This window comes from Manacus candei, unplaced genomic scaffold (assembly GCF_025592945.1).
Source record: "Manacus candei isolate 608988 ecotype Guabito, Panama unplaced genomic scaffold, ASM2559294v1 h1tg000024l, whole genome shotgun sequence".
Taxonomy (NCBI): domain Eukaryota; kingdom Metazoa; phylum Chordata; class Aves; order Passeriformes; family Pipridae; genus Manacus; species Manacus candei.
Window position 1 is genome coordinate 1598643 of NW_026138072.1, and position 72089 is coordinate 1670731.

The 72089-nt window shown below is 40.9% G+C and overlaps 1 protein-coding gene and 1 long non-coding RNA gene across 3 annotated transcripts; one reads left to right on the top strand and one right to left on the bottom strand.

The window, feature by feature from the left end:
• Positions 1 to 3726: 3726 nt before the first annotated feature.
• Positions 3727 to 18686, bottom strand: VLDLR (very low density lipoprotein receptor). 2 transcript variants are annotated; one of them, XM_051788439.1, is made up of 19 exons: positions 18446 to 18686; positions 14222 to 14341; positions 13159 to 13281; positions 12170 to 12292; positions 10446 to 10817; positions 10217 to 10339; positions 10009 to 10131; positions 9449 to 9592; positions 9243 to 9368; positions 8695 to 8866; positions 8159 to 8383; positions 7883 to 8001; positions 7364 to 7503; positions 7104 to 7245; positions 6642 to 6788; positions 5652 to 5741; positions 5191 to 5265; positions 4912 to 5081; positions 3727 to 4375 (listed from the first exon to the last, which is right to left on the bottom strand). In XM_051788439.1, the coding sequence occupies exons 1-19, from the start codon at positions 18669 to 18671 to the stop codon at positions 4340 to 4342; spliced, it is 2796 nt and encodes a 931-aa protein (XP_051644399.1). In that variant the 5' UTR covers positions 18672 to 18686; the 3' UTR covers positions 3727 to 4339. The 2 variants fall into 2 exon arrangements, with proteins under 2 accessions (XP_051644399.1, XP_051644397.1); XM_051788437.1 differs by lacking the exon at positions 5652 to 5741.
• Positions 18687 to 18925: 239 nt separating this feature from the next.
• Positions 18926 to 58378, top strand: LOC127471496 (uncharacterized). The gene is made up of 4 exons (XR_007904673.1): positions 18926 to 20222; positions 55949 to 56144; positions 57415 to 57477; positions 58166 to 58378. It is a non-coding gene; the product is annotated as an uncharacterized LOC127471496 (long non-coding RNA).
• Positions 58379 to 72089: the final 13711 nt, after the last annotated feature.

The window sequence follows — 72089 nt, forward strand, 5'->3', positions numbered from 1 at the left end:
TAAGTTAGCCTTCAGTAACCTATTCAGGTTGTTGTGATTTTTTTTCCATGTATGATATGAAGCATTTGCCACTGCTTGACAGAGGTGTGCAAGAGTCCTGACCAGGGCTGTGCACAGAAGAATTAAGGCCATTCATCATTCTTTCCACGAGCAGTCTCTATTTTAGATGTTCAACAGCCTGGATACTCAGCAGCCTAATTTAATTGCACAGCCTCTCTGTCCCTCCCCTGCTCTGAAGACTTTTTGATTTGATATGGGAAGAGTTTGAAGCTTTTTCAGGAAACAAAAAGTGAAAACCAGAAAGTCGGGAATGTATTAAGTTGGCTTTTGCACTTCAACAGAGTAGACAGACCTCTTCAAACACCTTCTTCTGGTCGGTGACAATACCAACCATTGCTGTGAGGCAGCTCAGAGACAGAATAGGAACATGTTTCTTCACAGACATGCTGTGGCATAGCTACAGAAAGTATTGGCAGGCCTCCACTTACATCCAAGGCTATGAAGTGAAGAATGCTTCTGTAGCTGTATGCTTTTTTTCTTTATCTGAAGAGTCCCACACTATTTCTTCGAGCCTGAGTCTTTGTTCTGAACTTTTTCCATAATCTATCATGATTCAGCACTTACATAAAAATAGATAAATGGATCTTCACTGTTTCAGCAAGGATCTGATTGGAAAAAAGTTATGTTCATTAAAAATGTAGGCAAATAGAAGCTGGGTGGGGAAAAGGCACACAGCAGCTATCTGTAGGGGAATGAGGTGCAGAAGAGGAAGAAGTGAATCACATAAGCAACATCGATTCCCTTTATGTTAATTTCCCTCTGTTTTTACAGCACTGTAAATATTTTACATTATTGCTCCAAGGCAGATCAAATAGAAGGCAGAAAAGAATGTGGGAGCAGAGGGAGTGTATTAAGAGAAATTTGCATATTTGTAAGGGAAAGAAAGAGTCAGTTTCAAATCCACACTGGTTAGCAGACACTGAACAGAAATAGGCAGTATTTAGAACCAGAGGGCTTATGCATTCATCTGGGAAGCAGAAATCATACCATTACTTTGAATACTACCTCAATAACCAAAAAAGCCATATTTTTGTATCTATTAGCAGAAAGTACTTCGGGAGGAATATAAAGTCAACTTAACAGTGAAACTCAACCAAACAGGTTATTAATGTCCCACTGCTCTGTGAGCCCACAGGATTGCAGCAAGGAGCTGACACAGGGATGATCTTTGCGAATTCATTTAGTGGACACCAGCACAGCCACAGGCTGCTGCTGCAGGAGTGCTCAGTACAGATACACCACCTGCATTAGATGCCAGAAGAGTCATATGACAAGCAATAAAACAAGTGCCCTTGCAGATGGCCGGGGAGAAAAACTGTTCAAAGAGAGTAAGGCATTTGTCAATGTAAGTTGGATCTGTTTTTACAGAAGGAATCCCTGACTACTCTCCAAGCCTACTGTGGATGTAAACAATTATTTCATAACACAAAAATGAAGACGGGCAGGGAAGACGAAACCCTAGCGAGACGAAGAACTCAACTATATCTGCAAGTAAGTACAGGCCATCTTATATCATCTGCTACTGTCTGATATTCCCCACTCCTCCCTCCTGCTATTTGAAGGCATAGAAGTTTTATCTGGTAAAGCGGTAAGTTTCCTCTAGACTATAGGAACTACTTTTGTATGTCAAGGCATGATTCTGACAACTTTATTCAGCTCATTAAAGTTAGACAACAAATTCATAGAGCCCACAGTTTCTGTAAGAACCACCTCAGGTTCATAAAACAGATTTAACTTGCTACTTCAACTGAATGTTAACCTCAGGAAGAAGTATCTTCATCCATCTTACCAGTCTGCTCCTTATGCCATTTGGTACGATACTGGTAACACCAATGAAGTTCAGCAAAAAAGTAGAGCTGTTCTTCTGTACAAGGACCAGAAAGGCAGAGGAATTTGCCTGTAATTAGTTGCCATGTGAATTTATAATCCACCATCTGACTAAGAATTATGTTTTCTGGTTTGTCACATTTGAACACAAATACTTAGTATCCTGAGTTAGATATCTTACTGAAACAGTTGAATTTGACCCCGTAACTAATGATCCTTACATATAAGGCTGATGTGAAAGGCACTTTATTCCAAAAAGTACTTGGCAAAATAGATACAGTATTGCTGTCCAGAAACTTTAGAGGCTCCCTTACATTCTAATCTTTGCAAGATATTTCAGTCCACATGCAGTCCAGATACTGAAAATGTCTGCAGTCAAGAGCTGCTAGGGATAGCTGGCAGAAGCTTCAATTCCCCAAGGAGTTGTGAGCTTGCTAGAAACAACTTACTTTAAATCTGGTACAAGTAGGCAGCTGGTCTCATCTGTCAATAAACGAGTCCACAGTAACAGAAGACCATTAAGAGAACAGACCCCAGCTGTAGCTGCAATGAGAAAAGGCATTAGAACCAAGCCTCGGAACTGATCCATGTTCCAAGTTGATGATTTTCATTGTAGAGACAGGATTGCTTGAGAGTCATTTAACAAAAGAATAGTCAAGAGATTTTTGCTTCTTCCAAACTATGTGTTAGCCTTGAACCTGCATCCCATCTTAAGTACTTTTTTGTTACCTTGAAGGGGGAGGGATTAGCAACAGTCAAGTAGCACCTCATACTACAACAGTTATGGGGTGGCAATTCCTGGCCAAGATCCTGAGTGTTAGGGAAGAAACCACGATTTTTTCCCAGGAAAGTAGTTTATCATTAAGGAAACAACTAACAACTAGGGAATCTACCTTTTACTCAGTTAGAGATTACCAAGTAGTTTTCCCATAAAGTTCAAAAGCTTACTCTTTTTTATTCAAAACTTGATCACAGAGCAAAATGCCTGAAAACCACAGAACCTGCAAGTTAATTCAGTCTTAATACTCCTCTATTGCAGGAATGAGCTATACATGTATAGTGGAGAAGGAGCATACCTGGTGCTACTAGAATTAGCACTCAACTAGTATGGTACTAAATAGTTATCAGAGATGAGTATTATCTTCCCACACCCAAAACAGTTGTACAATTTATTTTTCACTCCTACAGTCACCCAAGAGGCTCCAGCACTTCAAGTGATTGCTATCTTATGGCCATTGCAATGAACTGAGTTCCCACAGAGAAGGGGACAACTGGCTCATTATTGTGCATTACAGGGGACTTCAGTCATTACACATGCAGCAATGGGGGCTCCAGGAGCAGGCTGCCACAACAGCCGTCAAGTCACAACTCACATTCCTGTGCACAAGTGCAGCAACTACCACAACCCAACTTCCACTGGCCATAAGGAGTAACTGTTAACAGCCTGACACCACTGTGAGGTTATGCATAACATGCTTTGCAAGGAAGGACCTTATCTTATACTTGCATGGCAGACAATGTTTTGATCTGTCTCCGCCCATCATGCCTATCAGTGTTGCCTCCTAAGAGCTTCCAATAGTAGTTCAGTATTTTTAGCCAGTGTCAATCCTAACTTAGGAGTCCAGCTGGACTTCTATGATAGGAGACCCCCTCTGTCCAGTACTCTGCAGAGTATTAGGCTCAAGAACAAACCTCTGGGAAGTCGGTAGTGTATTACCTGCCTGGAATAACTGAAGAAACACTTCATTATCTGGCTAGCAGTAGTAGTGTAGCCTACTAAAAGTTTCAACTTAGGAGACACTCTATTTTCACTGCTAACATAATAACAGAGAACAACACTTTAATTGCTTAATGTTTTTTATTTTTATCCCCTCCTCTGCACTTAGGTTTTACAGTGGTTTCTTAGAGATCATTCATTCTTGTAATCCTCTAAGAGGTAACAGACAAGACTGAAACAATCATACATACAAAATTACTTATGTTTACAAATTTTTGGCAATCATAGTAACCCGTTTTTTCCTATTGCCATTGCCCCAATCATTGAAAAAGACAGTGTACAATAATTTACATCTGAAGTATTTCAAAGTGCTTGATAGTGATTTTCCAATAATTATTTACAAGTGGCCTATACACATATGTACAGGTGTTACAAGTTGTGGCTGGAATATGGCTTTCTATGGAAAGTGCTTTATATTTGGTCAGTGGTGTAACTGACTAACCAACCAAGGGTTACTGATAAAAATGTAACCAGTAACAGCTGAATTGTTGTGGACATGTATTTACAGAGGTTGTTGTTAAGCTGTATAAAATAGCTATTTACATAAGTGTTCCATAAATACAGAAAGTATCTTCTTTCTTCCAAGAATGGAGGAAGTCCTTCAGCCACAAACCTGGTTACTATCCCCAAGGAGTGTAAGACACAAGTAAACTGGAAGTGATTGCTAATCAGCACTCAGGCCATATCATCATCTGTGCTTACAACCGATATCTGCAACAAAGTAAGTACAAGTTAGCTATAACTGTACTAACAAAAGACAGAAAACTCCACATATCATACTAATTCTGCGGGCTATGGTACAGCAATTAACAGGAGTGAGCCTTCATGCTCCATGTATTATTTGCCCAGTAATTGTTCTAATATTGTCTCTGCAGGTTATAGATTTATATCTGCTCTGCCTAAGAAAGAGCAATTGGAACTAGACCTTTTCTCTATCCTAGTGGGGGTACCTATGTTAGAAGCTCCAAGCACAAGTAGAAGTGGGCAGCTATACAGCAAAGGCATACCATTTCCCACCACATTCAGCACAGATTTCTCCATCCCAGGTGTAAGACACCAGTTAACTACTACAACTTTAACCTTGATTAAATGGACAAGTTCTCAGCTGACTCAGCCCAGTGGTCTGACTGCAGCCAGCAGCTTTGAGACACAGACACCTCTCCTAAACTCAAGTCAAATATCATTTGGCAGCCTGTCTACTCCAAGTATTAATGTGGAGTCTCAGACACATTAATAGGTTTACTTACCGCAGGGTAGGTGTGTCCTACTGAACCACTGTGTCTTCCAATATCAATTGTGAGGTCCTCTTCTGTAGTTTTCAGGTACACTGGATTATCAAAATTCATGCTTTTCATGTTCTTGTGCTGCCAGTTGCGCCACATGAAGTAGCCAGCTGCTGCAGCCATCACCAGCAATACTTTGGGGAGACAGATTGCAAACATGGAGTAGGGTCAGGTCAAGCTCTTGACTAAGACTGGCTTGTCCCACCACATGGGGTCCAAAAGGCTAGTGAATGCTGTACTCACCAACAGGAAGAATGATCCAAGCTGCTGATGTTCTTCCAGGTGCAGTTACTTCAGATGTACTGCTAGTGTTGAACCCTGCATGAGAATTTGAAGTAGTGAACGTGCTTACTCACAGGCTGGCAGATCGTCATATGCTCTTCCCAAGCCCAGAAGCTGCTATTATATTAGCTTCTCACTAATACACCACTAGAAGAGCCTAACAGGCTTCATCCTGTATTAGCAGGAAGCTTTTTTTATTGCTTGCCTTCTTGAGCACTCCTGGGATTTATGGAACCTATAGGTTCCACACTGTCATAAGTGAACTAATTCTGTTTAAGACATGCTCCAGCTGTTGTACTACACACGTGATCTGGCCTGTGTTCTCTACTTGCATGCAAAGGAGAAAACTTCCAAGTAGGCTAATGGGTCAGTTTGCTTTATCTCCTCTAATGTTTAGCAGTGTGAGTTATTGGGACCAGTACCTCCAGGAACTAGTCCAACAGTTGGAGATTTTTCTGTTGTGCTGGTATCTTTAGCCTCAGTGTAAGCCACAGGTGTTCCAGTACCTGAAACTAATTATAGATCAAGAACCCAGTTAATCCTGAAGTTCTGCAATGGCTTTACTATGAGAGCCATGGTAGTGAATGTTTAGCAGATGGCAGAAATGATCATGCAGCTTTTGTTAGCTTTATTGGGAACTGACATTAGTTTATTTCACTTTTCACACCCTCAGCAGAAGGTTTTTGGTGAAAAATAGTTCCAAGAACAAGGCCAGACAGTTAATCAGGCATGAATTATGAGTATTTAGAGCCACAACAATAGTAAGCCCTCCCATCCCTCACATAAGGTTTTCTGAGTGAGGTTTTAGTTCCACAAGTTCATTGATTAGGTACAGCCTTTGATACCCACAGCAACCTTTTAGATCAGCCAGCTGAGGCCAATATCCTCCCATTCAGCACTCTGACCGTGGCAGTCAGAATCAACATGCAATACAGTAGGGTGGCACCTTGGTGTTTCTAGTTCCACTCCACTGAACAAACATCCTGCTGTATAGTCAGTGCTGACCATAAGAGCAGCAGCATGTTGATTTGCACCACAAAAGGAGGTACAAACTTCCTTGGATAGCAACAGTTGCTGATCAACTTTTCAACACTGTGTTATCTATATGCAGATCCATGTTAGTTTATACCCCATGGTTAAGGGGCTGAGTATGTTTGTGCAGGTGCTTGCTGTCTGCAGAAAGCCATGGAGGTCCAAGGTCTTGTTGCAAATGATGATGATGATGCAGAAGCCAAGCATGGACTTTGAACAGCATCTGCAGACTTCTGAGGGCAGTATTAATCATGTTAGAAACCCTTCCTCTCCAAGATTACTTAGATGAGATTCACTCCCGTATTTTCCAGTTACAGGTCCAGTACTCCCCTACTCCTTCCCCATCCATCCTAGTAAAGAGTTCAGCTGTGTTACAATACCTGTACATCTCCGACCATCCTCTTGCAAGAAGTATCCAACAGGACATGCACAGGTGTACTTCGGAGAACGTTCATTTATCTGAGGAGCAGGCAGGCACAGGTAGCTACAGCCTCCATTCACCACGTTCTCTTCACACCAGTTCCTGCCTGTTGGTGCAGCAATTAACAGGAGTGAGCCTTCATGCTCCATGCTCCATGTGTATAGCATAATTATTTGCTCAGTAATTGTTCTAATAGAGTTACTTGTCTCTGCAGGTTACAGATTTATATCTGCTCTGCCTAAGAAAGAGCAATTGCAACTAGACCTTTTCTCAGTCCCAGTGGGGGTGTCCATGTTAGAAGCTCCAAGCACAAGTAGAAGTGGACAGCTATACAACAAAGGGATACCGTTTGCCACCACCCAAACAGGGGAAGCTTCTTACAAGTATACACTGACATAACTACAAACTGTATTGAAGTTACCTGAGGGCTGAACAAGTTCATGATACACAATGATGTCCTGTGCATCATTGAGGTTATTCACTAGGGTAACCAAGTCAGATCCAGTAAATTTGTTGGCACCATAGACTGCCTCATTTTCTCCATCAATCCAGTACACACGGTCCTGGAAGACAACGTCATTGCATCCCATTACCTCCATGGTGCTGTCAGTCCCATCATTGCCTGCCACATACTAGCAACATACTTCATCTTTGACAATGAGCACAGGAAGTCATTCTTACCTCAAATATTGTTAGAGCAAGAGGATGAGGAAGGAACATATGTGACTTCAGCACAATTCTACGGTCCTGGCCATTCAAGTCCACACTTGACAGCATATGTAGTTTAGAATCAAGCCAGTACAGGCGGCTTTTTACAAGATCTAGGAGGGGAAAACACCAAACATATTTACTGTCTACATGGAGAAAACCTTCAAGGCCTCCTGCAAGAATTGGAACACCCAAAAGTTTAAGAATAATTGCAGTGTTGTCCTAATTTCTTACCATTCCAGAATGCAGAGGGCTGCTGCAGTGATGCCTAAGCGGCCTGTGCCTCAACTATAATATAGAGCAGTGTAAGGAAAGTTACTGTTTCAGTATCTGAGAAGTGCTGTCTGTGCCTATTGCAGCGTCTCCAGGCAAGCAGAAACTTCCCTTTCTCAGAAGCTGAAAATAGTTCTCTGAAGGATGACCTTGGCTTTTGTAGCAAAAAAATTCCTAAAGCTCCAGAATACCTCTGGCACAGAGACAAGTTCAACATACCTAGAGCAATTCCATTAGGCCATTGGATTTCTGTTGTCACAAGCTGCTGTCTGTCAAATCCATTCATTCCTGCTTTTTCAATTTTTGCTGGCTCACCCCAGTCTGACCAGTACATAAAGCTGTGAAGCAGAATTTATGTTGTATGATGCACTATAGTACTGTGTAGTATCACTCTTTATTATGACCAATAACTAACAAAGGCTACCTAAGTCAGTTATCAGAACACGAAGTAGCTGGTAGGTCCACTCTTTCAAAAGAACCAGGACAAATACTCACCCAGAGATAGGATCTACAGCAATAGAAGCTGGCTCTCTCAGCTCAGAGAGAAACAAAACCTTTCTTTTTGTGCCATCTAGGCTAGCTACTGAAATGGTCTTTGCAGTTGAGTCAGACCAGTAGATGTTCTTATAAACCCAGTCAACAGCAATTCCTGCAGGGCTGTGTATGTTGTCCAGTATTCTGATGCGCGTTCCAACCTTAACACGGGTATCAATAGAGGCACTGGAAGACAAGAAGTTACTTGCTTTCAATACTCCTAGGCACACCTCAGCAAATCCTGCACACAAATCTCAGGCAGTCAATGCAGAAAATACATGTGGGACTTCCCACAGCGGGCCTTCTGTACAATTGTAGGAGCTGTTACTAGTAAGTGCGACAGGAATGCACAATGCTAGTTGTGAGAACTTGCATCAGCTGTACTTTGTCATTAGGAAATCAGGAATCTTGTTCTCATTACCAGAGACTAGAGAAATATCCTGGGTAAAAGGATGGTTTAGGGAAGCACACTAAGTTCAGAAGCTGAGTCCATTTACCTGAAGATTGCTTTTTGGCTGAAGTCAGCCCAGTAAAGCTTTTGCTCAGCAATATCAGCATCTAGAGCTACAGAGTTTCTTAGCTGCTCTACCAACTGAATGTACTCTTTCCTCTCAAGGCCAATCTTCCTGATATCCCGGCGGTTGGTGAAAATTAGACATGGTTCTTTCCCTGTAAAAAGAGTGTAAGTGTTACCTATACTTTTAGATATGCAGTCACATACTGTTCTTTTATGAGAAGTTTTAAGACTCATCATATTTAATATTTGCCATTCTACACTTTCTAGCAGATGCCGACAGAGGTCTTGGCTGTACCATACCTCTCTCCACAAGGATCCTCCTGCCCAGGGAGCAGACACAACCCATTTATGTCAGGCAGCTTTAAGCACTGTATCATGGCATCATTCGAAGTGTGAGTAGTGTTCAGATCAGTACAAGTTACATTGGCAATAGCACGACTAGCCTCAAAAGCACAGTAGCATAAACAGTGGATCACTTGCTAGCTCGTTTTTAAAGTGGGGATATAGAAGTCTTATGCCAATACTCACCCACTGCCTTGCACACCCCGGTAGCAAGATCCATCTGATAGCCGCGGCTACATTCACATTTGTAGCCCCCTTTCAGGTTGATACAGATTTGACTACAGATACCAGGGTTCTGGCATTCATCGATATCTGTAAAAACAACAACAATTTAATTTATTCTCACCTCCAATACCACTAGTAGGGTCCACATTAAACTACTAGATACTTGCCTCCACAGGTTCTTCTGTCTAGAAGCTCAAACCCAGCTGGACAGTCACATTCATAGCCAATAACGAGATCTCTGCAGATATGAGAGCATCCTCCATTGTTCACCAGACATTCATTTATGTTTGGAAGAGATGAATCGGCCCCTTCTGAGAAAGCACGCATATTTAGTCTTATAGTCTTAGTCATGGAGAGCTTTACCAGGTACCCATCCCTCTTCTAATGATGCCCGCCACATCTGATTAACCATTCTGGCACCTGAAGTCACATGCAAGACACTCTCTTCAAATTCATGTTTGCTGTCAGCACCTTTATCTGTGTTACAAGCAGGCAGCAGCAAAGATTGAGGCTCCTAAAAGTTTCTAGGAGCATTCTAATGCATTCAAGTGCCTTCTGGCCACAGAGAAATCATCCCAGTTTAGCTGGGATAAAAGTAGCATATTAAATACATTGGTCTTGGTCGCAATGTTTGCCAACAAGAAGTGCAGATGGGCATTCCAGACTCACATCTGACAGCTCAAAGTATATTCAGTAGTCAGCATGGCATAATGAGCTATTCACTTACTACACTCCTTTAGGGGCTCATCACTCCAGTCCTTGCAGTCTCTCTGCTGGTTACACACTTTATTGATATCTATGCATTCTCCACTTCTGCACTTGAATTTGCCAGGTCCAGAGCACTGAATAACTGAGATAAGGAAGATTGTGAAGGTGACTACCAGCTTCAATAGATATTCCGCAAAGATTTTATTCTTGCTTAGTTCCACACTTACCATTGTTACAATTTGCTTCATCAGTGCCATCCAGACAGTCTCTCACACCATTGCACTGCCTACTCCCATGGATGCAGTTCCCATCTTCACATCTAAACTGGTCTGGTCTGCAGGTCCGAGAAGCTGAGGACACAGCCATTACAGACTTTTACTTCTTAGCTTTACTGAAGGAAAGAAAATAAAACAGAAGCCAAGCAGTACCTCCTGGAGAAAGACCAAGTTAACTTACGGCAGTTGACTTCATCACTTCCATCCTTGCAGTCAGGATCTCCATCACAGCGCCACTTTTTGTGGATACATTCACCTGAGCCACATTGCACCTCACTGGCAGAGCACTTCACAGGAGGTGCAGGCTGGCGGCCACATTGCTGTAGAGATTCATCTGAGTGGTCAGGGCAGTCAGCATCATCATCACACACCCAGCTGCTGGGGATGCAAGTGGAACTCTTGCACTGGAACTCGTGAACTCCACAGGTAGGAGGTGCACACTCCAGTTCATCACTGCCATCACTGCAGTCATCTTGACCATTGCAGACAAAGCTCTTGGAAATACATTGCCCACTGCTGCATGTGAACTCTGCCGGACTACAAGTCACATTGCCTGGGGTAACAGGAGTAAGAGAGATTAGCAGATTACCACAAGAAGGCTGACTTTTTTATGAAGGTGTTTTGCTTGGCAGGTTTTTCATCAGCTGCAGCTGTTAGCTGACAGAAGATCAGCATCCTGTATAAGGCTCTAGGAAAGCCTAACTGACCATTTAGAGGACATTTGGGTCCCACAGACCATCCACCTTGCTACTAGACATTATGAGTGATAGGCATCAGATTTGAACTACTGAGTGAAAATAACCTTCTGAAGTAGCTAGGCTGTCCTGCGCTTCAGATTTTCAGCCTTTCAGAAAACAGGCTCTAACCCCGTGAAACAGAGACAGGTGAGAGAATTGATAAATCTAGAGTAATAAAGACTAAGATTAAGGTAGTGAGATGGTCAGCATGTACTGCAGTTTGAAATTCAAGTGTTTTGTGCTGGTCCCTGGAACAGCAGTGGCTCATTTGCCTGGACCAGCAGAGATAACAGATCAAGATCTTGTACCAGTTGATTCTGTTGTTAAGCACACCCCCATAACTTATGCCAGTTCAAATTATGCTGTTCTAATAGTGGTGTAGCTAGCAACTCATTATGCCTAGGCTGATAGTTTTATCAAATTAATTACAAACACTGTCTGTAGATTTACTTGTCAGATTAAGGCACTTGTTTGATGAGTAAGGCAGCAACTCCACAGACACATAGCAAAAAAGTCTGGAGATCTGCGTCTTATTAAGCCATCCAGGTAAGTAAGATGGGTTCTGCTGGAAGCCAGTCCTGTTGCTTTGGTTTGGTCCTGTCTCAGGACACCTCAGACAACTCCTATGTATGCAGATTCATTGGAATAAGCCAGGAATGCTGTACTCAATGCTGCCAGTGGCAGGTCTACTTGTGTACCAGCCTGAAGTTGGTTCCCCCCTCCCCACAGACACCTGAAATCCAGCTTCACAGAATACTTCAGGATAGGGCTATAAAGCAGATCAGTTGTACCCTTGGCTAAAAGTCACTACTACACTTTTAGGAGACAGTTGTTAATGTAAGCAGCAACTAGAGTTACTTGTTCAGAAACTCTCCAGATGATGTTCTGATGTTTGGCCTGTCATGTGATTAAGCCTATGGCTAGGGCTAAAATTAGCCAGAGAAGAAAGACAGATGCTGAATAGCTTGTATTAGTATAGCTTTTAACTTAGCAGGATAGAGGAATGTTAGAAAAAGTTTCCTTTTTTAAGTGGCTGCAATAGAAGATGAATGTAGGAGAGATATTGATACTCTGGAAAATTTATCTTCCCAGGTATACTGCCCAGCTAGCTCCTCTGTAGACAAGTCAATTGCAAATAGAGTTACGCAGCCACTATTTCTTCCCTTACCACAATTCTCTTCATCTTCTCCACTGTCACAGTCTTTTTCACCATCACATTTCCAGGACACTGGGATACATTGGGTTGACTGAGGACCACAGCTGATTTCATTTACCCGGCACGTTCTCATATCTATCGAAAAAAGTTCAAGTTCAATTTAAGAGCTACTGATCTTGGGTTTTAGCAGTTGTCCTGAAAGTTGAGACTGAAAGACTTCAGCTCTGGACAAAGTTGCAGTTACTTAGATGTCAACATCCATCAAAGCTGATGGCTTCATCATGGAAAAGGTTACACGGTTTTGTAGTGTTCAGTAAAAGAAGATGCTTTCAACTCCTAATAGATTAGTATTATAAGAGTATCTTTGTAGTGGTATCTTGTGCAATCTTGTGATTGCACACCAGTTAACACTGTAGAAGCCTGAACTATAACAAGTAGTAGTAGCCAGGAGTAACGCCACAGTGCAGTAGGACTTGGGGCTGAAGTATTCCTTAGTGTGGATCCTATTGATACAGAGATGACGCTTCCTGGACCTATATTCCTTGATGAGTTACCACAGTTAAGACTGGGGTTGCTAATCACAAGATCTCAGAGTCAAGCCTCTGCACTTCTACTCCCACTCCCAACATAGCGTCAGACACTCAGTCCCTACACTAGCTCTGGCAGCATAGGGACTGCACTTGCGAAGTAGCTGCCTTGGAGAACACTTGGTGGACAAGCCACAGTAGTGGTCAGGCCTGCCATGTTCTGCTTGCTGCTTCTGACTGTCAGTAAAACCTTGTACTTGCTCTCTCTTACCGGGACAGGTACAGAGTGCATCTTTTTAAGCAGTAAAAAGTCTCAACAAGATGTTGATGTGGCCAAAGCCAAACTAGCGCTTAGCAAGGTGCTCTCCAAGACAAGTATATCCTTCCTTTGGGAGCACCAGGCAGCAAGCAGGCAAGACATCAAAATGCTACTCCCCACAGGCTTGCCTACACCGCCAAGCCAGGTTAACTTACGGCACAATTCAGGACTTTCGTCAGACCCATCCTCACAGTCTGGATCCCCATCACACTGCCACCTATTAGGCACACACTGGCCACTGAGGCACACAAAGTCAGATTCAGCACATGTCTTCTTCACTGCAAGGGAGAAAGACAGCCACTTGTTTAGAGGCCAGAGCTCAGCTTGTTTGTTGCTGACAGAGATAAGCTTCTTTGCCTAGGAAAGTTATTCTTAGTTCTTGGATGTCTAGTGACAGCCTAATAACAGTGCTGTTTAACACTTTTTAGAGAGAGTTATTCTGTGTATAGAGAAACATTTATATTCAACTAAGCAGGCACTGAAGAACCAACCACTATTGCTAAGGGAGGATAACCTGGTATATTAGCTGCTGCTTTGAACAGTCTTAAGTAAAGTAAGGCCTATTGATCTTAATATTCAGGTTTTGAACTTCAAGTTTATAACTGAGGCATTTGATTTGTCATTACAGAAGGATGGTACTATGTAACTCAAAGGTAATAGTTTAGGTCTGCTTGAGCAGACTGGCAGTTCAACTACACTAGTTGGATATTGAGTATGTTTTGCCTCATCTCCAAGTACATTTAGTCATCCATCTTGGCTTCTGTGTCTGCTAAAAGCAAGGGTTGGCAGCCAAAGCTTGACTTAGTGTTTATAGGGGACTCCAAAGAATCACTTTCACACATAAAACAGGGCATTTAACCATGGAATAGCCAACAGTAGAGTGCTAACAGCAAACATTTTATATTATGCATTCAAGAAACAAATGAGAACAGGCTTTTTTTCTGTTCTTGTCAGTTATCACCCTCACAAGGAAAGCATTTCGGTCAAGCTTTGTCTCAGTCACCCATGTCAGGCAAGTTTGACAGCGCTCAGGAAAATTCAACTGCTTGGACGGATACAAGGCATCAAAATAGTCCTGCAGTTGTTCTAACAAATGTGTTTTGTTAGAACAACTATCTGAAGTGCTCGGCAGGATAAGCATCTCTCCAACCATTCACTGGTAACACCCCACTTTCAACTACCACATACTACTACAGAAGTATTATTTTGATTACTTACCACAAGCACTCTCATCACTGCCATCTGAACAGTCTTCATCACCATCACATTTCCATAGTTGAGGAATACACCGTCCATTACTACATGCAAACTGGGATTCCTCACATTTTACTCTTGCACCTTCAATGAAAAAAAGGAACCTAAGCATGGATACTTTTTAGCAATACTTCCTTGCTTTCCCCTACTGCTGATAAAAAAGCTACCCCACCCACCTTACTAACCAGCATAACATCAGCATGAAACCAGATGTGAGCTCCAAATCTTTGTAGTCCCCTTATTCAATAATGAAAGCAGAGCCAAAAGCTTTCCTTCACAGTACAAATGCAGAGCTTAAGCACTATGACAGTCCACCTGCCAAACTGCAACAAACCAGTCTTGGTGTTGTTCTTAAGTTTGTTTTTTTTCAAGGTAGGGTCAAGTCTGCAAGACAGATGGGTATGTGCACACGACTTCTGCTGTCTAGCACCTAGCACTGCATTCTCAAAATTCTTCAAACTTTAAGCAAACTGGGTTTAAATTTGATGAATGTCAAGCTGAATTTCCATTTCAATATCCTGCTGCTAACACATTATAGCAGAATGCCTGAGATGTCCGTAAAGATGGCTTAGATAACTGCTCTGCAGCTGAATAAGTTTTCACGATTCATGTTACTCCTCAGACAATGGCTCCCAGAGACATTCCTTAGTACACACTAAAAAAAGTGTGATGTTAAGAGAGCAGGATAATTTATCAGTTCCTTCTGCAATCAAGTCTGTTTTACAACTGATAAGCAAGTTGAGAAAGGTACTGCTCTCTGCATGGTCCTTAGAGTGCATTTTCCAGAGTATCTTCAGCTCTACAACTGTATGACCCCATCCCTTAAGGGAACCTACTTTGCCTTGAAGCCATGTCATAACTGTCACTAAAAGCAGTAGCCTGCTTCTTCAGCAGCTAAGCCAGAGCTGTTTCACATAACGCATGCAGGCAAGTGTGTAAGATCACGCATTAGTATTGGCTCCACATGCCTACAGCACAATGCAAGACCTGCGCTCCTTCTTGGTTTACTGCATTATTTAGTGAAGGTACTTTGTCTTGGTATTCCAAAGGGCATCAAACTTCAGAAGATTATTATCTGCTATTATACATCTTCTCTGTATAATGTCCAAAAAGCACAAATAGAAGGAAGCTATTGAGACATTTCACATTATATTGGCTACCCATCAGGCACTAGGCAATCACAAATCCTGGACAGAGTACAAGCAAGAACAACATGAGCAATTCTACCTGCTGAATATCCCATGTAAATTCATGGTCAAAGCAAAAATTTGAAACAGCAGTTTACTGAGTTCTGTTAATGTTTGTTCTAGTAGCCTTGCTGGTGCAATAAAGCAGTAACCCACTTGTTAGACAGAATAAAGCCGTAACAACTTTTTGCATGGGAACTGTATTCAAAGAGTGTCAAAAATCAGAACATCAGCTCTTGTGTTCTCTATTTCCATCTCTCATTTCTTTTTCCATTTGGGAATACTCCAGAATGCGCTAATAGCATGGTTTTGTAAAGCTATTACTATTTGGTCATGAGCTGTCAAACAAGTAGCTTGCCTTGTGCTAGGAGGCACACTCCAGCCAGCTTAGAGCAGGTGTAGAAACCACAGCCAGCAGCTCACTCTAAGCCTGATATCACCTTGTTGTCCAGTAACCTCTAATAGAAGTAGCCTTCTGCTTGCAAGCTCTGATCACATATTATTTCAGTTTTTACTATATTACTATGTAAAATATGCAACAACTGACTGCTGCTACATTTGAGACTTTCTCATCCAGGCTTTCAGAGTGAGAATAGTCAACCTTTCCCAAAATAGCATACAGTGATATTAGACTAAGCCTGCCACTAAGGGGATCCCAAAATAACTCTACAGTCCTTAGTTACTCTATTTCAAGCTAGAATCACCAGAAAAGGCTTGCTAAGACTGCCTAGTACATTGTGACTTACAAACATCACATCACTTTGACCAAATGCTACAGGGAAGCTACAACTGAGGCTAAATGAAACCACAGCTGAGCTTGGAGTAACAGCTATAAGTTTACACTTACAACTCTTACAACAAGCCATTCCAATAAGATATCATTGCTTCTGCAGCTGATACCAAGCAAAATGTCAGAGCAACTACTTTTGTTAGCCCACAAACATGTAAAAAAATTGACAACACCTAACACCCACACAGGTGCACAAAGGTAAAGGTCAGCATCTGCTGCTGCTCCTGAGGATGTCTGTCAAACTCTAAAGGCCACTTGGAATGAGCTCCAGTTAAGATGAAGGTTGGTTCCAGACAGTAACAGGTCCCTGTCTTTCATCAAGCATAGTTCTGCAATGTCAGGTAACCATTTAGTCATGACACTGTCAGTCTAATCCACTGCTATTTGAAGCAACAGAATCATACCTCAGTTGCAGCTTCAGTCACTAGATACAATGTTTTTTAGATCAGCATCAATTAGCCATTAATTCAAAGCTTCTCTTTATGTGCTACTCATACACTGGAAGCACCTTCACACATTTCCTCCTCCTTAGAATATGGCTTAGTAAAAAGAAGTGTTGTAGAGAACCAGTAACATCACTGTGAGAGAGCCTGTGATTGCTAACATGCATTATTTTACTGTTCCCCAGGTAACTACTTACTAGAAGTTGGCTCATAAGCAGAAATGAGTGCAGGGTGAAGGAGCACAGTAACACTGTCTACCCAAGTTAAACTACCTTTCTCCATATCTCTGCTATCACTGTTAGTCTCAGCCCCTTAAGCAAGTTGTCAGCTTACTTGTCTGGGCAGCCTCAAACATGTGACACTTGTGTACTGTCATATGACACCAAGTCCCAGAAAAGCTTTGAACAGTGATTGGGAAACCTTGTGAGAGCATGAACTAGCTGAGACTTTTCCCAGACCCTGGCAACTGTAACTAGTAGTAGAAGAGAGCTGATGGGGTCACTGACTCAAATTGAAAGAAAAGTCTGACCAACTTAGCAGAGTTGCACAGTGGAAGGTATCTCTTATCATCATCTCTTATGATCATTTCCGAGCACACTGCACTAGCGATTTCAGTGCCAGACAGCTTGGCCCTTCATACTCCAGCTGTTTAATCACGTCTGTTGTAGACTGGGCACGGGAGCCCATAACTGGGAATTGAGGGTCGACTAGGGCAGACATTTCTTCTCTTCCTCTTTATATGAGGACTGGATACAATAATGCCCTGGCTGGGCTCTGCCCAACAGACCTGGTGTGTGACCTACTGTGCAAGTTAAGACTATGAGGTCCGGCTACCTCTAAGCATACTTTGCCAACAGAGCCAAGATTTGTCACTTAGGCCTACTTTAGGGCTATACTGAGGAGATTTATGAGCCATATTACAATGAAGACATCAACTGCCCACCTCCCACCTGAGAGTAGCCTGGACCTCAGCGCCCAAAGGAAGAAAGGAGTCAGCCAAATGATTATTACTTCCAGTTAAGGGGAAAATATTTTCAAATGACCATCAGTAGCCCCTGTGCATGACCACTACCACAGGAGAAACAGCTACTACGCCGGGAGGCAGCCCTGGAGCTGGCCACGAGCAGCGCTGCTGGCGAGCGCCCAGCATCGGGAGAAGGGACCCGGCGCTGGCAGGGCTCAGCCTTGCCACCAGGTGGAGATCCCTCATGGTGGTTTCACCCCGGGCCCTGATCTAGAGCCATGCCAACACCGCTGGATAACACAAAGCCGAAGTTGCACCGTAGTTTGACAGCACCTTTAACGCCGCAGGCTTCCCAAGCGCTCCTCTTCCTCTCCACAGCAGAGCTCCCATCCTGCCCAGACCTCCGCCGTAGCCCCCAACCACGCACACCCTCCCCTCAGCACGGAGCAGGAAATTAGGCGCCCCCATGGCCCCCGGGTCGCTCCCGGGAGATGTGCAGCCCGGGGCGCGGGGGCTCGGCGCCGCCCGGGGCCCGGCGCGGAAGGCGGCGTCTCCCCTGACACGAGGGGCGAGGAGGAAGCCGCGGCTGCCCTGCACACCCGCGGGCCCGGGCCCGCCCCGCGCCCCTCCACGGAGCCGCACTCCCCGCGGTGCGGCGGGCACGCAGCCCGAGAAACCAGGGGAAAAAATAATGGAGAGAAAGCAAAAGAAAGGGTGGCGGGAGAAGAAATCATCGCAGGGGGCGGCGGCTGGAGCTGCCCCGGCGGTGCGCGCCCCATCCCGGTGCCTCGGCCCCGCACTCACCGTCGGCGGCGGCGGACAGGCAGCCGACGGCGAGCAGCAGGAGCAGCGCCCAGCAGCGCGGGACCGCCCGCCGCTCCGTGCCGCGCCCGGCGCCGTCGGCCGCGGCGCTGGGGTCTCCGCGCTGCCAGTCCAGCCGCATCGCCGCGCCGAGGAGGGGGAGAGGGCGGGCGGGCAGGCAGGCACCGCGGTCGGAGAGGCGACGAAGAGAGGCGGCAGCCGGAGACATGCACAGAGGGGGTGGGGTGTCCCCGCGGCGCTCTTATACTGCCGCCCGGCCGCCCTGCGCGGCCGCTGGTGACTCACGGCGCCGCGCCGGGCGCCGGTTGGCTCGGCAGCGCCGCCCGCCCCCGCTTCCTCCTCCGCGGCACCTGCGGCGGCCGCGGCGCGCCCGCACAGCCCGCTCGACGCGGCTCGGCTCGGCGCGGCCGGCGCGGCCGGCGCGGTGAGTGGCGCTGCGGCGGCGCGGTGCGGTGCCGCGGGCAGAGCCCCCCGCGCTGGCCCCGCCCGGTCCTTCTTCCGCGGTCCGGGGGCGGTGCGACCCTGCCCCGCCGCCAGCCCCGCATCGGAGCGGCGGAGCGGGGCAGCCCCGGCGGGAGGGGGGCGCGGGGTGCCGCGGCTTTGTTTGTCCTGCTTGTCCCCGGCGCCGCCGCCGCCGGCCGCGCCCGGCGTGGGGAGTGGGCGATGCGGCTGCCCCGGGCCGGGCCGGGCGTGCCGAGACCCGCGCTGCGCTGGGGCTGCCCCACGACAAGCGGTTGTTCCCCGCGGTGCCCGCCGCCCCATGACCATATGTTCGTATGTCGGTGGGGTTTTCCCTCCCGCTGTAGCGGAACTTCATTTAAAACGGAGCAAGAGCAGCTCTCGAGGAAGAAAATCACTACTTCTGCGTTATTCTATCGTGGGGTCCTAGTTAATTAGTAATTGCACAAAATGATATGTCAAAGTCGTGTAATTACAAGCGTAACCTTTTATTTTAAGGAAGAGAATTTGTAGTTTTATTCCACGTTTGTAGCGTTTTGTATATCCAATTATGTCGTGGCGAAATGTAAAAAGAAAAGGAGGGCTGGTAAAATACAAAGTTGGGTTTGTACACAGCGCTCTTTGAATTCGAAATTGTGCATTCTGAAATCCTGTGGGGTTTTTTCGTTTATTTTCACGGACTTGCTATTTTATGGTAATACTGTTTGGTGTGCTTTTCGTGTTGTAGTGGAGACGTAAACGTCAGCAAGCAGCTCTACCCAAAAATTATGAAAAAAATGGTTGCTGTTTCTTTCCTTGGAAAAGAAATCATAATTTATTAGCCTAATATTTGAAGTCTTTTCCAGTAACGTGAATGATTCCTCCAGTATAGCAAGTATATTTGAGGTTCTGTTTCCTGAATGTTATAACACATTTCTTTATGTATTATTTGCAGAGTGAAGCCCTTTTTGATTTGCATCCAGTTGTATCATGACTGCAGTAAAGACAAATCGTATTACCTCATGAATAACTTGGGAGTGTATTATCCCTTGGAGTTCATGTAATGAATGAGTGTCCACATCATCCAAGTGGGCAAATAGTCGATGTATTAGACTTGCTTAAAAAGTCAAGATTGGATTTCATGTAACTGAAATACATCTGGGAATTATATTTCTGATATACGTTTAAATGTGAAGAGAGCAGTTCCTAGTGTTTGCCTCCCTAAAGCCCCCCTACCTCGTGGTCTCATATGCTGCTTCAAGCAAGAAAAATCTATTGTGTACAAGGGGGTTGACTGGGGTCCTCAGGAAGATGGCTTAGTGTAAGTGGCACACTGAAAGCTTTGTTCTCCTTGCAGATCTTCAGCATGACATACTGCCTTCAGTCAGGTGCTCACTGTTGCGTGGTCTACTGTGCTTTGAGCTGAACAGCATTTTCACAAATGTCCTGCTATCATTACAGGAATATTTTGTAAGCCACACACTTGAGTGCATCAATACACAAGAAGACTCCAGTCATGCAGAAATACAGAGCTGGACATAACTTAGTGTATGCTGGTAGTTGATGGCATTCCTTGTTTGTCTGTGGAACGTACAGATTTACTGGAAGGAGGAAAAGAAGGCTTTGTCCACTGCATTATCACTGCTCCATGAACACCTGCAACTAGGTTTTTAATGGGAATCCGGCTTTCTGTCTTGGGTGTACTTAGCTCTTTGTATGCCTAACGATTTAGACTCCAAAGCAGAACTTGCTGTAAAGTAATTTTTGGTGTTTCAATTAAGTTGAAATGCATGAGTAAGTAAGTGCATGAGACTGATAATCCACAGGTTTTGATGGAAACTCCACAAAAGAATCTCAGAACTCCTTCCTTAGCACCATCCCTACAGGAAGAAAAGGGCAGGTAGCCTGTTGGATACTACGAGACCATCTGCAAGATCCTTGGGAACCATCTGCACTGAAGTTTTGTGCCTTTGCAGCAGCCATAGTCTTGCAAGGGCTTGCTTCATGTGGGAATGGGAAGGTATCTGGGAGGATCTGTAGTTTGTATAATGAATTTTAGAGTAACTTTTTTTCATACACACAAGGATACAAACCAGAATATATCTGTACAGGAGAATAGAATAAAGTTGTGGGTCTCTGTTGGAGATATGCACACTTGGAAGAATAGCAGCCCTACTGTGCTAATGGTAATGTAGGAGCAAAGCACCCAGGATGGTCTAAGGCTTAGGAAGGGTGTTGAATTTTGTAGGGAATGTGAGCTGACTCTTGTAACCATAACTCCTTTTGTCATCAAATGCATTAACATTTGCTTTGTTTCAGTGTGTGACCTGCAGTCTTTGGTTTTTCAATATGTCTGAGTTGAACTTCTTCAGCTTTGGGGAAGTCAGGAAGCTGCAGGCAGTAAGTAGTTTAGAAAGTGGATGACCTCAAGGAGTGCAGAGAGGGAATGTGAGGAAAAGCTGACACTGTCATCTTCGTTAGGCAAGTTCCAATAGTCAAGAATGGTTTCCAAGGGTGCTCCACTCCTGTACTGCTCTCTGAACCGGTCTGTCTCAGAACTAGATCCATCTTCTGTTATTATTTGCAATAGTGTATATATATTCAGTATGTGCTATAAATACATATGGTATGCAGAGTACAGGGCTAATGTTTCCAAAACTACATAGGCAATCGTGCGGGACTAACCAGGCTGGCTTCTTCTATTGTACTGAGCAACACATATGCATATTGTGCAGTACTATAAAGTGTCTGTATGTATTTGGATTCAGTGATATTTCACTGGATGTGAAGGCTTGTTGCAGATTTCTCATTTGTGATAATAAGACTTGCCATCTTCATGTGTGGGTATTCTGCGGAAGAATCTGCGCAAAAACTAAAGTGTCAAGTGGTATATAGTATTAGATGTTATGGATAATTGTTTGATTACTGCTAATTGTTTTTAGAGAAGTCTTCAGGTCTCCATTCTGTTTTTGGACCTGCAACTGGTGAATATTCTTGAATATGTGATGTTCCCTTGAAAAAAGCTGGAAAGAATTGCCAAGAAGCTAAGTGAACCAGTCAGGCATTGCCTTTACCTTAAAATATGACACCAGTAACAAAAAATGGCATCGTGTTACCTTTCCTTTTGGGAATTTTCATGGATATTGGGCTCCCAAGACTTTCCAGCATCAATTCACCTGTTAATGCATTTGGACTTACCAAAAATGGATAAATGGTTCCATCCTTTGGGAAAATTAATTTGCTCTGTTGGTTGTAGAGTGTAAAGGCAACTTAAAAGAGAAAATAAAGAACAAAAAGGACCTTCTGGAGCACACGTAATACAAATTCAGTGTGTTTTGTGTTCCTTTCTCTTTTTGCCTTAAAGACCATATAGCCTCCATTTCTAAATGAATTCGTAAAGCACTGGGATTATTGATTCAGCCTCAGGTCTTAAATCAATGGAACTTTTGCCTCCGGCACCTCTGGTGAAGGACATGAAGTGAGGATGTGTCTACAGTATTCCAGCTAGTCTAATAAAGGAAAGCCTCATGAGTAGAAAAAGCAGCAACTACATATCATGGGATAGCACCTTGCCTTACAAAAATATTTTCTTCACTGTGTGTTGTCATCAAAGACATTAACTGCTTGTAAGATCATTGAATGCCTGAACTGACAGTACCAAGGAGGTGTGTTCATAGCTATATTTTGGAAATGCAGAGCCAGGATCTATATTACTGGCTTCAGAGGAGTTGTACAGAGGATGAGAGAGAGAATGCATCCTTTGGGAATAATTTTAAAATAGGTATGTGCATGAATCCTGATGCATGTGATTGTGTGGCTGTATCTAAGGGATAATTTGGCCTATTTTTCTTTTTTTCCTTTTTTTTTTTTTTTTTTGCAAAGCCTCTGCAAACTATGTGAGGGTTTATACTGGTGTTCAGAGTGCTGTTCATGTCCATGTTCTTTGTTTTGTCTGCAGCTGTGGGCAAAAAAAGGAGAACAAACACATACACAACTTTGCAGTAAAAAACCACCTTTCCTGTGGTGTTCTCAGGATATCTAACAAACAGTGAATTAAGACTCTTACAGAAAAGTCCTTCTTCCCCTTCCTGCCGTCATCGTCTGAGCTATAAAAATGAGGCAGAATTTAAGTCTCACTGGTGATTTTAGTTCACTTTTTTACAATTTTTTTAATCATTAGTGGTACAAGAAAACTGTATAGTTCATCTCTAAAGAAGGCTAGAAAATACTTATCTCTTTTGGATGTATTCTTCATGATGGCTAAAACAATGGATACAATTCTTGATCTGCCACCATCAATAGGAATTTGCTGCTGGTTTCTGTGAGGACAGGATTTCCTCTTCTGTGCTACCAATTAGTTTGTTTTCTTTGTATGGTCACTTACTAATGGGATTCCCCTGTTGGTGAGTATGTGTGATTAGTGCACTTTATTTAGTGTTATGATATTGGAAGACATCACAATAGCTACATCGTGTTAGGAACAGAACCTGGAAGTATTTAATTAGTTTTCAAAACCCAAGTTTGTGTTTCACTGGTGGTACTGTGCAGTGCGTAAACTTGCAAATGAGAGTTATATGTCATGCTTTGGAACCAAAACTTCCACTACCCTTTTTTTTTCCCCCCAGTAATATATGATAAAACTTCAGTTGTGAGAAAAGAGCCTCCATTTCTGTCAGATGTGGCACAGAATGTGGCCTGAAAATACAGCCTTACGAATTTTGCAGCTGTGTGGTTACTTTGCCTTTTTATGTTTATCTTTAGAAATGAGATACTCTTTAGCCTGTAACATCAATTCTATATGCTTAGTAATAAAAAAAAATTGTTGATACTGGAAGATTTATTATAAGTATATAGAAGCTGGAGTATATTCTGATCAGATTTTCTTGTGAGAAAATCTGTTAATATGAACATCTATTAAAAATCCATGAGAAGTGCATGTTTGTAAAGTTTTAGAGTGGAAAAAGAGGAAGTCAAAGTTTGTTTGCTTAATGTACGCTGATTAACAGTGTACATTGTATATGTTCACCTGTGTGGAAGTACACATGCATACACATGGGAAATATGACATTTGTGTTCCAGAAAACTCTGTATAGAAATAGAGAAGGATATTAATATTTGTGTTCTTCTTTACAAAGCATGAAAAATGGTGGGGTGTGTGTTAAAAATAGTTAATTTAAAAAAGTAATTATATAAATGGGTTAAAATTTCAGATTTTGATGTTGTACCTGTACAGCATAGGAACTAATGGGAAGCAAAAAAGACGTTACTGGCAAGCTTGGAGTGGGCTATGATGCTCTTGAATGGTAGCAGAGAAGTTTTTAACCAGGCGCTGGTGAGGGTGTCACTAGAGAGGTATGACAAGAAATACTAGTTTCCCTTCGCATGGACATGTGAGCAGATGATCTGAAATATTTTGGGAATGTCCGGATTTGGAGGAGAATGTAGAAACAGAATACAGTATATTAGCCTGAATATAGGAACTTCTAAATATGTTACTGATTCACATGAAAGGTAACAAATGTCACAGAAAACCAGCGTGCATCTGTAGAAGAGTAAGTTGCAGAGAGCCATGTGAGGGAAGTTCTCCCTGTTCAATGCAGAGACGCTATGGCCCTTGATGATCAAAAGAAGGATAAACTAAAGACATGGTAGAAGAGCTGTCCTAGCCTCATCAGTTATTTGAACACTGGGTTGTGTTTTCCATGTCCCATAGTTATTGCAAAAATGATCTCTTGTCACACTGCATTACCCACTCATGTTTTAAATGTAAATATCATTTTTCATGTCTAAGAGTGTTGTAAACTCTTGCCATTTTCATTCATTAGCCCTTCCTCTTCCCCATATGTTTAAGTTTCATGGTCTTTTTTTGGATTCTGTCGTTAGGGAGGAGGTGGAGTATTCGACAGGCAAATGGTCAAGCTCTTCTCTGGTGCAGGTGGTGTTTAGTAAGAAGTGGTAGACAGATTTACAAACTGAGGAAATGCAGTATAACAGCACTTACTTAAGTTTTAAATTACACTGAAATTGATCAGTACTGATGTCTCTGCATTTATATGCAAAATAATACTGTTCTGCATGCTGAAATATTGTTAGATGTTGCTTAAAAGGAAATTGCTTCTGTGAAATGAAATGACATCATGAAATACAGTTTCTGTATTTATTTGAATAATATAATATAATGTGTTTAATGTATCTGTTTGTAGCAATACATGGACTCTAACTTTAGTTCTGCAGATTGAAAATCAGCTTCCTTAGGCCTTGGGCTGTCTGAGGACATACCTGGATAGGATAGACATAAATATGTTCTATTCTTGTGAAGTAAATATTTCCTTGTTACAATTGCTTTCAAAAGGAAAAGGAGGGTTTCTTGGTGTTTTTTTTTTCCACAGTGACATCTACTGTAAATCTTATCAAGAGTATCCTGATGTCTTGTTTCTGCAATACCTAGTTACCTTCTAATTTCCACACAGAATTTATTCTGTTAATTTTGTTCCCGTTTTTTCTGAGACCGACTGACTTTCATGTTTAGTGACTGTGCCAGTTTAGTCCCTGTCCTCCCTTAGCCCCCTTTTTTCCAAGCTAAACCAGCCAAACTCTTTTGGGCACTTCACTGGTGATAGACCATTCCTCTAACCATTGTGCTTGGGATCATCAGGCCCTCTCCTGGCTTGAATCCACTTTTCCTGGGCTTGACTGAACAGAAAGGTAGGTGGTATTCAAGGGTGTGAAGAGCTCCACAGGAGGTCTCATCTAAGCCTTCTGTGCTGACATTAGCTGACATTGATACTTTTCCTTGCTAGAAGTACCTTGGTTGACATCCTGTGTGCCCTCTCTCTGGCTGCATCAGATGGTGTCATGGTCTCTGCTGTATGTATCCACCTACCCTAAGCATTTAACTTGACATGCAATTTAACTGTGTAATGAAAGGGGAGAGATGGACATTTCTGCCTGGCTGTTCACAGACATTTAGGCAATTTCTATTATTTAGTTTAATATTGTCTATTGAGTGTGCTGTCCAACTTCTTGTCCTTAATTTTGTTAACCCCTTTCTAATTTTTGTGGCTAGATTGTTGGTGGTGATATATAAGATTTGATTAGATTTTTTGGTAGGTGCCATGGCTGATCACCTCTTCGAAACCTCCTTTATCCTACAGTTCTCTTTTCACCATTACTCCTCATGTTCCCTTTAATATGTATGTTACCCACCTGGCAACTGTTGTACAGATTGCTCGCATTTGCTGCTGAACTAATCGTTTCCCATGTTGGTCTCAGTCAGATGCTTTACTGAATGTCATGTGGACTTGATCTAGTTAGTTAGTTGAAAAATTGAGATAGCTTATTCAAAGACTGAAGTTAGCTGGGCACGGTCTAATTCTGGTAAATACAGATTGTGCTTTCTCCCATTTTTCAAGCACACACGAAGTTTATGAAGTCTTCTGTTATTTGCCCTAAAACTTTGTATATTACTGAAATCAAGACTACAGATGACTGGCTGATCATTATGAGGAACTTCTCCCATTGTCTTCCTTAAATATAAACAATGTTCATTTTGTTCTTCTATAGCACATCTTAGGATAGAGACTGCAAACTCTTATTCTGTTTCCTTTTTTCCTTTAACATCCTATGTATAGTCATTGTTCTGTTCAAAAGTGAATTAAGTATTAATTTAGTTATAGACCGATACTTATAGGATCTTTAGTCTTAGTATCATATTCAATACATGTATAATGGTCTTTCTTTTTCTTATTATACATTTGATGAGCATTTGAAGGAATTGCAAACTCCTAAACTCATTCATTCTCTGAATTTTTAACAATTTGATCTTTTACGATAGAGCACTTAAGTCTGTAAAATTTCATTTGCATTAAAGTGAGTTGGGTCATGATCATTCAAATCAGATCTTACCAGATCTGATGTTGAAAACTTAATAGAAAACCAAACTCAACCACTGTAGTGTTGTTTCATTGGCTTCTTGGTGAAGATACACCCATCACTCATGTGATGAAGTAGCCAGAACTGACAGTGATCAGTAGTATTTTTTTATGGGTATGGGAGGTTCAAGTAATAATACACTGTCCTGACACATCTTTCTCCCATATAACACTGTTGAGCTATGCCTGTCATCCTGTCTGGTAGCCCGTATCAGACTCCAGCTCTATCCCATTAGGACCCTTCTTTTCCAGACTGATTTTGATACCTTTTTTTTCTGAAGTCTATCACATCATTAATATGCATAAATACTGCACTGTCATACCGTTTTTTCATTTTCCCTGAATACTTTAAAATGTAGGCAAGTATCCTTTCAAAGTTATGTTTTTGTCATGATCACTATTTTTTGTCTCTTATTTCTTGGAGATCCATTTTATCATGATCTCTGCAGTTAGTTTCAGTGCCAACACAACATAGCATAGATACAAGAAGATAAATCTTATTTGCATATAACAAGTGATTCCTTAGGCTTTTCAACTGCAGTTATCTTGTCTGTTTTTTTCTAAGAATATTGATATGAAGATACTGAACGGCAGCTCAGGAGATCTAAGTTCAATTTATGGCTTGACTTTGTAGAAATTTTTTCAAATACTCATGTGCAGTTCAGTTTTTCTATGCCTCTTTGCCCGGTAAAATAGAGGTAATAATATTTCCTTGTGTCAGAAGGCATTTCCGGGGGGTATACTTACCAATGTTTGGCAAGGGCTCAAGTAATTTAGTGGTAAATATTGTGGAAATAGAGTCTATTGCCTGGAATGCATCCCGAAGTGACTGGATGGTTGACTGTTCAGAACAGCTGTTAGTATATTTTCATATTTTTTAAAAAAAATGGAGGTTTAGGAAAATCTTAGAGTGTACCAACCATTTTGTTCAATCAACTCTGTCCATGCTTTTCCGAGTAGTTGTTATTATTATTGGAGCTTTTGGCTTATTTTCAGGAAACAGGTGCCATTATTTAAATTTTAAATTTAGATTAATATATGTAAAACGAAATCACTGTCACCTAGAGAAAAGGTTTTGTTAATAGTTTCTATTATGGGATCCTGCTTTCAGACTGATGTTCTCATTGCTGTTTACTCATTTAACAGTGATTGCTTGCTCTTGTGTTTCTTAGCGTATTGTTGAAGAAAACTACAATATTTTGGACATTCATTCTTAGAATTTTCAGAGCTTTGCTTCTACACTTCCAAGTTTAGGATGTGTGATTTGCCATTTGAAGATGAGGTTGCCTGTGTCTTTTGAGTCTTTCACTGTCACATAAAACACACCTACCTTTTCCTAAGTGATACTATTAAAATAATGAGACCCTGGTTCATGTAGCTGTGATTTTGCTACAGTTAGAATGGTCAATGCAATCAAGTCCCCATATCATAAAAATTATTTAAAAATAGAGGCGATACAATGCCAGTAATGGATGATGATAGAAAAGTAAGACATACTGCAGAAAAAGACACTGAAAGAACTGTATTAAATGGAGGACTCCGGAGATTTACAGTTACAGACTATAAATAATTGCAGGGATAATAGTATAAATGAAAGAAGGGAATTACCCACATTCTCAGAAGAAAGAAGGACAAGGTACAATGGCCTGAAGCTGAAACAGGAAAATCTCGAATCAGTAAGAGAGTGTTTCTTACAATGAGAGTAATTGTGTGGTGAACTAGAGGGCAGTGCAGTGGCACTGCAGGTGGGCTACCGAGGCTGTCAGCATTCCTGCAGAATGGAACTGGACAGATCAGGTGGTGTAGATGAGCTTCTCTGGCTGCTAGTTATTTCAAGAGCTTACAAAAGTCAGTCTGTTTCTCTACATCATCTTCATAAATCCTTCTACAGCTGCCAGTCACGTTGTGCCAGGGGGCCATCATACTGAAATGCGTCTTTGCAGTCATGAGTCCCAGTGGCTTTAGTGAGATGAGGATCTATCTCACCTCATTTTCCATTGAAATTAGGTGTACAATTGGCTCAGGTTTTCCCAGAATGCCCCGTTTCTCTCTGACTGTTGTTTACACAGTGAGTAGGTTCTCATTATCATCTTTATTGTCATGTTCAAGTGTGCTGCACTCCTTATTTTATGTATAAGCATCAGCAAAAGCGTACAAAAAAGGTGCAGTATGACCCTAACCTGTTTCTTCTTTCTGCCTGTGCACTCAATGTGCTATGCTAGTGACACTATCTCTTTCTAATTCCAGCAGGTGAATACAGCTATGTGAATACAGCTAGGCGAATACAGTCTCCAAAAATGGAGACTCCAGGCCTTTTTCTGCAACAGCAGGACATTGTTGGTTCTTCAGTTTGTTACCTACAGTTTTCTTCCTGATATTTAAGATGCGTTATCTAGGTTTTACTTGAGTTATTTGAAAGGGAAAAAAAAGAGTGTGAAGGTCTACTTGTATTTGGCTTGGATATGGCAGAAGCCCTTGTGGTGTTAACACATTCCAGGGAAAAACAAAAAAAAAACAAAACCAAAAAAAAAAAAAAAGGAAAATTCCTGTATCCTTTGCCCTCTTATGTTAGGAATTAGAAATTCTAGGTCCTCATTACTGCAGATAGTCAAGAACAACTATTAGTGTTTTATCTTTGATGCTTTTGCTGGGTAGTCATCCCTGTGATGGGAAAAAGCAGGAAATTTACATTTCAAAGTGTGTGAGTTCCCAAGGTCTTGCATGTCATGCAATGGTCTCCAAACTGTTCACAAGTGTTACCAAGACACTCGTGCTTGATAGTTCGCGCTTGTTCTTCACGGTTGTCACACTGCTCTGAGCAAGTAGTGAGCAGTGAGACTTCTTGCTTTTAACCTGAAAGTTACCTCAGACATACTGTTAGACTCCAAATAAGCAGCCCCAGTGAAAAGTTACAGCCTGGGAATGTAACTGTTTAACTGCAGAATGGGAATGTGACTTGGTGCTGCATGCTGTTCTTCAGCTGGAGCAGGAAGGCCCATCTGCAGGGTTAAGATCAGAGCAAGACTCAGCCCTTTATCAGCAGGCTCCAAATGGATGTGGGATCTGCTCTTTTTTTAATTTATTTTGCAGGGAGAGTGTTCTTTGGTACCTACCAATGTGCTGTGCTCCATGGATATCAATAATTCAAGCTTTGCGACAGTTCTGTGAAAGAACTCATGCAGATGAGCCTGAGGGACAGCCACAGGACTGGTTCAGCAGGAAGGCAATTGCCGTGTTAAGCTGCCCTGGTTGTTTACCTACTTCTACTGCCTCACTGTGCCATGGAGTCCCTGGCCCTGTTTTATTTGTTTTCACTTCTCCATGCAGTTACTGTCTCAGATGGTGGTTCTGGACTAGTGATCCCCAGGACCAGTTCATCTGAGGGAGAAAGCCTTGGGGCTGAAAAAGTGTAAGCACCCAAATCTTCTCAGACACCCTTAGGCTTATGAAGCTGGAATATCTCAGTGTTTCAGGGACCAACCCCCTCTTCCCCTCTGGGTAGTGAAGTGGTGAATTTCTCCTGTGCTAGATGGACAGACACCACTTTCTAACTCCTATCTAACTCTTTGCTTGGATGTGAGTTTCAACCTTTTCAAAAAAATGTTGATAGGAGTATTTTCTGTACAGTTTTTAGTGTGCTTTTCCCCATTAGTTCAATTTGAATCCAAATTCTTCAATAAAGTTAGTACCTATGTGCTTCATATTGGGGTATAGATTCTGTATTTGGACCTTAAGTAGAAGCATCTTGCTAATCACTCTGAATGTTAAGGAGTTTTTATGTATCAAACTGCAGGCCTCTGGTTCATTCAGTGTGTCTGATTTTCTGCTTTCCACCCCTATATAATTGTGAGCAGTAACATTTCTCGGAGCAGCATCTTGCCAAAGGCACACCTGGCAGCTGCCTGGGTGTAGCTAGCTGCTGTGTTGTGATTTTAGTACAGCTAAATGAGGCAACAGACTTTCTTCTCAGGCTTCAATTTTGGCTAAGGGCATTCTGTTTTTTAACTTTGCTTAGCAGCTGGGGCAGTGCTTATATGGCCACTTAGCTAATTAGTTTCGCTCTTATATTTGAAGACTTTACTAATAGTTTAGTCCGTTAGTTTAACCAAAAGCATTTATAACATCCATGAATTGTAACTGTCTGTCAGTGTTGCAAGCATAGGCTGGCAAGCAACTGTATATCTGCATAGAGGAAATGCATAACACTGTATATCACCTGGAGATAGATCATCCTAAGCAAAAAGAAAGCTTTGAAAAAGAAATATTTTTAAAGGTAGAGTGTAGCTGCTCCTTAGAAACCTAAAGTGATGTAAATCATCAGAGAATTGTCTTACCACTATGACAGAGTTAACTCTTATTTGTTATTATTTTATAGCTGTTTCCATCCTTATTAATTATCATTAATAATTAATTCTTATGAAAGTAGTAAATAAAATCATAAAGTCTTACTGAATTTTTTATGGCTTCTAATGAGACTCTTATCAGACTTGGGGGTGAGCAAAGACTGATGTTAGCATTTGCCTTTGTAATTTGGCATCTGGCTAAGTGCAGCTGGGGGTGAGTAGTGCAAGGCAGGCCTACAGAAAAACTGGGTTAGAAGGGCCCTCTAGAATCATCTGACCCAGCTCCTGCCTCTAGGGAAGGAGATATTCCTATGTTGCTCTTGACATTGGAAAAAACATGTCTAACATTTTTTAAACCTCTCCAACAATGGAGACTCCAGGCCTTTTTCTGCAACAGCAGGACATTGTTGGCTCTTCAGTTTGTTACTTACAGTTTTCTTCCTGATATTTAAGATGTGTTAAACCTTATAAGGAGGAAGTTAACAGTGTGCTAAGGATGCCACATTTGTCTTATGTTTTGGACAAGACTGAGAGGCTGTGGGGTATCTTTCCAAATTTAAATTACATAGTTTTATTCTTGGTTATACAAGCCAGATGCTTAAGCGTACCTGTCTAATGTGTGAAGAAATTTTCAAGGACACTTTAGCGGAGGCGAAAACTTCAGTTACAGCTGTTGTGTGAAACAGAAGCACTCCTAGGATTATTCACCTTATGAATTGATCCTAATGTGACTTGGCAAAAGCTCACAGCAGAAGTCAAAAGGGTCTGAATGCTGTGAATAAAACCCTTGGTGTACACACTGCCAGCTGGGCTCCTTGCTCGTAATAGTCATGACGCAGGTGGGTGATGAAATCTACCCTCTGCTAGCCAGAGGGCAGAAAGCAGAGGGCAAGGTGGCAGCCAGCAGCTTGCTCCCTTTCCTGTGTGCACTGGCGGCAAGGCTTGTCTCCACGATTGTCCCACTCCAGCCTTTGACTCTGCTGCAGGGAAATGAGCCAGATTCCTCCTGGGCTCCTGCACCAGGACTCTACCGTTTCCAAGGTAAGGTTTTCCATGACATGGAACATTTGCACTTGCGGATTGCAGAGCAGTAACAAAGTCAAGTGACAGCACTCCTGTATGAGAAGCCTCTGCAAGCTCTAGACTATTATTTTCAAGTGATTGATCCGTGTGGTAGCAGATACTGTCCTGTACTGCAGTTCCTCACTTCACTGGCCCACAGGGCAGAAAGCTGGCACGGTGTGCAAACATCCCACTTCCTTCTCAGTCCCACTTTTCCTTTCAGTAGCTCCAACACGTTCATGCAGAAAGACAACTTTTCTGTTACTGAAATGCAAGCATCTCAAACTGTTTGTGCAGGGGCAATGTGGTAAAACTGCATTCACAGCCAAATTCACTTCTGCGTAAACGTCTTCCCTGTTCTCTTGTCTGGTGGTGAGCGTCACACTTCTGATTTGAAAGGTCAGATTGGTTAAGTTTTTATAGAATTTGCCTCACCAGAAAGATGCCTGGGGTTTTGTCTTCAGTGTTAATGTCAGAAGTAAATATTTATTTGAGCACTTGCTGATTTAAAATGCATTGTTTCTTTGGACTCACATTTGTTAGATAACTTGACATAAAGGGTATAACATTCTCCTTCCACCTAAATTCCTTGATTTGAATAGTTATCAGCAGCAGAATTGCACAGGAAGGCACATGGTATGGGAACAATACCTCCATTATGACCTACTAACATTGTAATCTGAGTTTAAAGAAAGACCTACATATCCAGCACAGTCGGATAGCTGAATGCATTTTTATGCCACAGAAACTGATCTCTGACAGAAGGTCAGCATTTGTGTTTCAGGTAGTGCTTCAGTGTTATTTACATTGCCATTTCTAACTGGTACAATGTTTCAATTAAATTAATATTTGTCACCTTGCACAAGCTTTATTTTATTTACTTTTTGTTTGGTTGGTTTGTCTGGGTTTTTGTTTTGTTATTTAAATGTTAAAAGGCTTGAAAAACATACAATGTTGAAAACACCTTGTTAATTAAGGAATAGTTCCTTCTTTGGAACTGGAACTGTGTCTTGAAACACTGAAGACACAGAGGAACCTTAATTTACACCTAGTGCTCTAGATTATGGACAACATTGTAACTGCAGTGTTTACTCATGGCCTATACTAGAACCTGAGCAACTTGCAGTCTCTGATGTATTTCCCATAAGGGCAGCGATGGGAGTTGAGATGCTCAAGACACAAGGCATAAAACAACCTTCCCAGTGTCATGGTGGGACCTCTGTGACAGAGCAAAGAGTTTGGGTAGCAGCAGTTAAGATCCTTTCCCTCTGAGTGATACGGCTAGAGCCCTGTGAAGAGCTGGTGCACGCTCCCATATGGACTAGGTTAGCCATACTGCATATTAAGAACGTGGCCACAAGCTATCTTTTTTTAATGCAGTATGCTGTACTGGTATAACATGTAACAAACTTATATTAGCATGAATGTCTTACCATCAAATACAGCAAAATTACACAAATCTTGCAAGAATGCTTATGCGTTGGCATATGTTGGCATATGTTGGCCCAGTTCTTGCCCTCCTTGGAGGTGGTGGGAATCCCTCTGTTTATATAGTAGGCTATTCATTGTGCTCAGATTTCACTCTATTCCTGTCAAAGACATCCCCTGCAGGCATATTTAGGTGAGTTAGGGTAAAGGTACCTAAGTGGAATTTAAAGGATCAAGTTTGGGTTGCTTGTTCTAACTCTCACTACAAGCACTTATGTTCCTGGGTCAGTGTAGGCAGTTTAAAAACACTCCCTGCTCATTCTAATGTAAATCTGAATACTATTCCTTGAGACAGATCTCAGTTATGTATACAGTGTGGCAGCTGGTACTTGCTTCCATTCTCAGAGGGGGAAAATATTGATTGTTTATTTTTTGCTATTGGATTTCGGGTAACTGAGCTGTTTCCTTCACTGCAGGCAAACTGTAGTCAGCCATTAACTTCAGTAGCTTAATTAAATAATTTGAAAGTTTCTGATTTCATTGTGCCAATTGATATGCTTAAATACATTTTTTTGCCAATAGAGTTTTTCCAGCTATTTAATAGCCCATCAATAATGGTACATTTTTAATACAGTTTGGCTTTCACAGTGTCCAGCTTGTGCATCACACCTCCTAATTCCATTTTAAATAAGGTATGATGAATACCAAGAAGGCTGCAAGATACATAATGGCAAATAATACAAACAATTTTTAAAAAAATGAATCAACTGCTTGTGACCAAGTATGTATGAAATTAAATAGGTCCCAGCTGGCCTCTCTTTACATTAGGTAGATGTTACACAGTAAAGGAGCAAAATTATTCAGTAATTTAGGCAGAAAAATATTAGAATTTCTTTTTGAGATATTCCATGTGTTAATTGAATAGGCTTACTTCTCAATGGAAATTTCAACATTCATCCAGTGTGCAGATATTTTCCAGACACACCTAAGTTGTCAGAATAGCTGCCTGACACATAGTATGCCTTTTGCCCACACGAAATACTGCGTTTTGATTTCTACCAGACTTACACAGTAGTAGGCCTAATTCTCCCTCCCTTTCCTGTGCTGATTTTTAGATTTCTTGTTCCTGATGGAAGTACTCTCTGACATCTACTTACAGCTGCCATTTTCTACCCTATGTTTTATATAGTCTATTATGCATAGGCAGAGCATGGTATTGCTTTTTAGTTTCTTTTTCTACACTTATTTTGCATTCTGTTTGCATAACCTTACGTGTTTTCAGATATATAGAGCTTTAAGCACCCAGCTTTGTCAATAGTCTTAGAGAGGAGAGAAAAAGAATGTGGGGGGAGGGGGGAGTAAAAGAATGGAGTTAAGTTCCAATTTTATTAATAAAATATTTCAAGAAATAAAAATACTTGCTTTGTGTTAATGGTGGTGTGGTAAATAATTGCAGCAAGTTAGAATGGCCAAGTTAGAAAATATGTTAGCCTTTATTTGTGTTGAACTGAGATTGAAGTAATGTGAAACAAAACACTTGTTAACTGTGTTACACAATCATAATTTGTATTGGTTTATTGATGTCTTAAAAAACAAGCTTAACTGAACAGGGCTTTCCTAATGCATAGGTTTCTTGAATGAAAAACATGGCCAGACTTTAGCTTTGTGAGACAGTGCCTGCAAAAAGGGACAGCCAAGTTGATCCTACAATGCCAGAGGATGACTGGATAGCTTGTATAATGCAGGAAGTTTTCACTGTCTCAGGAAGATTAGGTGAAGTACAGTGCATATATGTTGAAAACCAGAGTAGAGGCTTTGCAGATACTCAGATCTTCCGGAGGGAAGTTGTAGCCTGCAGTCTGATGACACCGAATATGTCTCCATGGTTGGTTGCACTCATGCACAAATGCCCTCTGCATAAGTGTTCAGTGGCCTGGACGCCAGCCAGCTCCAGTTCAAAAGCGTGTTTGTGAAGCCCAGCCCAAATCACTCTGCCTCTGCGTGCAGCTTATTAGCTCCAGCACAGTGTCACCCTAACAAGGTCACAAGGGTTTTCAGGTTCAGTGCTGGCTGGAGGCCCACTAGATTGGTGTGCAGGCAAAGGAGCTCCTATGTGCTTGTTGTGGCTGGTTTATCCACATCCCTGGTTTATCCACAGTTTACGAGGATCCCAGAACTAGATAAGCAATAACACAGAGGTTAAGAAAAATTAATGGAATGCTCTATTGAACACTTTTGAACAAAACTTCTTTAATTACACAAGCTTGTCTGTTACTTGTGGACTGAGTCATTCATATGCTTTTGAAAGCCATGAAAAGAGGCTTTTACTTCCAGACAGGTTAACACATTCTTAAGGTACTGCTATGCCAGTCTTGTCCAGTGTAGGGCTTGCAGGCACACCTGAGCTGCAGGACAGTTTTACCCACTTGCAGCTCTCTAGCTGCTTAATCGGCTGCAATCCAGGCTGCTCCAAAAGAGATGGCACTGTGCCCGTCGCTGTGCTTGACCACTCATCCCCATGGCTTCCCATTGCAAGTGCAGCCACTTGGAGAACTGGCAGACCAGCTGGCTAAACCCCAAACATTTCACTGTTGCTGGATTCCAGTTGAGCAGCTTCCTGGTTCCAGCCTGTCTGCATGGCCACGTGAGTGATGGCACTGGCATGAGAGGGCAGAGTGGCTGTGGGCGGGGAGAAGGGGGTGAAACCATTCCTTCCAGTGCAGCACCAGTTTTCACTGTGCTGCCCCTACAACCGTCCCTGCATACTGCCTACCTCCCTGTGAGTATGCCTGTATGGCTCAACATCAAATTACTCAGCCTCTCCTGAGGCACCTCATAGCTCAGGTGTTGTGGGCACTACTTCTGAGTTCCGGTCTGGCTAGCAGTGGATCCAGGCGTTGATTTACAACAAATGGGAATAACTGAAATCTGAGCTTAAGTACCACCACAATTTATCTTGCTGATATCTGTGCGGTACTTTTTTAAAGTGTATTAAGTGTATATATACTTAATTTTATGAAACAGATAGGTTGGTGTTTTTTTGCAGGATGTTACTTTTCCTGTGCTGAAGTCCTGAAAACTGTATTAGACCCATGAGAGAAACTGAACGTTGAGTAATGCGGTTACCAGAGAGAGAAATCTTTTGTATGGGTATTTCCCAAATGCATGTGGAAAGTTGGGTTTTTTCAGCTCATCTTAAAAAAAAAAATTAAAAATGGAGTGTATCAGAGAATTGACTTTTAAGATATGATGTTGCAGAAGAGGGTAGAAGACTGACTAATCGGAAGTAGCTCCCCATTTTCCAGCTCTCATGCCTCTTCAGTGACTTTTCTGATAGCATTGTGCTTTGACAAATACGAGTTGTTGGAGGTTGAAGATGAGGAACTATAAAATAATTTGATTTTGTTTTGAAAACAGTCTGTCAAAAGTAGGCAAAGTCTTAATGACGAACTATGATTGTGGTATTTAGTAGCTAGGAAAAAAATTCTATTCTCCAATGGAGGGTAATCTGCTAAACATGCTATGATAGGCATTTTAGGCAGACTGTATGGTTACTTTCACAGTTATGCTGTGGAATAGTATTTAGTTCTTCAGTAAGAAGTATCCCTTGAGGAGTAGAGGTGAAGCAAGTCTAGAATTCGCATAGTTTTAAGTTACACATTTTTCTATAAATAGAGTACCTATTAAAATGAAAAAATAGAGCACCTATTAAATCTGCCATGGATTTCAGTGGGAACAGAAGTGGGTCATAGGTCTGCATAGAAACTCAAAAAAATAATGAAATTTTATGCATGGAAGTGCCTGCACCATGCCCCAGATTCTCCGTCAGGTTTTGTACTGTTCTTTTTCCACATAGGTTTGGATTCCTACAGTCACCCTTGATCTGCTTGTGTCCATATTTGTAATGTGTTTCAACAAAAAGATATGATTCTCCTTGTATTCTGGATATTGACTTGTCTCTGGGGGCAACTTTTTTCAGCTCCTATTATTGATAAGAGCACAAGCATAGAAGTTGCACAGTAAACAGCCTCATTGACAAGAAGGTTACCTTATATCACTGTGGCATAGTGAAGGTGGCAAGAGATGCGTTTACATCCTATCAAATTACATTTACAAGTTTTACATTATCAAGGTCCTTTATGTTGCTGGTGAGGTGCTAGGAGTGCCATGGAGAGATGGTGGACAGATGCCTACACCTGAATCAGTGGAGGAGGAGCGAGATTAGCAGCTGACCATAGTACAAGATATTGAATAAATGGAGAGCCAGATGTTAAACTAACACATATTAAAGCCAGGCAATGTCTATCTGACAGTGAACTAGGCTTCCATCATTTTCCATGTACTACACTCTGGCAGAGGCATCTTTTACCAAGCAAAATTTGATGCCCAGTTTTGCAGCGAGTCCAGTTTTGCTGTTCACTTAGATGACTTTTTATCATTAGGTGTGGATCAATAAATATTTTGTGTTGCAACCAGAAGCACAGGTTCTGTTTCTTGTACATACAGCCTAGAAATAAACTAAAATGGATTGTGGGCTGAAACAATGGCATGTTCTTCACTAACTAAAAATGTTCAGTTTTGGTTAAGACTGTTGGAAGTCATGAAAGCCTATTATAAAATCTGGAAATATTCTAGTTTCTATAGAATTCTTAAAATGTACGTAGTTCTGGTGATCACATACAGGTGTGACTGCTCTGGTGGCTTCATAGAAACAAGAGTATATATAATTAAAGTAATATATGCCTAAAGTTCAGGTTGTCAAAAGGCCTCAAAGAAAAATCAGTATTTCTGAAATATTACCTAGGATATAACACTCTAAACATAAAGGCAAGAGCAGCATGAAACACTGCCTTGGAAATGTAAGATCATATAGCTTGGCGTTCCAGATCAGATTGTTGTTTCCACACATTATTAGCAGTTATAGTACTTATTATAGTTTTAAAAGACAGCTCCTGTTGTCTGCATCTAATCAATTGTGCCATAGGAGTACATCACAGAGCAAATTCCTTCTGTGAGTGATCATTCCATTTATGCCAATGAATTAGATTTTATTGTCCTTGCTTCTTGTGTGAACAATTTGAAATTTTCAATTTTCTTTTATCTCTGCTGAATAGCAGAGACATGTTGACTAAAACACACTGTAGGAGAAAAATAAATGTAAAGCAGCCTATCTTGAGTGCAGTTGTTTAATGTCTAGATAGGGACATAAACACATGACAAATATGTGGGGCCTCTTTCAGTCATATCTGATGCCACTGGCAGATTTTTTAGCAATACGTGAAATCTGACATCCAGATCCTGAGCATTAGGCTGTATTCAACAGAGGAGCCACAAGTTTAACAGAATGCTGACCCTGTCCCCAACTCTTGTAAGGCCTCATGATACAAGACTATGAAATACTCTCTCATTCAGATTTTTCAGTTCACAATGTACTTCCTTTGCTGCAGTTTCCTAGCGATTTTTAGTAGCTCACAAGCTGAGGATATTTTAGAAAAGTTCATTTATAGGCCAGTTGCACTAGACATTCCAGTTGATTTCTCTAACCACGAGAATGTTGTAGGCTAGGGGAGAAATGTGGAAAAGTAGTGATGGAAACAAGGCAATGGAAGTCCTTTATGTATGAAGATGCAGTGTGCTACTTGCTTGGCACTGTGGAGCCTGTTATTTGATGGCTTAGCTTAATTCAACTCTGAAATCTCTTGTATCTCATTTTTCAATTCCCTGTGATGTTTAGTTTTGGTAAGTTCTGAAAGGCAAAACTTTGCAGAGTTCACTGCAATGTAGGTTTTCCCTTTGCCCAGAGCAGCCTTTGCAGCAGAGTTTGCTGTGGTCTTGCTGTGTCAGTGAAGAACCTTCTACTGGCTCTTGCCAAGTCTGGGGCTGGTGTGACTCCTCCTGTAGATCTAAAATAATGGCAATCTCCAGGAAGCCCATGTATTTCAGAGAAAAGTGTTTACCTTTCTGGTTCAAATTTCCATCAAAAGTCACTAAGAAGCTTCCCAGTATCCCATTTGTCATCACATGATGGATTTCTATGGTGTGCTGTAGGATCTAGGAAATGTTCTCATGGCAGTTACATAATTTCTGTTGATTTGGGAACATTATCTGTACATATTGTCACTGCAGTAGCTGGATATCTTGCTGTACCGTTGTAGTGGCTTTGGCTGACATAGAGTCTGCTTTCCTCCTGGCAGCCCATATAGTGCTGTGCTTTGCATCTGTGGTACAGCAGGGTTGATAACTCTCCAGTGATACCACTCCAGTGTTTTGGCTATTGCTGAGCAGCACTCGCACAGTGTCAAAGCTTTCTCTGCAAACTACCCCTCCACCCCTGAGGACAGCAGGCTGGGAATAGGCAAGAGGTTGTGAGGGAACCCAAATGGGACAGCAGACATAAACTGACCATAGGGACATTCCATATGACATCATGCTTAGCAATAAAAGCTGAGGGGAAAGAGGAGGATGCAGAGACATTCCCCATTATAGCATTTGTCTTCCCAAGCAATCATTACAAGTTCTGAGGCTTTGCTTTCCAGGAAGTGGCTGGACATCTGCTTGCTGAAGGGAAATAGTGAGTACATTCCTCTTCTTGCTTTGCTCCAGGTGCAGCTTTTGCTTTTCTTACTAAACTGTGTTTATCTTTTCTTCCTAAACTGCTTTTTCATCTCACTTTTGTCCTCTCCTGCTGAGGAGGGGAAGGGAGTAAGAGAGCAATTGGGTGGGTGACTGGCAGCCAACTGTTGTCAATGCACCATCATTGTCTTACTTAAAACTGTATTAAAATGGGACCAACCTGACCTATCTCAGTAAGCATCTTTGGCACACATAGTTACACAAAGTTCAGATCATCTTCCTGATGTAGGTACTCAGGCATTAGGATTGCTTCTGTTCACTTGACAGAAAGTGAGTACAGGACTTGGTTTATTTCAATGGGAAAGCCGTCTGTGTAGCCTGCATACACAAATAAATGCTACTTTTTCTATAGAAGGTGATCTGTGGTTTGCAAAATAAGAGATGAAGGATTTGACATACATTTAAGACAGTATCATTATTCAGGCTTTCCATAGGTCATGTCTTCACAGTGATTCTAAAGCCCAGGAGCTGTTAACATGATGTTGATAGTCAGGAGGTTTCTCACTCTGCTACCAGCAGAAGAGGTTATGTCAGTGTGAAATGCAGCTTCAGATGGTATTTCCTGCTAAGGGAACTGTGAAATGATGGTATTTCCTGTAGGGAACTGTGAAAGTCCATAAGAAGGGTATGGGGAATCATACAGAAGAAAAAATTAGTTTGAGGTGAATAAGAATGGTTTCTGTCATTTGTTGCAGGAAGGACAATGCATGAGAAAGTCAGGTAAAATATTGGTGGATGTTATGAATAAATGCAGCTCTCCAGACAGCCTGTTCTTGAACAGTACAGTCCTGATTCACTCAACCATATAAAATTATAATTAGTCATGTCCCGAAATCAGCTCAGCTTGCTGAATAGGCTGTTTATATAAGATCCCAGTAGCAGACTTAGGAGTCATGGCATAGGAAATGAATGCTAGTATAAAAAATCAAACAGTTTTTCCCATAAGAATCTGTAGCACAGCTACAGTCCTGAGGTCAAACACAGCTCTGTATAGATGAAAGTGTCATAATGCTGTTTCAAGCTACAACTCAGAAAATTTCTGCAGGTGAATATGGCATCAGTGCACCCTGTACGAAAACTACTGCATCCACCAAATGATGCAGCAGAAAATCCTAACCTCCCATGAATTAGTGGAAACGTTGCCATGCATTTGACAGGATCATAACTTTATTAATCATTATGTCTGGCAGAAACTGGTGGAACAGGGGAGTGTGATCACTTTGAGATCAGCCTACAAGGTATGAGTACAGATCCAGCCAAATTTTGCAGGGCGCCACGGACAGTGATATACAGCTGCTTCTTTTAAAAATGACAGCAAGAAACCTCCTGCTTTACAATAAGCAGGTGGTAAGATTTTGTAGCTCACTGTTTGTGAGCCTCCAAATTGGAGTATGAAACCTTTGCGGTTAAAAAGCACATTTGGGAACATTTTCCCAGAGCTTGTTAAGTATCAAAGCTGGATATTTAGTTAGGAAAAGACTTCTTGCTTAGAAGTGTTCTTAGACATTTCTTGAGGATATTTGTGATGAGGACATTTAAAAACCAAAGTACTCAAGTGAGTGGCTTAACTTTTTTCCTGGCTGAAAGGGTAATTCAAGCATGCAAAGCCATATTCATGTCTACAGTCACGAATCTTCCTGTTCTGCTTTTATAGAACACCTTACACTGGGAACCATGTGCAGAAGTAGAGCTGATGTGTGTTATGATAACACAAATAGTAAATACAGGAATAATCAGCAGCAGATGGGATCTTCACACAGCTTTTGCTGAGGAGTCTACAGGAACACCACCCCAGTACAGCAGGCCACATAACAAGGGATGAGGGAACAGTCAGGATTCTATAATTGACATTAACTGTATGTTGTTTCAATTAATTGTTCCAATTAGTCTCTTTGCAGTTATGCTTTTTTGTAAAGGTGTCATCTGGGATGCTGTGAGAAATTGAAAATGCCCTAATGGTCAGATGCTCATCAATTAAAGAACTTTCTAATTAGCTCCCTGAGAAGAATTTATTGTAGGAATGAAAAATGTTAAAGGTGGAATGAGTGAGAAGTTGTTTTTATTACAAGACTAATTTTCCTCTCAGCAATAGCATTATTTCTGTTGCCAAAAATAATTTTTTAAAAACCCCTTAATAGAAAAGAAAAGAAGGAAACAGCTGGTTTCTTTCTGTCTAGCAAAGACTTGCTCTTGTGAGCTCCCTTTCACGTTGATTCAGTAGCTAGGGTGCGAACAACATAACAACTCTAAATCACTGTTTTAGAACAAAAAGCCAAAATAATCATGCACATTCAAACTACCAAAGCTGCTTTTTATGAAGTCAGATCAAGAGGTACACTTTAAGTTTTTTAGTCAATGAGACATTTCCTGATAAATACTCATTAAAGATGGATGGGTTCTAGATCTGGTTAAAATATTTCTGAGTTTATATATACATTTTTAAGTGGAAAATTGAAGTCTAAGGAGCAGTTTCAAAAGTTTCTTTTCTTTTCCCCAGTTTTTATTTGCACTGGAAGTTGACACAGTTGCTAGCAGTTGTTTCCCCTGAGGCTGTAAATGCAAAAGGACAGAAAGCTCTGCCTAAAAGCATGGCCTAACAGATGCTTTCTGCCACAGCCTGTAACAATCTCCAAGTCCAGGTGTATCATACTGCCTTGATATGCTGAGATTCAAGTTTTTCAAATACAATTCTAAGTGTGGCACACAGCCCATACCTTAATCCAGACCACTAAAGCCTGCACATTAAGCAAAGGGCTTCAGTTTAAGAGCTTATCCACAAATGGAACTATTAACGAACCTGTCTAGGGTTAGCCTGTGCATAAGTATAGCTTGTGAATGGTTGTACCTTCCTACATGACTCTCAGAAAGCAGAGCTGCTCAAGAAGCTGTGTTTTTTGTCTGTTTATGTTCCATTAGGAATACTGAGACAGATCACCAAAGTTGATCAGTTGTGCTGTTGCTTCAGCTATGATGATCTGAGGAATTTTGTCACACAGAGATGACAAAAATTAGGGAAATGTGCCGTCTTATCTGTCAGTTTTATTATGTGATATGAGCAGATGGCATGTGACACCTTCATCAACTCCTTTCATGTTCATTGAAGGTATTTTAGCAACAGGACTTAACTCAGGTTCTTAGTCTTCCTGTCTCATTTCTTGTCTTTGTCCAAGGGAATAACTTTATCATAGATTAGAGCACTGAATTAATTTCTCTGTCTCTATACGTAGGCATATATGTGTGTATATGTATTGATGCACACATAAATATATATATACACAACTATATACTTAAGTTGTAAACCAACTTCTTTTGCAGCCTTTGCTTATGATTTCCATGTCAAAAATCTGCAGTTAACCAGAACACTGAATGAAGTGAGGCTCATAACTTCTCCATCCTAAACCTTGTTTGTCAAAGTTTTCTGATAGTTTTGGAACCTCTTAGTGAAAACAGGTTAAAACAGCATGTGAAATTGTCCATTTTTGCATCTACCAAATTAGCGATCTTTGCCACAGCATTTAAATGGTCATAAAGTTGGGTTTTTGCACGTGTCTGCTGACAATATGATTCCTTTAATAACTAACCTCTAACATTGACACAGCAGGAGCTTCAAAATCAGCTTTTTCTAGATTATCTGTTAAATAAAATACTTTTATAGGTAGCTTTTGTACTTCTGACATGTGTTGATCAAAAACTTTTACCTTCTTATTCATTCAGGTGAAAAGAACTGAGCAGAGCACCGTCCCCATAAAATGCTCAGAAGCTGTAATTTCCTCCAAGTCCTGTCGTACTGGGGAAGAGATTTATGTAACCAGCAGTGATTTATGCAGAAATGTACCTCATCTGCATTTCTTATGATTTATGATGCTTTGATGAATTCTTGGAAGAGCAAGGAGGAACATTACATCAGAACAAAGCAGTGTTTGGCATATGATAAATCATGGCTTCTCAAAAGCCAGTCATGCATTTCTCTGTTTACACAGTATTCCTGGAGTGATAGTACAATGGCCCTGTCCATAAGCAATGTGCAAGTTCACAATTGTCTTAATGCCCAGACCATACCTTCCTGCTGCCTCTTTTGTGCTGGCATTAGCAGCTATGTGGCTGTGTTGTGAAAATGAAGCTTTTCTTTTTTTTTGTTGGATAAATGTTACACAAGATTAGTGAGCATTCCACATTGCTTTGGCTTACACTGATTGTGAAACCCACCACTAGCTGGGATGTGAGGAAAAAAGAAGTGTTTGTCAGTACTGTAAGCCCGTATTTACAATCTGTTGCATCCTCTGTTCTGCATGGGAAAAGAGGACCATCCAAAAGTAAATCTGTCAGAAAGGTACATAAATTGCCTTAGGTTATTAGGGCATGCTTTTGCTCTCTGTCTCTTCTCCATTTCCTACACCTTCTCACTTGATTGAGTTGCCAGTGACGTGTGTTTCCACTTCTCAAGTATCCTTCTTCTCCCTGTTCATTCTCTATATACTGGCTCTTTCTTCTTTTCCTTAATATTGAGCTCCTTGAATCCTACTCTGTCTGTAGCTTCTATTTCTGGCTGATTCTACTGCATAAATCAGCCCTTTAAGGCTGAAGGAACTCCACCATTTTCTTTCATGAGTCAGCATGCCTTGGTAAAGGGTTTTGGGTACAATGTAACACTGAACATCAAAATCTTTGGCATAATGGGTTTTGCAGATGGCTGACTAGACTGCATGGTGATACACTTTGCTTTAATTAATTGTAGCAGTAAGCTTCAGAGATTCTAGGTACATTGGTATATTTATTTATGTTGGGATCATTTTACTTTTGTTATTTGTTATTTTATATAATAAAATCCTTTCTTTCCTATATGGAAGAGGATTAAGAGCTAGAAAACAAGATGTCTCTCAAAATAAGCTTCATTGTTTGTTTTTACATAAGCTTGGGGACATGCCCGTTGTCCTGTTTTGAATGAATTGTGAAGTGCCTGCAGGGTTGTTTTTTTTTACAGAAAGAACTGACCAGGACATGCCAAGCAGGCTATGTTCTGCATCAAACATCCATGAACTGAGATATTAAAGACCCATTATAGACAACCCTTAGAGAACATAACAGATTAGGCTAATTATATAACTATATGTGTTCTTCTTGAAGGCATTTACCACAAGTTTCTTGTGGAAGATGTCTTGTTCAAAACAAGAGGACACCAGTGAACACACTCTTCATTCATCCATTGCTGTGGGTATTCTTTCATGCAGTTCCAGAAACCTGTGTGTAACAGATTATAAAATTTACCAAGTGATGGTAATGTACTTTAATAGCCTCTAATGTCTCTATGGGAAGCATAAGCCAAAGTTTAAAACATGTTATTTAACCCATAGTCTCAAGACATTCATAATTACAGTAAGTGTCTAACATTGTTTCTAATATTACCAGCCTCAGCTAGAAAAGGAAATGAATTGACTTTACCACCTCTTTTTCCAAGGCAGAACTTACAAGTCTCTTTCTCTTGGCTCAAATCTTGCCTATCTCACATCAACTATTGTTGTTATTATTATTACTGCCACCACCATCATCATCATCACTAGCAAACAAAACTTCATTATGTAGATGTGCTATTTATGGCTATTTTCATGAGGATTTTGAGAGAGATGTTATGTGCACTGTGCACATAACTTTTTTTATCTCAAGTTGCTATTTCAAATGTTCTTTCTTTGAGGACCACATAAAGGATGCCAATGGTAGTGGAACAAAAATCAAAGACTACCTCTGTGTTTTATAGGAGGGGTTACTGAGCAGGCACTGGAGACTCTGAAAAGCAGTGGTTAAATGTAAGCCTTGCAGGGCAACTGTGCTAATGACACACATCACTTTCAGAAGTGTAGTAAAGTGTGACATACACATTACTTATTTAAGATAGCCACCAACGCGCTTATAACAAACATGGGTAGAGCCCTTCCCAAATCTTCATTCGCGAAGCCCAGCCATGATGATAGCCTGGATGTTTCTGAGTGGTGTAAGCTATGAAATAATAGTGTCCTCAAGCAACTCCAACCTGTTCACTGCTAGGTTCTCAAAGCAAATCCTGAACTTCCTTGACCTAAGATGAGAGGAAACTCCACAATCAGGAGAGCAACCATTGCTCTCATATTTAACAGCTGATGATGAGTTGTGAGAGCCCTCTATACAAACAGCTCTCAAGGAACAGTAGAAACATAACAACAGTCTAAACCAAGTGCAAAACAAATAGCTTAGGCTTTTTTATAACCTTCACCAAATCTTTGAAATATAGATTATGGAGTCTGTCTGTTGCACTATACTACATTAACTAAAGCCATCACACATTTCTCAGTTCTAGTTGTGATTGTAGGGAGTGGGCCAAGGACTGATTATAAAAATACCTTTATCATCCTCTTTTGGCTATAAAATTTTCATCTTTTAAGATGACACCCTGCAAGCTTTCAGTGTTAGGAACTAGAAATTATTAACTTCTGGGAAAATTATTAAAATGTGTGGTGGGAAAGGACAATGCCAACATAGAGCTTGAACAGGCCTCTTGCCAAAGGCCTTGAGAGCTGTGCAAAACTTTGTTTCTTGTGTGTCTTTTATGTCACTGTTTATTGAAGAGGCTTTCTCAGACCTTATTTCTTTTTCTGTGTGTGTTTTTGTTCTTGGGGTTTTTATGTTCTTTTTTTTCTATTTAACTAGCTATTTTGAAAGAAATAGCATTATCAGTTGAAAAAGAATGGATCTAGATGATAAAAAGCTGACAGATGATGCTACTAAAAGTTAAAAAGCATTAGGGCTTCTCTAACCTTTGCTAAGAGCTAAGGATAACTTTACCAGCATACTGGATGGAGAAGGAGTAAACACTGTCCTCCTGGGTATGCCAAGGAAACCACAGCTGCATCTGGGTCTTTTCTGAGTGTACCAACAGCTGAGCTACAGATTAACAGATTAGTGCACTTGAGAGGAGAATAAGACAGCAATTAATCTTATTCAAGTACTTTGAAAAGACACCTTGTATCTTCAAGTCTTCATCTAGGGGTTTTTTTTTGCTGTGATACAAGATCTATTCATGATGGACAGTCTGTTAAAGCAGTCACAGACAATGATTAGTGCTAGTGTGAGCCAAAATGTAGTTACTCAGTTTCCATTTTGAAAGGTTTACATTGTATAGGTAGCTTTAATGTAATTCTAACTGACAGGAAAAATTAATTCAGTAATTAAGTACCTCTCCGGAGCAAATGAACCTATAGGTATTCCCAAAACATATGGTTCAAATCAGTGCTGATCAAGTCATAGTGTCTGCATTTGCCTCATGTACTAGCACTTCTAATCAACCGCAATGAGGCTCAGTGCCCACTCTGTACAACTTTTCCTGATAGGTATCTTCAATAGATACCCAAAAGCAGCTGAGAGCTGTCAAGAATGACTGATGAACATTACTGGCTCCTTGCATTTTTAGGGACTTTGTGTTAAATTCTCTAGCTGCAGACCTTAGGCATTAAGGAAATTTGGAGACAACGGTTCCTCTAGATTTGAGTCAGGCAGGCTTCAATGCCCATATTGATAGGAGATGCTACTCAGTCAATTTCTGTCTTTGGATTTAATTTTCCTTCCCACAATGCTACAAAGGCAAGTGGTATTTCCAGCACTTTAAGAAGCCAGGATTCTCAGTCCACTAGTTTATACTACTGCTGAGACCTCTCTAGCCACTGAAGACGTCTTTGGGATTTTAAGTGAGGCTGACTTGTGAGGCTTCTTTCCGTAGGAGTAGTGACAATGGTAGTCACAACTATTTTGTTAAGAAAAATTGTAGCCTGTGTAAAGGGGTTCAATTCTACTTAGGAAAGATCCTTTCTGATTTCAGTAACATAAATGAATATAGACAGAGAGAGTGTAAAAATAAGCAGAAATATAGGAATGGCTTCTGCTATTACTTTGCTTTTTACCTCTGGAAAGGAAGAGAGATGGTACTTACCAATCAGTTAAGGGTATCTCCTCACAGCTGAATGAAGGTGCTGTTACAGTATTGTGCTGGTTTATCTGTGCCAGATAGTTTAAATTAAAAACAAAGCATTGCATACCCAGTGGCACACATTCTCCTGTGCGCCAGTAACTTGAACTTAAGCTGTTCAGGGAACTGGGTTGTGCATTCTCTTCAAGCTATAGCCCATTAAGTTGCTTGCTAACTGTGTAAAAGTAATAGCACTAGTTAGCTGCAAATGTTCTTAATTTCCTTTGGGAATGGGATAACAACATATCTGAGATTTGAATGTCCTTGTGGAGGGACTGCAACTCAGCTACATCTAGCAGGCTCTGTTTTGCTTCTTGTTTAACTAAATTAATTTGTTAGGCAGACAATTTGTCAAAATTAGCTATTGTTTCTTGGGTATTTGTGACTGTGCAGGAGGAGATGTACTTGAAAGTACAGTTCCTCTTTAATTAAACTGAAGGATTAAAATTATTTACTCTGATCTATCTCTTTCCCCCAGATCAGCACAACTACAGTCCTCAAAATCATAGGGCATCATGTCCCTTACTTCAAGACACTCCACTGAAATCCTCCACATGGACCAAGTAGAAGTAGAAGGTACAGGAAAAGGCTTTGCTGCTTGCTTGCGGCATGTCACTATGGTGTGGAACAAGAATCGCCATTTAGTAATAACTGCTTTTGACTTGCTGCAGTCTTTATCTTGCTTCAGAAATGCGCGAAGAACATTCACAGGATAGATGTCTAAAACAATTGAAATGGGGAAAGAGAAAGAAGAGGAAAACTGGAAAAGGCCATAGATTATGTACATAAATGGGAATTTTAAAGGCAACAGGAGAAACTACTGAGTTAAATAAAAAAAAAAAAAAAGAAAAATTATGTAAGGTAACATATTTGAGTAGCAAACATTATGCTGTTGGAAGTGTTACTCTAAGTTTTTGCTATGTAAGTGATACCTTCTGCAAGAACAAGATTGTAAGAGATGGTTTTACAACTTCTTAATTTTATCTGAAGCAAAAGATGTTTTGAAACCAAATTGGCTTTCTGGACTTGGAGAGATATTGGTTATCTGCTTGGAAACCATCCACAACACCTATAAAGATGACATTTTTAGCTTGTGGTCTCAAATATGGGTTCTTTCACCCAGTGTGCAAGAAACCAATTCATACGCAGAGTTGGGATATTTGTTTGTTTCATCTCTGTGCAGAGATGGGTGCTAGGTCCACAAAAGTAGCACACATTTAGTATGACAGGTGCTCATTTTTATACACTTTTAACAATAAAAAATTGACATTTCCCATATATGTAACAACCTAAGGCTGTAGTCCTTGGGTTTGCACTCTCTCATTTCATCTCTGTTTGATACACTTATTTTATGGCACATGCTCCATAAGGAAGAGGCTTATGTGAGTAAGAGGTGAGTCTGTGGGTGGTATTTTACTATGTTAATGACTAACACTAGCACAAAGTTCAATCAAAGTTATTCTTTAGTTTTATCAACAGTTTGGTTGTTTCTTTTTTTTCACAGAATTAGGGAATAACTTCTTTTATTTATCCCATACTGTACTTTCGAAAATTTTTAACCCTCTTATGATACTTTATTTCAACAAGTATTACTCTACCTCATGCCCTCATAATGCAGCATTTCCTCCTTGCAAACATGGAGATGTCCTCCAGGTACAGTAGCCAAGGAAGATTATTTTTATGCATAAATTTCTGACTCCATTATAAACTGTGCAGCTACTAGAGATCCTGGAGTTTGTTCCAAAAAACCCAGCACATCTGTTGCATAGAGCCTACAGGTGAGGACTAGTCATGGGCAGGTCCTGTCAGATGCTGAGTGCCCTTGCCTTGCAGATCACAGCACCCATCAACTGGCGCTGGGTTATGTGGGAGAAGAGCTGTGGCCCCACTTCAGGTTACTACTTTCCTGCCTGTGAAAATCTCCACTAGAATTCCCTTGTGTCACTAGTGCAAAATAATTCCCTTTTCAAGTTCAGAGGTGTCTGCCACTCTGTAGGCAAATCCATGCAAACTTTGGAAAAGGCTAAGAAATCTCTGAGTATGAGTTGCTGTCCATTTATGTAAAATATCCCCAGCACCATCACAGCAGAGAAGGGGTTTTTTTGAATTTCTAAAAAATTTCCTAAAAACTGTGAGACTCTGCATTTAACTGTATTTTTTGTAGTGCCTTGTTCTACACCTGGGTCCTCTTATTTGAGCATCTCTCGATTATGGCTGTCATGTGCCTGCATAGAGCTGCATTGCTCAGGAAAGTCTCTAGGGAAATGGTGGGCTGAAAACTGGCTTCTTAGGCATATTGGCTGTTTACAGATTGTTTGGTTCATGTATTAGTTCTGTGGAATACAAGGAGCAAAGCTTTAATCTGTCTTCTGAAAATTACTGGGGCTCAGTGGATGAAACTGAGCAGGGCCTTCACTTACTAGTCACAGTCTGAGAAGCAGAAGTTTGGTGTAGCCTGGATCCAGCCTTTGATAGAGTGAATTAGAGTAATTCACCTCAAAAGTGATCATACCCGGGTCATTGTGACCATTGCTTATCTAGGGAGAGGGGGTGACTCTTGCTCAGCTGGAGGTGATAAAAGGCCTTCTTCCAGGCTTACTACAAATATCCTTAGGGATTAACTTGATGTACTTTGCTAGATGCTGTATGGAGGATAAGGCCTGTTGTTCAGCTACTTCTTCAAAGGATTTCTACTCCTTAATCAGCACTAACTCAGTCATACTGGCTCCTCTTGTGATCTGCCTTGGAGGCATGCTGATGCCCTGAGGGACATCACTGGTCATGAGCAGAATTTTAGTGTTTACTGGCAGTAGCCATAGGTCCTGTTGAATTCCATTATTGAAAAGCCTGAAGCAATCCTGGTTGTGCTCCCCCTGGGAACGGTCTTTTGGTCTTTGTGCAGTGACAGTATCTGCCTACATGACAGTTGCACTTTAAAAATCTGGGTTATGTTCCCAGGCAAGCTGTTGGTCATCTGCAGGAGCCTCTGAGAAGATAGTCACAGCCAGCCGCAAATTGGTGTTCCCCTGAGGAAAGGAGGGGAACTAAGGCTATTAAGGCCTGACTCACTACTCTTGCGGCTTCTCTTCCTACTGACACAGACTGTGACAAACCACTAGTAAATCCAGTAATGCAGGCTGTAAGATAAATTTGCATGCTGTCAGGGGTGAGTGGACTTTCTCACAGCTCCTGTAAAGCATATTCTTCCATAAGTGCTTGTCACTCCCCATTCATCTGTCAGTCCCCTGATAGCTGTTCTCCTTGGTCAGCTTGTGGAGAGCCAGAGGGAGTCCAGTGTCTATCCAAACCGTTGTTATACTGCTACTGTTGCAATGTGTATTGTGTTCATTGCTATCAGTCTCTATCACAGCATGTTGTTTTTCAGCATGTGTTTGCTGGACAGCCATTTCCTCTGCTCAGAGAGGAACCATTTTCTGTCCTTAATCAAAGCCCTAGGAATGAAAACAGCCAGCTCTGTCATGTACCACTTCTCCTTTCCCCATAGAGGGCTTGGGAGTGCAGAGCCAGAGGTGGCTTACCTCATTTCTAAGCAGTAACAGCTTTATTAGCCAGCCTTAGCAGTTGGACAAAGAAGAGAGTGTAGACACAGGCTTAATCATAGAAGTTGAGCTATTTTTGTAACAAAATTGGGTTGCTAAAAGTTTGCACAAGAAAGAATTCATAACCTCATGCAGCAAACCAACATAATAAGGGGAATGCCTTTTGATTAAATAAATCAAATATAAATACATTTAACAAATCAATCAGTGTATTTTGAAGAAATGCTGTCTATTCTTTTTGAGAGCACAGGATTCATTCATCTTCCTCTAGGTACTAACAATGAACTGAAGATAAAAAACAAATCTGATAATTTTAACACAGTGTATTGATTTGTGCAGTTCCAGTATGCTTGGAAAAGGAGCATTGTTTTATTCTGCATGCACATGCTTCCTACAGCAGGCAGCAGAAACGTGCTAAGTGTGTAGTGTGATTTTCCAACAGGAAAATCTCCTGGGGTTCTAAAAACAGGCTTTTGCATTTTGCAGATGTGGAAAAAATAACAAGGGCCAATTTTCACCTTAAAACTGATGGGAGGAGAAGAGGAGGAAATCAGACAGAATGTTTTCCATTTGATGCTATAGTCAGGTGCAAATATATACTTTAAGTAGTGTTTTTCCAGTTAAGTTCCACTAAAACTATATGGAATCTCTCTGTATGGAAGTTAATGCATGTTCTGTAAGAATCATTGTGGAAAACAATTGGAATGGCAGATGTGTACATATGACAAACAAACTGTTATGTTTTTTACATTCTTCCTGTAGTTCCACTTACTTTATTTTGTAGAGAAGACCAGTTGGTTTTAACTCTCCATAATAGCTAACAGCATTGCTCCTCCCGGTCAACAGAAGCTAATGGATACAAAAGAACCTGTTGTAAGGATGATTAAGAAATAGAAAAGTTAACGCAGATACTCTAGTGTCTATTAAAAGCATATATTTTAAGCATCTTGAACGACTCCAAGTATGTTCAGTAGGACGTATGTGTCAACCTACAAAATGGTCTGGCTGGACTCCTGTGGAACTCATTTAAAGGACAGTTTGTTTTTTTCAACTGATTCCTTTGTAAAATACTCTCTGGTTAGAAATCTTTGATAAATATTAGTTAAACATAAACCCTAAGTTGTGACAGTCTTTTGTATTTGCTCAGTTCTTGAGACAGAGGCATAAATGGGCATTTTCACCATTATAACTCAAGAAATGGGTTGTCTTTCTCTAGTATGGTTGAATGAATGCATCTTTTGCATGTGTTAGTGGATTATATTAGCTTAAAAAGAAAGAAGTGTACAAGTGCATTGGTTATTTTTATCCCACTCAGAGTCTGATTGTTCTTAATAACACTGAGATTGTAGAGATGTCTTTGGAATGATGATCAAAGTACTTTGGCATTGTGGTTGTTTTCTAAACCAGAAAAAGGAAAGTGGAAAAAAAACTATGTGGGACTGAGAAAGATTTGTAAAATGTAGAAAAGGATGACTCCTTCTAGAAAGAAAGAAACTCTACCAGTTGTTCTTGATGAGGTTGTTCTCTGCTCAGAGATTTTATGTAAGTGTGCATTTATGCTTGGCCAGGTAGGAACATGGCAAACCACCAAAAAAACAAAGCAAGGTTCTTTGGGAGCAAAACCCTTCAAACTTTATGAAGCTGACGGTATTGTACTGAATGCCATTTCTTGGTCTGAGTAAACTTTCTGCACGGAATAAGAATTTTTCTTATTTCAATTCTTTTGTGTACTAACTTTTTTCTTTTTTGGTTGACAATATAGTTTTGAAGTGGGCTCTTCAGTGATTTTTGAAGTACTTCTCAAAAGACTGATAAGGTAGAATAATTAATTAGTCACAGTGGCTCTTGACATTTCAAGATAAGTTTGGCCTGCTTAACAAGGATGACATGATGGAGGGACTATAGACTTGATTAAAGAAAGACTTAGGTCTATCAGGGATGAATAGGTCATTTTGGTGATTATGTAAATGTTGCAGAAGTTCTGGGTGAGTAGGATGGTATATCAGAGTGATACCTTCTCCCAGAAATCTGGGGTGGGGGTAGAGGGAAAGCAAAGAAAGATGTCAGCTGCATAAAATGAATGACTTCTCCTGAAGAACTGTTGTATACTTGAACCAAGTATATTAGCTGAACGATATAAGTTTAATTGCAGCTACTTAAATGGATGCTCAGTATAAGGTAGACTTCCCTCTGCAAGGGAAAGGAAAATACAGATGAAGTCCTAGTTAACTGAGCTTTTAGGGTAATTTCCTCCCTCCCTACTTTCCTGTAAAGTCATGGAACTGGTCTTTGAAAAGCGCCTGCAGAATGCCGCAGTTCTGCTCAGTCTTTGCAAATACTCCTATTTCCCTCATGCAGTTCACCCTGACCTAATGAGCCAAACAGAACCCTCTATCACTGCACCAGCAGTGCTGCTCCCTCAGCCTGCCTGGGGACAGACAATGTGTTCTGCCATGAGATAGCAGAGACTGAGGCATTCATATCTTTTCATGAGGCCTCTCCATGAGGCTGGAGGAAAGCTGTACACCTGCTTCGACACTCTGTGATCCAGTTCTTTTCCTAGCCACCATCCTTCTTCCCTCCACAGAGGCAGGCATTGCATATTTTATCTGGTAAAGCAGACTACTGCAGTGACCAATTTCCTCCCTAAAGTAATTTCTTTTCAAGAAAACTAAGGCAAATCAGCAGAGTCTGTGAAGAAGTGTTGAATTAAACCATGTTATACTGCCATGGAAGCTCCCATCCAGGTGTGACATAACTAGATTGCAGCAGCTTTCTCCTACTCTTCGGAAGGATAATTTACTGTGATTGAAGAACATCAACGCAGGTGTGAATGCGAGTCCTTATACAGGGTGAAGGGTTAATGAATTTAATTTATACTCTGCACTGATGTATTCCTGCAGTCCTGGTGTGGCAAATCCTCACTAAATGCCACCAAGAAGTCAGGTTGAGTTTTTTGATTATTGTTTTTGGTAGTGAGGCATTTTTAAAAGATAAACAAGAATCCCCGTGTCACCTGTTCAATTTGGATGCCTTTGTCGAGCACTCAAAACTGAGCTGCATCTCAGTTTTCACCTTTAGTCCCTTTTCCCACTTCAAATTGTTTGACAGGTGTCTGGGAGTAAGGCAGTTCTGAGCTGGCACAGAGACTTTTTTGACATGAAAGCACACATTTCAAATGCAAAAGCTTTCTGTGACCTTCTCATCTGAGTCATTTTACTGTTTTACCGAGCTGCTGTTACCTATCATGTCATAGGTTGCCTCTTCACTTGAGTCCAGTCCCCAGCAGACTAATGGAGCTGTGGTGGTGTGCAGATCGCAGGCATGCAGTGCACCCTTTTTGTGTGACTAATTATTCCCTATTATGGTGACTTGAGCCACCAAACAAGAGGTTTTTCATCTTTTTTGTTTGTTTGTTTGTTTTTATTTTTTGTGTTTGTTTTTTTGTTTGGTTGGTTGCTTTTTGGTTTTTTGTGGTTTTTGTTTGTTTTTTTGTGTTTGTCTGGTTTGGTTTGGGGTTTTATGTTTTTTGGTTTGTTTGTTTGTTGGTGTTGGTTTTGGTTTGGGTTGGGTTTTTTGTTTGTTTTTGTTTTCTTTTTTTTGGGGGGGAGCTTTCTTTTTCTTCCTGTGTCCCAGACCTGTAGGACTAGAAATTAAACCAACATAATCCACATAAGGTAGCTAAGTAAAGACAGTCTGCTGGCAGAAGGATCAATGTTGCTGTGCAAGGTATCCAGCTTTCCTGGGAAGCATTTAGGCATTCACAGATTCAAAACCCCTGCAGAAAACCCAGTGGTACAGTAAGTGCCTCAGGATCCCCTTTAGTGCCTGCTTTATTTGATAAAAGGTTTGTTTACATGGTTTAATATCTGCAATTAATCTACATTTTTGCTTAACTGCTACTTTAATTTGCATTACAATTGTTCTTTGAGATTGGTAACTGAATACATTTTCTTCAAGTATTACTACTCTTCATGCTTTGTTTTATGTCCACATTTCATGGGTCCCTGTGCAAAAATATTTTTTTTTTATTGGGCTCAGCAGGTATTCCTGTGACTAGTCTGACCAGCTGTTTCCTTCTCTTTTTTTTGTGTTCACAGATCAAATTTATCTCACAGAAACAAATGCTGCCAAGTGATTGATATTAATAATGCATTGAAAGCTGCAGCCTACATCTGATGTTTTCTTCTACTCTTGAGGAAAAGAATTATTGTAAACCTTTGAATGTTCCTTTCGGTCCTCCAGTCAGAGTAATCTTGAGGGCTTTTGAGGTACTCAAGGAAGGCTTACAGGAATGTAAGTGGGCTTTTCTGAAAGAAAAAAACATCCTACCTTTTCATTTTGTTCTAAAGGAGTGTCTCCTACTGCGGAGGAATGAAAGGTCTGGAATTACATCCTACCTAGTAAATTAAAACTGGATACCACTTTCAGTTAAATTACCCATCATTATGCAGGATTGTTTCCTCTTATGTCTTTTATTGTTCTTTTTTCCCTGGCTCATGCTTAAAGCAGTCAAAATATGGAGGTTTTTCATCTCCTCCTCAGAGTGGAGGTCAGCGAGGCTCTGAACATACTTGGCTGCTCTCTAAATTTCATTCCCCCTTTGAACACCTCTATCATTGAGGCAACCAAATCTAAGCTCATCTGTTGTGGTCCCAGACTCTTTGGCACTGAGGTCCTGCAGTCTGGGACCAGGAGTGGGGTGTCTGTGCTCCCTGTTGCTGCAAGGGATGTTGATGAGTAGTGGTGCTCACTCAGCTTGGAGCTGCACAAAGACAGCAAGTAGGACATAGCATGCATGGGAATTTAAAATCCTATCCATCTCTGTTGGACCCAGCTTTACTTGACATGAGAAATAAATAATCTGGTTTTATTATGAGCAAATGAATTTAGTGGAAAACAGAAGGGACTGGGGTTTTCTTTTCTCGTTTAAGTCCAAGGGTTTTTTTAGGCGTATCGTGAAAGCTGTAAGGTCGAGGGTCCTGTCCTGGCACCAGGGAACCTTCGCAGCCAGGAATACGGAAAAGTATAAAAATAAAAATGTACCCTCTGCCACATGGTTACTCATTGTGTGCAGAGAGACCCCCCTGTACAACGTATGGGGGGGTATGTCACAAATCAATCAAGAGGGAGGGTAACACCCCCCTGAGTCTGAGAAATTACCTTTTAAGGTAAAAAACCTGGCAATCAATGAATATGTAACACCTTATGTAACCAGGAGAACACGAAAGGCGTGTTTTTCAAACAGTTGGTGTGCCTCTAGGTCCATGTGACTTGGGATTGCACCCAGCGCTGCAATAAAAAACTTCTTGCTGCATTTTTCCTGGTCCTGCAGGTATTTTTTGCTGTTTGCTTAAATTTAAAGCAAGGATTTTCCCTACACTCAATGACCTAACAGCTTGCACAGCAAATGAAGGGCCAATGCATTTGTCCTAGAATCTTTTCGAAGTGTCATAATTTTTTTTGGTAACACATGAGTGGCACAGTTAGTTTAAACAGGAGATGCTCAGGATACCTTCACCCTCAATCATACTAGACCAAACCTGCTGATGCTCTCTCCTGGCAGCTGGAAGATACAGCCGTCAACTGGTGTCAAGAATTGTGCTCTTTGCCCCGTGGAAATGTTGTGGTAAGAGGCAATACTTCCCCAAATTGCATAATATCTTTTTTCCATTCTCTCTGGCAGCACACCCATTCTTAAGCCACCATGGTCACTCTCAAGGAGTTACTCTGAAAGATTTAGAGTTACTTCCGTTTCAACATGTGTTTCTCAATATGCATTTTTTTCAAACAAGATCTTACTGTGTTTTCTGGTTTAGTTTCTGTCTTTTCTTAATTAATTTTCTATTCATTCCCTGTCACTGAATTGATAGTTGTGATGAATGCTTGTATAACAGAACCACAGATTCAACTAGGTTGGAAAAGACCTCTGAGATCATCAAGTCCAACTTTTGACCTAGCAACAGCTGTGCATGTTTCTTGTTCAGCCTCTGAGGCAAATGTTAGACCAGGTTCTGGGTCTCACGTGCCTCTGCTACATCTTTATCTGTAGGTTCTCATGGGACAAATGCACCTACATAGGCAATTATCTTGGGTTTGCATTTCTTTTTTCAATTTGCAATCCACTGCTCACTTCTGAATCTGTGTTTGTGTAGAACATTTTGTAATTTCTGACACAAGAAGAATCAAAATCTAAATGAGATCTGTTATGGCCAATGGAAGTCTGTTCTAGAAGGCTGTGTGCAGGGTAGCAGTTAGTTGGCTTTAAGGGCACTAGGTGCTTCAGTAGACTAACACTTTCACACCTGACCTTGCAGGTTCACCCTGTGGAAACTGATAAGGCATTGGAATCCACATCAGGGAATTGAATGGACCATTTGCTGACTTTATAAATCAGACATCAGAAACTCAGAAATGTCTACATCTGCATTCTGGAGAGACTTGCAGAAGTACATGCTTCACACAGAAGAGAAAATTCTAACCAGTGACTGAAAGTCAGCAAACTCCTTTGAAGTTCAAATAAATCTTAGTGTTCAATTCATTACACTTTGTGTATATATGGGCTGGTGTTCGACTAGTACACTGGTCTTGAGTGTTATTTATTGTTTTTTTAAGTAATGGAACACCAACCAAAAGAAATTTGATACTACAGGTTTAGTGGAATTATTACTTTCCTGTTTTTGTGGTGTCTAGCACACCTACAACTACTGCAAACAGTTTCTCCTATATCCATTGACTGAAACCTGCTGTTGCGTTTCTCTACAGGTTTAACTAGAGATCCCTCATGGGTTCTCATAGGAAAGTTTCAGAAACAGTCTGAATGTTTCCCATACCTTGTTCTATACTTTCTAGTACATTCCCCCTAGAAATGATGCCATTTGTGTTTGTGGGTGTGATGGTTTTGTTCTTGTTGTTTTGATTTTGCTTTATGCTGCACGCGCATATTACGGAATGGGCAACGGAAAGGTGAGAGTGATAGGTGTAAATGGTGGGTGGCATCCTTGGGCTGGGCACCAAACACTGTCATGATAGATTAGCAGAAAGATGAAGTAAAACAAGCTGATGCGCTGATGGAAGAAGAGATTGGTGTTGAGACTGGAGCTTGTGGAGAGAATAATATGTAAGTTAGAGAGATAAGAAAAGGAAAGGAGATTCTGCACAGATGAAAAGTCTGTAAGGGTTAGTTTGGGTGTAGAAGACTGAACAGGAAGGAGGATCAAGACAGCTCAGAGAAAATGAAATTCTAATATTTGGAGGAGATGGTTTGGGAAGAGCGAATTAATTTTGGCATGGTGGAGAATAGACGAATATATGTGATGATATATTTGCACTGTCAAATGACAAGAGTTCTTCAAGTCTAGGAACACCAGCCAAATTCTATTACTGGGGAGTTATGTGAAAGTACTGTTCTGCCAAGAAGTATTCTGTTAGTTCCTCACTGTGTCCTGCTGCTATGATAAAGAAATGTGATTTTTGCACATAATTGTTCAATAGAGTGTGCATCGTATTGCAAACAACACAATTTTTGGTGATCCCAAAATAGTTTGTTGGAGGGAGATAGACTTCATAGGAAAATGTTGTGAATTCCATAGGTAGAGGGAAGAGAAAAGTAACTTTCAGACCATGATTTGGTAAGCACTGTTCAGTGCTTACCACAGTCCCCTCTGCAGAGAAAGACTCCATAAGGCCAGTGCTCTTCTCAAGTCACTTTGAGGATGTAAGTGGCTTGTGAACCTTGTGCTGGGTCTTTGCACACAGGTATAATCGAGCCTTAAGGCATAGCTTTTGTCGGAGTGAAGCGTGAATGTTAAAGCTCGGTTTTGACACAAGGGTGTGGTCTGCCTTCCCATCTAAGCCACCAGGGTAGCCAGGAAGCTAGAGTTTCCAGTGAATATTTGTGTGGAGTTTATCCCTTTAGCCAGGCCTTTGCTTACTTAATGAGATCATTTCTGTAGCAAGACAAGGATGCTTCACTTCTCAGTCTCCAAATTTAGACTGATGTGAGTTAAGTATCAATCCAATGGATGTCATTTATTCTCCTGTGAATTAATAGAAAGGGTAGGCTTATTAAATCATCTTCGGGAAGGCAAAATATAATGAGAATGCTCAGTTTCTTTTTTACACTAACATTGCCATAAGGTGGATTATACAAATCATTGCAAAAAATATTGGATAATAAGATGACAGATTTTTCTATCTGATGCCCATTACTATCTCTGCTCAAAGATACTCTGAGGCATTCCAGAGGAGATTGCCTGAAAACAGAAGACTGGATCTGATAAGCAAGATCTTGACTATAAAATATATTAGGACTCATTGCTTTCAATAATACTCCTTTAGAAAATGTTGGCCACATTAACAGCAACAAAAGCAGGACCTTGAAAATGGCCCAGGCTGAAAACTTAAGCTCAAGAAGGAACAACTCATGTGCGTTGTGCTTACACTGTGTGGTGTTGCTTTTCTCTTTACACCTGAGGCAAGGTATGAGTACAGTCCCTCATCAAAACAGTGAAACTATTATATTCAAACACATAGGTAGGGGAAGTTGAGATGGCCTAGCACTGGATGGCATAGGATGTGATTTTTATAGTTTGAAAACACTTTGGGAGATATTGTACTAATCGAGTTATGTTACCTGTGAGCAGCTTGGCTCTTTTCAGTAGGCTTATTCAATTGTGTAGCAAATGCATGGAAGGACCTGCTCTGTTTCAGCTGCACTGGTTGATCTCTTCACCATAGAAACCCCCAAATACACCAAAGTGGCAACACATGATTCTGTACTGGTATAGCTGGAAAAACATATCTGGACCTAATTCCCACTGTCTTTGCAGGATTCTTGAATCATTCCAGTCAGTGTAGGGACACCTAAGCATTCATGGGGAATTGATCCTGAGAAAACACAAAGTGTTTTTTCTTAAAAAAAAATTATATTAAGTATTGGTTTTATCATCATGGCTGGGCTTCGCAAACAAAGATTTGGGAAGGCTCTAACCATATTTGCTACAGGCACGCTGGTGGCTTATGAGGCCAATACGAGACAGACACATCTGATTGCAAAAGGCACAGCAGAAAGACTCCTTAGATGGTATATTCTGCAATACACGATTCTTTCTGTGTTGCCTTTTTTCCTCAAGAGTGATCCTGCGTGTGTTCTCGAAGGAGACAGCAACGTTATAGATGGTGTGTCTCCAGACCTCCCGATTGGAGGTCAGAGTAGACCAGTTATGTTGATCAATATGGCCAAGGCTGAGATGTTGTTTCAGGGAGTCCTTGTATCTCCTCTTTGGGGCTCCTCTCTTGCGGCAGCCGGTGGCAAGTTCACCATAAAGCAAGATCTTAGGGAGGCGGTGGTCCTTCATCCTTGAGACGTGCCCTGCCCAATGCAGCTGTGTTCTCATCAACATGGCCTCTATACTTGTGACTGCTGCTTGTTCAAAACCAGATGTATTGGTCATGTAATCTGACCAGTGGATTTTTAGGATTGTAGGGAGACAGTGTTAATGGAAGCGTTCTAAGAGTCGTAGGTGGTAGGGGTAAATGACCCATGGTTCGGACCCATATAAAAGAGTAGACAGCACTATGGCCCTTGTAAACACTGATCTTTGTACTTTTCTTCAGGTGTTTGTTTCGCCAGACTCTTTTGTGGAGTTTTCCAAAAGCACTATATGCCTTTGCTAACCTGTTGTCTATCTCTGTCAATCTTACCGTCTGAGGAGATGAGGCTACCTAGGTAATTAAACTGCTGGACTGATTGAAACTCTGATTTGCCAATGGTGATATGGGGATGATGGAAGACTTCCTGAGGTGCAGGTTGATAGAACACTTCTGTCTTCTTTAAGCTGACTTCCAGCCCAAAAAGCTCAGCAACCTCAGCAAAGCAGGATGTTAAACGCTGCAGAGCTACTTCTGTGTGGGCAACAAGGGTGTTGTCATCAGCATAAAGCAGCTCCTAGATAAGATGATTTAAGGTCTTAGTGTGGGCCTGCAGTCGCCTTAGGTCGAATAGGCTTCCATCGGTGTGATATCAAATGGAGATACCATCTTCTTCATCGAGGTCTGCCGTGGCCCTTTGGAGCATCATACTGAAAAAGATTGTAAATAGGGTTGGTGCAAGAACACAGCCTTGTTTCACACCACTGGTTATTAGAAAGGGCTCAGAAAGTGTGTTGCCATATCTGACTTGGCCGTGCTGTTCCTCATGGAGTGAGATGATAATTTTAAGGAACTTGGGGGGACATTCTAAACATTCCAAAATCTGCCACAGACCTTTTCTGCTCACAGTATCCAAAGCCTTGGTGAGATCAACAAAGGTTACATACACTTCTCTTGCAGTTGTCTGAGAACAAATACCATGTCTGTGGTACTCCTGTTGGCTCTGAAACCACACTGACTTTCAGGTAGACGTTCTTCTGCTATGGTGGGTATTAGTCCGTTCAGAAGTATTCTTACCAGGATTTTGCCAGCAATGGAGAGCAGAGTAATACCTTGGTAATTTGAACAGTCTGATTTATCTCCTTTCTTCTTATACAAAGTGATGATGACTGCATCACATAGGTCTGATGGTAGTTCGCTTAGTTCCCAACAGCGCACCACGAACTCGTGAAATTTAGCATGGAGTGCTTGACCCCCATGCTTCCAGGCTTCAGGTGGAATTCCATCAACCCCAGCTGCCTTGCCAATTTTCACCCACTGTATGGCCTTCAGAGTTTCTCCTATAGTAGGGGCAATGTCCAATTCATTCTTCACCAGTTGCTGTGCGAGGTACTGAATTGCTGAGTCTTGCACTGCCTCGGGGTCCTCCCTGCCCGGCGTGGCAGAGTAGACCTTAGTGGTTTTACAAATATCTATGTTCATAACAATTAATTTAATTTATATGCATTTCTATCCATTATATATGTCGAGAACCCATAATCCGAGGATATCTCTGAGGAGGGGACATGCTGGACAATTCAGTGGCTTATCCCTTTTTCCTTACACACTTATCTCCCTATTCTACTGCTACTAAAAGAATTGTATCAGGAGTCGGTCCTTCATGGTCTAAACACATCTGTGCTGCTTGATAGCTCATGCAGCATCAAATGTACAGATGTTTGCTGGGGTTAAGGTTTAACATGCTCTACTTTTTATATCCAGAGCAGTGATGACTCTCAGGGTGATGGGCTGAGGGGTAGTCATACTGCAAAGTCTTGAATTAACAAAATATAGGATATGGCAACGATCTGACTTTGATTTAATTGCTGATTTTGAAATGTGCCATTCTTGTGCAGTGATTTGCAATTGGGAATCAGATGATGTTATCTCTGATAGACTTTGATAATAACTTACTTTTCTTTTTTTTTTTTTTTTAAATAACACTGATTCAGGAAGACTCTTTTCTCTTTGTTTACCCTACTGCAAGCAACTGGTATCTTAGATGACTGCTTTATGTCTCCATGAAGTTCCCTACAGAGAGGAAAGGAGGAGGATGAGCATTCTGTTAGCCCTTTCTTTCACATTACTCCCAGCTGCAGAATGACCTTCACTACACTGGGCAGATAAGCAGTGTCATGTTCACTTGCTGTCCAAATAATAGCTGTGAAGGTGGAAACTGGCAAGAAGGCTGTAAGCATTTAAACAAAAGCAATAAACAAAATCAGTATCTCAAGTCAGGTGGACAAATTGCCTTTCTAATTTTGTGGGTTTAGTTGAATTCCCTTTGAAGTACATTGCCTGTAAATACAAAGATCATGTTTTGATGAAGACTTCCCTACTACACACCCTGATCCAAAGAAAGGCATTTTCCTGGTGGCTTTTCCTTTCTTTAAAAGAAGGAATCTTGTGGCTGTGTACTGGACTAGGACTTCTTGAGTGGGGAGATCAACTTTGACATTATCTGATGGTGAGTTTTGGCAAATCACCTTGTCTCTGCCTTGCAAACAGAAAGTGGGACCTACTTGTTACTCCCATTTTTTTTTTGTTAGCCTGCCTGATAGAGAATGTTCTGTAGCAACAGGACCAGTGGGCTGACTGCTGTGTACAGCTTCTAGACCTGCGGTTGTCTTCTTACAGAAAAAACCTTGTATTACACATCGAATCTAAACCTTGTAATCTTTCTGCTCTTGAAGAGGAATGTGGGCAGTGAAGCCCTTGTCTTGCACTCCTAAAACATCTCAAGGACATGCTGCTGTTTTGTACAAATATAGTAAGGTCCAGTCATGACACTGATGTTGATATTCATGCCATGCCACAAATTGCATACTTAGTTTTGAAACTTTCTGTTTTAAACCTAGGCTGTTGTATGATGTTTTAAAGTGGAACAAAGCTGATTTTTATGGAGTAAAAACCTAACTGCTTTCTTAAAACTTTGGAAATGTTCTGATAAAGTCAGATTAAAAAGAAAATACATGACACAGACCCTAAACACTGCTGAGAAGCTGAGCATAGAACTAAATCAGTGCTCTGCTGCTTTTTGCTTCAGGTTTGCATTAATCACTTTCTTGGTGTATTAAACCCAGAAGGACGCACCCTGCAAATGCAATGCAAAGCAAAACCGGTATGCAGCTGCTTTGAAGAGAACAGTTTGAAGAGAAAGAGGTAATCAGGCCCGAGACAGCAAAGAAAGCAGGAGATATTAGGACTTAATTTCATAGGGAACTTTGAACTTTAACTGTCATCAGAAATGTTACCAATAGCCCTGATCTTATCTAAACAGTGTGACTCTTCCTTATCAGAACTTGTTTACCAGGACTTATACTGTTCCCCATAAGGTGTAAATTCCCATATTAAAAGACTAAAACTTTGTAATGCACAAAATGTAAACTACCATAAATAAGTCCACAGTTTCTATCCATCTGGGCTTCATTTTACTGTGGCATACACAAATGGCCTGGATTCAGAGCAAGCTAGAACAAGTAAAATTTGGATCTAACGTTGTGGCATGACACCTGAAAATAGAGCAAGAGAAGCAACAGAGTTTTTGCTATTAAGTCTTTGACCTGGATAAGGTGCTTTCTCTTTAATGTCTCAGTCTCTGATGAAGATTGTCTTAGATAAGCTATCATGCAGCTAACCTGAAATAAGAGAGTGATAATAAGGCAGAAGAAACTCTGGTCAGCAGAATGCTTCTGCTTTCTGTACATTTGCCTTAATCTCCTGGAAAAGAATATTATTGCATGGCTCAAACCTTGAGGATTTCTTCTTTAAATGTCCATCTATTAGGACCATATCGATTTTCATTCTACGGGCCTTACTCAGTTCTTGCTCTTATAGGTGGCTATGTATTTTCTAAGTATGTGATTTGATTATCAGTATGTTGTCTTGTTCATAAACTGGATTCGTTCATATTTTCTCATGTCAAGATATTCAGTAGCCATAGATTTACTACATTTGATAATAGCATAGCTTTTCATAGTAGAATGCTGTCTCCTGAGAGACTGCTGTCTTGTGAAGTTCTGTATTTTGTTCTCCTGGAGAACCACTCATCCAAGAACAAGCTAAGCTTTGCTTTGTTTTTGACAATGGATGAGATCAGTGCCTGATGGGTGTGCTAACACAGACCTTAAATAATAGAAATTGCATATTAGATGCTAAAAGCAGCCTGTGGATGTTGTTCAGTGTTTTAATGTAATGTGGTTTCCTAGCAATCAAGCTACATTTACTAACAGTCTTTAAATAACTGAGCATGCTATTTTTAAAAAAGGTGTTTAAAGCTGAGAAGTTCAAACACTCTTTTTCTCAGATTATGTATGAAGAATAACAGGTTTGTTATTGAGATCAAGTAAGCTTGTACCAGGAACTAGCAAACAAGCTAGGGAACAATCTAGGGAACAAGCTGAAACTTTGAACTGCCTGGGACTGTTTGATTGTGAAATTTATGCCTAGTAGTAATGTTTTTGGATGGAATCTCTGTATCTTAGAGCCACAGGACTGGATGCACCATCAATGATGAAGTCTCAGTATAATCTCCTTTACATCTGTGGCACTCACACTGTTGAAAAGAGAGGCAAGGACTTTTTTGTATAAAGGTTCACAGCCTCATGACAGAATGAGGCAAATTGGTTGTATCATGTGGACAGACTTGCTGTAACATGCCGTGCTTCTTGCTACTACTTGATAGATAGAAAAGTACTCTAGAACTTCCTTACATTTAAACTTTAAGAGAAACAGACTTTACACTGAAAAGTGAAATTAGGCTGAAAAACTCTGGCATATAAATCTGACTTGAGTGCTTGGAGATAAGTCACCTGTATGTTAGTGTCAATGTCTGTCTGTGCACATTTTATTGGGGTCTTGAGAAAAAGATGCAGGATGGAGTAATGTCAGATATCACAGAATAGTGCCTGGAGAAAAGCCACATTCCCGCATTCCTGATTTTAGGCTGTGTTAAAGCCCAACCTGCTACAGAAGTTAGGAATCTGTGTGAGGCGGCTTTGGCGCGGAAGTTCACTTGTTGAATGCTCTTGCCTGATGATCAGTTATACCAAGTCATGCATTTGGCATAGGTCTTATCTGAGAGTTTTTCAGGGATTTCAATCACGCAATTACCTGACACTGCTAGTACTCAGAAAGCAGTGTTTGAATTAGTGAATTGAACCTTTGCCAGATGTACACACCAGGTTTTGAAACAATTCTATATTTGGAAATTACGTAAGCCATTGAATTGTTTTGAACTTTTGGTGTATGAAAGAGTGTGCAGTGCAGTCCTACTGTGGGAAACAGTATCAAATGCTTTACTAAGTCCAAGCAAAAACATCCATAGTCTTTCTGGGTCACTCTGTCATAGAAAGAGATCCCATTGGATCTGCCTTTCACAACCCCCTTCTGGCTGGGCCTGATACCCCGGTTGTCCTGCATGTGCTGTGTGATGACCCTCTTGGCATGATCTGCTCCATGACCTTCCCTGGTACTGAGTTCAGGCTGACAGGCCTCTGTAGTTCTCCAGATCATAGAACCATGGAATGGCTTGGGTTGGAATGGACTTTCAAGATCATCTAGTCCAACACCCAGCCATGGGCAACGACACCTTCTGCTGGACCATGTTGCTCAAAGCCCCATCCAACTTGGCCTTGAACACTCCCAGGGATGGGGCACCCACAACTTCTCTGGATAGCCTGTTCCAGTGTCCCAACACACTCACAGTAAAGTCTAAACCTACACTCTTTCAACTGAAAGCCATTCCCCCTTGTCCTATCACTACATGCTCTTGTAAAAAGTCCCTCACCAGCTTTGTTTTTGGCCCACTTTAGGCTGAAAGTCTGCAGTAATGTTCCCCATAGCCTTCTCTTCTCCCGGTTAAACAATCCCAGCTCTCTCAGTCTATCCTCACAAGAAAGGTTCTCCAGCCCTCTGATTATCCTTGTGGCTCTAGATCCTCTTTCCAGCCCGTCTTGTGGATGAGCATCACATTTGCCAACTTCCAGTCAATTGGGACCTCCCCAGTTAGGCAGAACTATGATGGAAAGTGGCTAATTTCTGCCAGTTCCCTCAGTATCCTTGGGTGGAGGGTGGGGTAACTGGGGTGCTTTGCTTCCCTTCTGTGTCACTGTGTTGGGACTGTTGGTCAGAGTTGGAATAATGGCTCTCAGCATAGCAGCTGTACCTCATTATGCACTACTCCTATAGCAATTAAGGAGAACAAGTCCAGAAAAATAAATCTTCATTTTGTCAGGTTTAATTATGCCTTGGATAATTAGGAAGTTGACAGCAATTCTTCAGCATCTAATGGAAAAATATTACTCGATGCAATCCAGAAGGGTGAAGGCCATTTCTATTTCATGTCCTCACACTAGATAGCCATATGCTGCAATGCAATAAATGCTTTCTGCACGGGGCAATCCATGCAAGTATTTTGTCTCTTAAAATATGAGAAGGGGGAAATCCCTCAGTGATTTTCTTGGTGCATAAAACAACATTTTCCTGCAAACTTGGTATTAGCAGCAGCTCAGCAGAGAGGATGATGGTGAATAATTTGTATTTCTGAACCAGAGACCTATTTCCCTACAACTTTTGTTACTCTTTTAGCTGTGTGGCAGCTAACCTGTCTTACAGCCTGCCAAGGCCCCATTCTGCTACAAGGCACTGCTCTGTTTCAAACATTTTCTTCAAGCAGTCAAGCAGTAGGCTTTATCTTCTAGTTGTCAAGTTTGTGCTTGATCATGAGATTTGCAGGCTTACAATGGAGCTATTTGTCAGTCTTTTGGCATATAACTGTCCAAGTGGCATGAACAAGGCTTAGGGTTTTGCAAGTGCCAGTCTCACTAAAAGCCAAATAACTAGTTCCTTCCTCTTTTTTTTTTTTTTTTTTTTTTTTTTTTGGTAACTGAAAAGAAAGACAAACTTTGTAACTGAAAAGAAAGACAAAGGAAGCAAATTTCACTTTAATATAGAACCACTCTGCTATATGAACAGTGTTGACTCGGTAAAATATTTCTCAGTAAACTTCCTTATTAAGATTGAAGGTCTGTAAAAATTATCATCTAATACTTTTGTTCATTAAAGCAAGAAAAACGCAGCAATAATCAGCATCTTTGTTTGAGCAAGGTTCAATACAGTTTTAAACACAGTGTTATCTCTTCTGCCAATAACAACAAGGGCACTAGTAAATGGGTGGTTAAGCCTGATGGAGCATCCTCCATGCTTAAAAGAAAATCACTCCGTGTTATCACTGAAAAATTTTGGGGAGGATTCACAGTTGTTGTCATATGTCTCTTTTAATGCAGAGGTATTTCTATCTGATACTGTGTGTAGGTAGAATTGTGTGCGGCTGTGGGGCTGCATTGACTTCAGCAGATGCAAGAGGTTGCAGGCACCGAAGTCCCAAGGACTTTGTCTGTTAAAACTAAGAAAACATGAGAAAATATTTCCTAAATTTCTTTGTATGCATAAGGAATATCTGCTGTTTTGTGTGATAAGGGACACCATAGAGAAATCAATCTTAAAAATCAGAGGGCAATCAGTACTTTGAAGAACTAGGCCTGTAATGAAAATTTTCTGTGAATATTTCTTCCTGTATTTCAAGGAGGGTAGTGGGGAAGTAGAGGGAAGAGCAGGAAATTGGAAAAGAATGCATTGCATATTCTTTTGTCTTGATATTTTAGAAAACACAGTTTTTCAGATGCTAGTACAGATTTTGTTACTTGTAAATTGCTCTTTCATATGGTTTACGGTTTTTGTAATATGGCTTGTAAATAAGTGATGAAGTAGTTCAAGGAAAAGCACAAATATTACTTAAAAGGATGCTGTCAAAATATGTGTTACCTTTAAGGTTTTTTCCTAGCCTTGAATATTTAATGACTTTATTTTCCACGTTTCTTCCTTGAAAAATAGTTCCGCCATGCAGCTAAAGAGTTGATTTTTCTAAAAGCAGAGCACACTAGAATCTCATTTATCTTAGTATGTATATATTTCTGAGGATTTAGGATAGCATGCAAAATGTATGCTTGTGGTTTTATTAGGTACTGTAAAACAAAGTCCCCCATGCTTTGTGAACTATTCAAATCAGTTTTGAAGATTGTCCATATATAGTTTGGATGAAACTTCCAGACTCTGAAAGTATGTCAGTGCTATATAGTCTGGAAAACAGGAAAACATGGAGGCAATTTTTGTAGGACTCAGAAGGACACCAGTTTCTCTTTCTCCATACCATTTTTGAATTGCATTTAAAGCTCAGAACTCCCCTCCACAGGCAGAGAAGGAATCAGTGCTGAGGGACATTTGATACCATGTTTACTGAAGTGAAAAGTGCATACCATTCACAATTTTGGACCAGCAGTCATAACACGCACATGCATTACATTTTCTTGCTTCCAACCACAAAAAAATTTTCAGCCATCATTCAGTTCAAAACCACTTGGCTTTTCCTCAGTCTACACAGAGATCTCCCTCTTGCCTTCATCCTGATCTTTCCATTTCTTTGTATGTATGATCCAAAAATCCTCAATCCAACAAGAGCTCTTGGTTTTGTATTTGTTTGCCATTGCTATTTAGTCCCCAAGAAAACCTTTGAGGCCAAGCGATTCAATTTCCTTTCAAGCATTGTTATTTACCAATAACTTATATTCTGAAGGACCCTGCTATTTCAAAAGAAATAATTATAACTATTCTCAAATTACATTCAAACAGCTAAGAGTTTAAGACCAACAACAGCAGTAATACTTTCTGCTTTATGAGGTGGTGGCATGAAAGATGTTCACTGGGTGATGAGACAGGGTGATGTAGTATTTACATGATGTAGTATTTATAACTGAGTTCTGGATCTGTCTATTTCCTTGAATTTGCTTTGGTCCTGGAATAAACACATCTTCCTCAAACAGTATTTGATGTGCTGTGAGGTGGGTAGAAAGTGACAGCCTTGTTACAGACATGTAGAGTGAATGGATCTTCTCACCATAAAGAGCAAAGCTGAAGTGATAAGGAAGATTTGTGCTTTGGAGGCACTGAATCCATATTCCTTCAGAGATATTTAGATAAGGTTAATTGCTTTCTAGTAAAAGGTCTAGCAGTTTTCAGAGAGATTTATTGCTAAACATTTTTTCTAAAAGGTATTATGAAAAATTGTTTTATGCAATAATAAGTCTTGTACAATACAGCAATTAGGAAAAGTAGAGCTAAACAAAGATTTATAGAAGAGAAAAGTGTAATTATAGTTTTTCTTGGAAACGTTTGGAAAAAGAGGGGTACACAGGTTCTTAGTTTAGGTCTATAGATAAATTTATTTGCCATCATGATTCTTTATTTTGTCGAGACAGCAAATCCTTTACTGGTTGAGAATGAATCAAGCAGTTATCATGAATTTCCCATATAGGTCTCTTTCCCCAGAAATTCTTGCTGTTTTAATTTATCAGCAGCTCTAGGGAATATATCCTAGTGATCTAGCTTTGAGATGTACTCAACCTGGCTGGTGACTGGAAGGCGATTGAAAGTTTTAAGAGTCTTATAAAGATGGAAATCAAACAGCTTTCTTACATGATGTGCCAGTGTCTACAGCAACATTGCAGGGAGAAAGTGACCAGTCTAGAGCAAGAAATGTCTTAGGATCTTCACTGTTATACTTTATCATCCTAGAATAGCACAAATCCCTGGAAAAGGGTAAAATTCAGGCTGTGATCCAAAATCCATTGAGGTCAATGGAGAGGTTACCAATTGTTTTCAATAGCTTTTGAATCAGAGCCTTAAAGCTGGTGTTTTGCTGTCAGAAATGACTTAGGCAGACCATGAAACATAAGTACGTATTTCTCAGAGGAGCTGGAGAACAGTGAAACTGGTTTATTCCCTGCAGCTATATTGAGGATTATGCCTGATTGGCAAAGCTTTTCAGAAGGTTTAATCTTCAAATTAATTTGATGGTTCTGTTCAGCACAGGGTAAACACAGAAGCAAACTGTTCTGCAATATTTATTCACATTTTTAAATGGGTAGTTGTCAACAGTATTTTCTTTCTCTTTGTTTACCTTTCTGATAAATCATTCTAGTGAACAAGTTTGCTAGCTGGAAGGGATTGCTGATACAGCAAACCTTAAATTGGATGCAGTCTTCAGTCTGTTAGCGGTGAAGTCTGTGCATGCTGTACTTAAAAGTGCAGCTGCAGTTGGCATGGTTTTGCACAGGCTGGTTTTGTACTGTCAGCTGTGCTGAGTGGTCTATTTATCCAGCAAATCACAACACACAGCGTAGTCATTGCATATTGAACTGTCTCATATACTATTAAACGTAAGGCTGGCATTGCTTTCTGTAGTGGGGTGGTGACTGTCTGGTATCACTCCCACTTTTGGCAGACAGCATATGGGGAAATGTATAATTTTTAACATCCACAGGTTGCAGGAAATTTATGTCTGACAGAGAAAATGCACACCAGCAAGTTTTTAATGCAGCTCCTGGTAGTGGTAGGGAAATTATGAAGATAGACTGGCTACCTAATTTGTTAATACTTTACTGAACCTAAGTTTCTTTAAAAATCAAGACTCTGTAACATCTAACTCTTTTTTAAAGAGATTTCCTTTCTCTAAACAATAAAGCCGAGCAATGATAATCCAGAGGATATCACTAGTTGTCTGTTGTGAGAGAAAACAAAGGCTGAGTCTGATTCACACTCTGGATTAAGGCTTTAGAGGTCTGGATTCTTTCTTTTTTCATTGCTTTTCAGAATGACTTTTCTAAGAACCTGTTTAATCTCCACTGCAATTCTCTACTGTGAAGCAGGAAGAATCTCTGACTATAGGGATGAATTTGAAGATGACTTTGTTACTACCTGCCATGGAATTATTTG

Bases quoted from the DNA above. Each gene is read 5' to 3' on its own strand.
- VLDLR (XM_051788439.1), bottom strand. From the start codon at position 18,671: ATGTCTCCGGCTGCCGCCTCTCTTCGTCGCCTCTCCGACCGCGGTGCC. The intron at 10,818-12,169 runs GTAAGGGAAGAA...CTGTTACCCCAG, and splicing joins AGAAGATGAAGAGAATTGTG to GCAATGTGACTTGTAGTCCG. The intron at 10,340-10,445 runs GTAAGTTAACTT...CTGTGTCCTCAG, and splicing joins AAGTGATGAAGTCAACTGCC to CTTCTCGGACCTGCAGACCA.